Consider the following 72,089-nt stretch of genomic DNA (forward strand, 5'->3'; position numbering starts at 1 on the left):
TTGTGCATTAAAGGCATGAATGATCTATCAAAAAAACAAGAATGTTAGATGAAAAAATAGTTAGAATGGTTAGTTGATTAAAGATAGAGATAGGTGATGTGAAGATGATATTGAGATAAAATATGAGAGAATGAACCTTAGAATGAAATAGAATAATGTTAGAAAGAGATGATGAGAAAAGAATAACAACAAACTAGCAATAAATAGATGAGATGAAAATGAAAATGAAATTGAATGACTCATGAACCTGTGTCATTATTTATTGTGCAATATATATTCATCACTGAGCTTTATTATTGAACAATGAAGCTTAGCACATTAGGGTATAAGGAACCCAGATGTAAAGATATCTCATTGAAGAAACAAACACGTAGCAGACAAGCAACAAACAAAGAAAAAGATAATACCCATCATAGCTCCTCTAGTCACTTGTGGACATCCCTGAGTAGCATAGGAACATAATCTGTCACCAAATGATAAAAGATAAAGACTGATCCAGACAAAATTCAGCAACTATACTGACCTTGTGACTTCGTTCTTAGTTGCTTGATGTGATGGTTGATAATGTCTAATCTCACAAAGTTGCAGATCCTGTTAAAGACTGACTTGTCTAATTTCGAGTGTATCCTCTTTTGTTTAAGACAAGATAATGATCACTTTGATATGGATATGATATGATTGATAAGACAATTTGATCAGTTGATTGCAGATGTTTGAATGGATAGTCGTATCCTTTGTTAACTTCATGCGAAGTGTTTGTTGGATATCTGCTAGGGTATTTGTTTCTCACAAGACATTTTATTGCAAGTTTTTTGATTGATTGATTTTTTTGATTTTTAGTTCTTTTCCAAGATCTTTTCCAATGTTTTTGGATTATGTAGATTGATATTTGAATTTTTTTGATTGATTTTTCAGGATATTATATGAATGTTTTTGATTGATTTTCATTTTTCCAATGTTTTTGGATTTTATATTTTTTCATTGTTTTTGGATTTGAAGTTTTTTAGTGTTTTTGAATTTTGAGTTTTTCAGTGTTTTTGAATTTTGAGTTTTTCAATGTTTTTGGATTTTTTCAGGACTTTATCTTATTTTTAGGATTTTTTTCGGACTTTATATGATTTTTAGGATTTTTTATGGTTTTCATTGTTTTTGGATTTTAAGTTTTTCAATGATTTCGTATTTTTTCAGTTATGCCCCCAATGTGCAGACCTATATGACATGATGATCTACATAATGTATGTGGAGACAATGAATTTTTGACATGACCTATGTGAATGCAATGATGAAGATGCATTTCCTATTCAAACAAGGTTGACTGTGTTTGTTTTACCATTTGTAATACACCAATTGAAAAAGAGGTGCAAAACATTTCTTAGATAAGTAGTCAATCAATCTCTAAGGTCCCTTAGAACATTCAAAACAACACACTTAGTGACTAGGATTTACAAATGGAGACGTAGAAAACTTCCCCACTGGCTCGTGAAACTTTGATCTTCTTTTGTCCATGTATGTGTAGATGAGTTAATTCTTGCTCTTGTGTTCACTAAAGATCCTTAGCATCCTATATGACTAGCTACATGGATTATTCTAACTTCAAAAGCATCCTGAATAGAGCCTCATTGCCAACAAGCCTTGAGAGCTCCGATGAGGCTATAGACTACAATTTCTCAAATATTGCTACATTGCCAATAGGCGTTCATAGCCTTGATGGAGTTACTTGCATGTTCCCATAGTCAAGGTTTTTATCACATTTGCATGCATGATATTTCAGTTATATATCATTGCTCTTTTTCCTTAAAATGAATATTTGGCATAGCTCTTTTTATTTTTATTTTCTTGCCTTGACTTGTAAGTAATGAAACCTACTTGGGTGTGACAATTACAGTGATGCTGAAGTAGAATTTCAGATTTTTCACTACTCATATGGTCAACTAGGTGTCTTGAGTAAATTAGAGATTTATTGTGTGTGAGATATAGCGATTGATAGATTTTGGGTTAACAAGTATTAAATAGTGAAATCACTACCCAACCATAAGTAAAGTGTCGTCACATGGTAATGTTGCAAATGAATGACCTTAGGATCTCAAAGACTTCATGTCTGAATATCGAAGAAAGGAGATGACCCTTATTTGTCTTGAATGCAAAAAAAATGATAAACATGGACAATTGCCTTGTTTAATTAATGTTGCTATATGAAAATGCAGAATCTTTGAGAATGTGATGCATTTGAAAACTATATGTAATGCAGTGTTTTGAATAATATGATATGCAATGAGGAAAATAAAACCTAAACTACACAGGCCTTAGGTATAATATCATTTAAGGTGCATGTTGTTCATAGGGCCAGAGAGTGGATCTCCCTCCATGGTAGCCAAATTATATGATCCATTGCCTATAACCCTTGTTATGATGAAAGGACCTAGCCAGTTAGGTTCGAATTTCCCTGGCTTTTCTCATTCTGCTAGGTTCCTTTGATTCTCTTTAAGGACTAGATCTCCCACTTGAAAAGTTCATGGGTGAACTATTTTATTATAACTCTATCTCAGTCTATTTTGATATCCTTGTAAATGGTTGAGCGTTGTTTGTCTTTTTTCATCAAGGGTTTCTAGTTCTTGTAATCTTGCTACCCTTTAGTCTTCCTCTGATATGATGTTCAGTAAGGAAACTCTTAGAGATGGTATTTCTATTTCAATGGGGAGTATTGCTTCTGAATTATAGACCAAGGAATATGGTGTTGCTCCTGTAGGTATCCGTACTCCTGTTCTATAAGACCAAAGAGAGGGATTCAATTGGAGATGCCAGTCCCGTCCTATATCAGTGACAACTTTCTTAAGAATTTTCAATATCATTTTATTTGTAGTCTCTGCTTGTCCATTGCTTTGTGGATAATATGGTGTGGCAAATCTCTATTGTATGTGAAACTTGTCATACAACTCTTTCACTTCCTGATTTTTAAATGGACATCCGTTATCTGTCACGAAGCACATTGGAACCCCGTATCTGCATATAATGTAGTTGAGCATGAATTTTGATATTTGCTTTCTAGTGGTGTACGTAAGAGGAATTGCCTCAACCCATTTGGTAAAGTACTTAGTGGCTGTTAATATGAACTTGTACCCATTGGAAGAAGTAGGGTTGATTTTTCCCACTAGATCTATTCCCCATTGTGAAAATGGTCATGGTGATGTAATGGGTTAAAGATCTTGTGTTGGTCCATGAATGAGGTCTCCATACATTTATCCTTGTTTACACTTTTGTACATACTTGTAAGTGTCCTTTTCCATAGTTGGCCAGTAATAACCTGTTCTCAACAATTTCTTTGACAATGGTGGACCACTTTGGTGAGCCCCACAAATTCCATCATTGACTTCCTTTAAAGCTAGTTGTGCTTCATTTTCATCTAGACATCAGAGAAGAGTTCCATCAAAACCCTTTCAATACAAAGTAGCAGCTATAATGGTGTATCTAGATGCCTGATGAATAAAGGTCTTATTTTGATTTATGGACAGCTCCGGCGACATGTATTAAGTGTGTAAATATGTATATTTTTTATTGTACCAAGGTGATTCTGGACCCACAATTGTACATAAATGTTCTGCTGAAGAAATCTCATTAGATGGTAGCATCCATTATTCTGTGATAAACTCAGACTGAGTTTCATTAGTAGGCATATTAATTAGAGATCCTATGGTAGCCATTGCATCTGCTGCCTTGTTTTGTATCCTTGGAATCTGTTCAAAAGTGATTTTTCTTAAGTTATCTTTGTAATCTTCCACTAGCTTCTTATAAGGCATGACTTTGTCAGCCTTTATGTTGTAATCATCATTGACCTGGTTTACAACCAATTGTGAATCACCATAGACCTGTAATTATTGTATTCTCCATTGTATAGTTGTACAAAGTCTTATGAGAAGAGCTTCATATTCAGCTATATTATTTGTGCATGAAAAATTTATCCTAAATGATTTAGGTATAGAATCTCCTTGAGGAGTAATGAAAAGAATCCCTGCTCCCGATCCATGACTTGTATATGACCCATCAAAGTATACTTTCCATATTAGAGATGTTGTCAATGTAAACACTGATTCATCTAGAAAGTCTATGAGTAATGGATGACTATCTTGTAAAGGAGCCTTTGCTAACTGATCTGCTATAATTTGTCCTTTAATGGCCTTTCTGTCTATGTACTCTATATCAAACTCATGACCCACTTAGCCAATCACCCAATCAATGTTGCTCTTCTCAATAGGTACTTGAGTGGATAAAAGCGTGCAATGAATTTTACCTTATGAGATAGCATGTAATGTCTGAGCTTTTGGGATGCAAAGATTACTGCTAAACATGCTTGCTCTATAGGGGTATAATTAAGCTTATAGTCAATCAGAGTTCTACTTATATAATAAATGACTCTTTCTTTTCCTTTGTCTTCATGTTGTGCCAACATAGCTCCTAGAGTTGAGCTTATTGTTAATATGTATAATAATAGAGGTTTTCCTAGAGTAGGTGATACTAACACTGGTGTGTTTACAAGATAATCTTTCAGAGCTTAGAAAGCTTCCTGTCATTGTTCTATCCATTTAAAAGTAACTCCTTTTTGAGTAAATACTAGAATGGGTGACACTTATCTGCCAACTGTGTTATGAATCTCCTTATGGATTGCAGTCTTCCTTGTAACCCTCTGAGTTTTTTAAGTGTTGATAGAGGTGGCATATCAATGATTGCCTTGACCTTGGCAAGGTCTACTTCAATTCCTGTTTGATACTATGAACCCTAATAGTTTACCTGTTGTTACACCGAACACACACTTCTTTGGGTTTAGTCTGATATTATATTGCTCCAACCGATCAAATATTTGTGCAAGGACCATGAGGTGACCTTCTCTTATTTTTGATTTAGCCAATATGTCATCCACATAATCTTCCATTATGTTGTGGATAATGTCATGAAACAACATTGTCATAGCTCTTTGGTATGTTGCTCCAACATTTTGGAGACCAAATGGCATCACATTCTAGTAGTATGTTCCCCATGGGCATGTAAAGGTTGTTTTAAGTTGATATTCTGGTTATATCCTGAGAAACCATCCATTATGGATAGCACTTCTTTTCCAGCTGTCAGGTCAACTATCATATCGATATTGGGTAGCGGGAAGTCATCCTTAGGACAACCTTTATTTAGATCCTGAAAATCCATACAGATTCTTATTCCTCCTATGGCTTAGTCACAGGTACCAGGTTGGATATCCATTCTTCATAATCAATAGGTCTTATGAAAGCTACATCCAACAACTTTTACAATTCTATTTTAACCAGTAATGCAATACTTGGATGCATTTTTCTCAATTTTTGCTGGTAAGGTTTAACTCCTAGTATTACAGGTAAATGATGTAACACTAACTCAGGGTCTAAGCTTGGCATATCTGAATAGGACCAAGCAAATTTGATAGGTTGTCATCTGAAAAAATGAATGAATCTATCTTTTTCTTCTTTGCTTAGTGATTTTTCCAAATGGATGTTATGTACAACCTCCCCTTCTGCTATGTTCACTTCTTTTGTTTCTTCTATAAGCAATGTTGAACTTTCTCTTTCCATAGGAAGATTACCCAAGTCACTCATGTAATTATGGGTAGTTTGATCCTTATCTTCTATTGTAGAAGCACTTTCTTCTCCAAAGTATGTTGTTCTATCCAGGTCTACAACAAACCCTGCTTTGTGATCTCCTTGTGGAAATACCTCTCTTACTCCGAGAAATTTTTAAATTGCTTCGTCATTTTTAAAACAATCCAGTGTTGGTTTTCCTTCTTGGCCCCAATCAATCAAGAGTGAATGTACTAGGGGTAAGTCATTACTCCCTTCTTTAGTAGACTCTGATAACATGAAGACTTGATTGTTTGAATGACTTTGTGTATTTTCGTCATGTATAAGCTTTATTTGATACCTTGATATTATACTTTCTGATTGGCTAGAATCATGAAGTGATAAGAATTTGTAGTCATGAGAGTTTGTCTCACTTTCAATATATGTTTCATCATGTGAGCTATCATCACTTATTTCTTCTTGTTCCTGCCTCTAATTTTGGTGTAGATTGAGTGGTCTTCTATGTACATTAGTTACCCTTCTTAAGCCTAGTATAAGCCTTTGCAATCTTTCTTCTTCTATTTTGTTTGGTTGAGCTTGAGTTGTTTCTTGTGGTAGGAGTAGTGAAAATAACCATGGATTAGATTCAGGTGGTGGTAAACATGCATCTGTTGCTACATTAGCCTATACTATTGTGTCAATAACTGCATCATTTTGTAACTTAGTGGTAGATTCTTGCAGGAGTTGTCTCATGTCTTCTCCATCTAATTCTGTAGTAGGTGATGTGAGTACCTCGTTACATGTTTGAGATAAAGATGGTATCACCTGCATGGACAAATCCCTTTATGTTATTGTAAAGCGGAAAATCGAACCCTAGGTGTTCCCCCACTCCAAGGAGAGAGAAAGGAGGTCACTAGGGTTGACGGTTTTCACTTAGGAGAGACTTTACATTTAAAAGAGGGGTTGAAAATCACAAGATCCAATCCCACACAATGCAAGATTGAACTCTAAATGAGTTTCAAGGGTTAAGACAACAAGGATACCCTCTTTTGTAAATAATGTAGATAGAATGATTGAACTAGGAATGCATGTAAAGTAAGAAAGATTCATTTGTAGATAAAGATAGGGACACGGGATGAAGCTACGGACCTGAAATTAGTAGTAAAATGTCAGGACAATGTTGTCCTACAAATTTGAGTGAAAGTTGATGGGACGATGGTGCCCGGAGTGCACACGGTCCTCCGAAAAATCAGCGAAATGAAGGGGGATCTGTTCATCTCTGCACAAGGATTCCAGATCTTCAATTACAGCTGCGTACCTGCGACCTACACACAGAAAAGAGAGGATGATTGGGGGGTTAGGGATTAGGGGGTTGCCTTCAGGTCAAACCCTGGTTTTGGAATTAACCAAGAAATGAGAATGCTGTAAATGTAAATGTTTGTAATGTAATCAAGTACTGATACCTTGTTGTAAGAATGTTTGTATTCTTACATTCGAAGGTGTAATGATGTTGTATGTTGTATGTTGTAGGTTGTAGGTGATCTCCTCTTCAAGGGTTGAATCCTGGTCTTGAATGCAACACCTAGCCTTGAATGGAGACCTAGAATGCTCAATTGCTTGAAGGAACGCTTGAATGCTTGAATGTTTGAATGTTTGCTTATAGCTTCCGCCTTTTGCACACATATGTTTTTCCTACCTCAAATGGGACAGGAAATGTAGTTTATATACTTGTCAATTAGGGTTAGGAGACTGATTTTTCTGACCTTAGGCTGACCTAGGTAGATTATTTTCCAAATTGCAAACTTAAAGACCTGATGCCCAACAAGAGACCGGGCCCAAAATAGGGCCAGGGACCAGGGCACTGGGTGCCATGGTCCTGAGAGACCAGGGCGCTAGGCACCATGGTCCTGAAGGACTAGGGCACTGGGCACCATGGTCCCACCTCCCAGGACAACAAGGTGCAAGGAGGATCAGGCCAAGGTGTAGAAAGATGTAGTTTTTGATGTCGCAAACAGGTTTTGGGGTCTCCATTCAAGTTCAACATTGCGCCGCCATCGTGAAGACCCGAATGAAGTCAAAATTGCAAGTGTCACAATTTTATGATACTACATTTAGCCCCCACTTTAGTGGGAGTATAAGCGTACGCCCATACTTCCAGTAAAGTACAAGGAAACAACATTGAAAGACTCTCACCACGTCAAGGAGGCAAGATACACCAAGCCCCCAGTGGACTAAGGATCTTACGACTTCGATTGACAAAGTAAAAGGGAAGATCACGAGGGAGAACCATGACTGTCAGTAGTAAGGTTCCCCCACTATGTGTCATGCAAGAAAAATACCAAAAATTTTCAAGGCAAAGCTAAGTTTGCCAAGAAATTTTCAAGTATCTTGAAGAGATATGAACAGAGTGTATGCGCCCTATGTTAAAGTGATCGCACATGCCTCATCGGGGGTGATTGCTTTAAGGTAGTGATACACATAAGAAATGAGAAGGGAAAGGAGCACGTTATCACAAGGTTTTGGCCACCAAGCATGAGATAAGCCTAAGGATAATAGACACAAAACACAAAGCATGAGGTGACTTCGCTTTCCTTGGGGTCAGTATGCTGTATGATAATTCATGTATATCATATGTATGTATGCATAATTGTTCTTCATTCCCCAATCAAGGAAGGTCACCTAGAAGAAGGGAACACATGTGTGTTTTGAGTCAACATGAGAGAGACCAAAAGAGATCTCAATGCTTTGCATCGTCCTCAAGTAGACAATACTAAGGACAACAAATAGAAGAATGAGAATAACACATAGAAGAAATAACAAAAGAGATCAAGAGAGGAGGAGCGAGTCTGCTATGCTAATGAAACTAGTCTAGCACATCATCCACCCCCCGATCTTGCTGATCAATATTTCGAGAAGGCTGGACACATGCTAGAGGAGGAACATCCAACACAGCAGATGGAGCTATCACAAGATCCAAACAAGGGCTATGTTCATGTTCCAAGCCACGTTGTTCTTGTCTAGGAGCTAGGATAAGTGCTTTAGAAAATTCGTTAGATAAATGGTTATCAACATCAACATATTCATATTCACTATCAGAATGAAGAGGAGTAACATTTTCATCATGAATAACATTTTCATCTATATCATCATCAAGATTTATAAAAATAGGATCTTTAACTCGCACAAGATCAAAACCATCATGTATCTTATGTTTAGGAGATTTTGGCTCAATTTTTGGCTAAGGAGAAAATGGAATAATACTAGCTGAAGGTGTTTTTAGGGATTGCAAAGTTTGAGAAGCAGCTGCACAAGCTCTAAGATGACACTTTCATCGGCGTTCACGTGCAGAACGATTTCATCTAGTCTTAGTAGGAAGTTGAGAAGATTGAGGACAAGGAATGTTCTCATCCTTATCACTTGGGTGTTTAGGTTGTGGTCTCTTAGGTTGGACAATAGGAGAAGAGGAGGGTCTCTTCTCTCTATAAGAGGAAGGAGGAGGAACTGCTCCATATAAAGGAGGAATATCTGGTTTAGGAAGGAGACCAAGTCCATCATGATGAGGAGGTATAGGTCTACTTTTAGAAAGTTTATTAGATATAGACATAGTCACATCCATAGGGATGGTTTGGGAATCTTCTTGAGGAAAGACATTAGTTTTATCTTTCAAAGGAAGAACTTCCTTCTCAAAAATGATAGGAATATCAAGTTTGGGTGTTCTAGGTTCACTTAGAGATAGGATCATATCTTTTTTCCACTTTTGATAAGATTTGAAAAGATGATCACTTCACAGTGGAAGAGATTGAAATTGTTTAGGCCAAAAATAATCAATAGGAACGCTAGAAATTCTTTTAGCTGGTTTAAAGAGACTATGATTGACAGTAACAACTTCACCATTATGGGGAAATTTCAAACACTTGTGAATAGGAGAAGCAATAGCTTTCATGGAAGATAGCCAAGGATAGCCTAGCTTCACACGAAATTGTTTGGATGATGGAATAATAGCAAAGTCCACATCAAGGGATTTGTTATGGACCTCAATAGGTAATGTAATAGAACCAATTGCAGGAGAAGAAAATGCATCAAATAGTTTCACAACCACATTTGTTTTGTCATAGATCATTTGATTCAATTGCAAAGTAAAAAGAAATTCTTCAGTAATGACACTAACCATGCAAGAAGGATCAATAAGCACTCCACGACAAGGTGTATTCTTGACTTTTGCAACTATATATAAAGGACCATCAGGTGCCCTGATAGTTTCACTGGAATCAAATGTGATGGAAGGTTCTTTAGGGATTTTCTACTGCTCTACAAAGTTAATCACATTCGGAGTCATAGACACAAGACCATCAGGTGAGAAAGAGGAATCATTAGTCTCAATCACATTAGAGGTATGAGAAGGTAATGGATCAGTAAAAATCATAAGATTTTGGTTAGGAGGAGCTACAGATGTGTTGCCTTTATCATTCACACTAGAAACAGAGATAGTATTATTATCAATCAAATCTTGAATTTTACCCTTTAAAGCAAAACATTTTTCAGTATCATGCCCAGGTTGACAATGAAATTGACAAAAAGATTTGTTATCAAAATAGGGTGAATTAATCTTTGCAGGATCTATTTGCTTTATAGGAGGGAGAGTAAGCACATTTTGTTCCAATAACTTATTCATAATACTATGCAATGTTTCATTCAAAGGAGTAAACTTTCTTTCTTTCTTGAAAAACTTAGAAATAGGAGGCACACCTGATGCTGCATTCACATTGTTGTTGATGATGTTTTCATTGAACTTAATGAACTCTCTATTCGGTTTAAACTTCCCAAATGGTTGTTGACTACTATCACCCTTATCACTCAGACCCATAGGATTTGCTTGTTCCATTTGGCTCACAGTCAGTTGATAATTGTGAAGAGTTGCGCACAACTATTGGAAAGAAGTAAACTCATAAAACAGAAGTTTTTCTCTAATATCTTTTTGTAAATTAGAAATAAAAATTCTTTGAATATCATTGTCAAGTACTGGAAAAGAAATTTGAGCACACAAATGCTTATATCTACTAATGAAATCGGTCACTTTTTCTTTAACACCTTGTTTACAATGCATTAAATCAATCAAAGTAACCTTAGGACCTATATTGTTTTGAAATTGTTGAATAAAAGCATTTGCAAGTTGTTGGAAAGAAGTAATAGAATAGGAAGGCAACGAGCAATACCATTGTAAAGCCTTATCTCTTAATGTTCTAGTAAATAGTTTTGCAAGCAACCTTTGGTCATGAGCAAAATCGGTACATATTGTTTGAAAGGTCTTAACATGTGTTAGAGGATCACCCTTACCATTATAAAGCTCCAACTGCGGGATTTCAACATGCTTAGGGGGGGTAGCTTGACAATGTCAAGAGAAAGTGGGCTCGCAACATCAAATGTGGGCACACTAAACTTAGATTGATTCATAGAGGCAATTTGTTGCTGTAAAGAAGAGACAGTTTGTGCAAGATTGTTAATAGTTGCTTCAGTTGAAGAGTTCATATTAGACATGTTAGATTGTGATGGAGGTATTATGTTATTGAAAGAAGGTATTGATTGAGAGTAAGGTGGTGGGACACTATGATAGTTAGTCATAGGAGATGATTGGAAAGAAGGAACACTACAAGGAGGAATGGAATGGTTAAAGGAATTGCCCCCTTGCGTCATGTTCATTTGTGGAGATGTAATAGGAACACTTATTGAAGGAATGAATGAAGAAGTCGGATTGAATGAGGGAAGAGGCTTGATTGAAGAAGAAGGATTGCCCCCATGACTGGTGATCATAGGTGGAATGTTTTGCATTGAAGTAGTCATTATGTTTGATGTAAAAGTAGGTATATTAGTAATAGAAGTTGTTAAAGGAATAGAATGATTGACATGAGTAGGAGATTGTGTATAACCTAAAGTTTCGGCACAACTCTTCATAGACATCACATTCGAATCCATAATATGTGCAATACCATGCAAAATATCAATTCCATTCTTATCACTTTGAACCATACGTTTTAGACCGTCAATTAATGAAAGAGCTTGACTATCGGGATATTCTTGAAACATCCATTGCTGAAAATCATCCAATTGGTTATCCAATTTCAAAAGTTGTTCTACAGAAACCTCATGGAGAGCTTCTTCATCATTAAGAGGATTAGAGGAATTACCCATGTCCTCGTTAAAAAGGCCATTCAAATTAGGTTCCATCTCCTCGGTAATTAAACCTTGGAAAGACTTAATTATAAGGCTTCATCTAATGGGAATAGTGTAAGTAGGGCTTATTGTTGTAAAACTCATGCACTAGAGAGAGAGAGAAGATTTTGAATTTTGAAAAAAATAAAGTTGGCAAAATTGAACAATGAGATAATGATTATCCAATTTGAACTTACTGAGAGAAGAGGGAAACACAACTTCCAAGAAAGGTAGGCACAATTGAAAATTAAGGCCAAGGGGGTAGCACTTAATTTTAATTGTTATCTTGAAAATTGAAATCTTGAATTTTGAATTTATTTTCGAATTTAGAGGTAGCAAATTTCAATAAAATCAGCCAATCTCCTAGATTTAAGCTGTTAAATGCAATCAGACAATCTCCCGAAATTTCGAAAAAAATGTTGGGGACCGTGGCGAACAGAGTGCACACGGTCCTTGCAACTTTTTTCGAAATTTTCAAGGATGAAAGTTATGATGATTTTAAAGCTAATATGAAAAAATTGAGTGATTTTACAATCTGTAGATAGGCCAAATTAAAGTTGCAATCTCAAAATTGAACCCTACCAAGATTGTTGAAAAATGCAAAATTTGAATTTTGAAAAAGAGAGGGAAACTGAAATTTTGAATTTTATGATTTTAGAGGGAATACTAAAAGCAATGCAAGCTTTGAAATTTAAAAATTGATTCAATTTCATGCAAAATTCAATTTTGAAAGTGGAAATCAAAGTTGTTGCAATTAAACACTTAATTTCAAAAGTCACAAACTACAAAAATTTGAATAAAGCACTGAAACTTCGAATGAATGCCAACACACTTTTCAGATTTAGGACAGTAAGAAACACAATTTTGACACAAAATTTCAATTTCAACAATTTTTGAATGATTAAAAGCCTTAATCCAAGCAATCACTAGACCAACTTTGACTTTAATTTTGAAAGTGTTAGAATTGATGAAATCAGCCAAGATTCTGGATTCTAGCAGAAAAATACAGTAAGATCGAGCTCCCGAAATTTCAGAAAAAATGTCGGGGATGATGGCGCTCGGAGTACACACGGTCCTCACAACTTTTTTCAAAATTTTCAGGGATGAGAGATATTATGATTTTGTTGCAGAATCCAAAATTATAGCCGATTTGGAGGTGTTTTGATCAGTGAAATCATCGGTCAAAGGTTGAATCAAGAGGGTTTTAAAAATTAGGGTTTTGACACTTAACCACTTAATTTTCAGAATTAAAGCACAAATATGAATTGACAATTTGTAATAGAAGGGTAGATCTAAAACAAGCATTAACAATTAAAATTTCACAAGCTCAATTACTAAAAAGAAAATTTAGGGTTTTTTATGCAATTAACCTCTAAAATTTGCAAAAGATCAAACATGGAAATGTAATTAAGGAAGAAATTTTTTCAGATTTAACCATGAATAATCAGAATTAGGATGTTCACGTCGAGTTCACCAAAATGTAAAGTAGAAAATTGAACCCTAGGTGTTCCCCCACTCCAAGGATAGAGAAAGGAGGTCACTAGGGTTGACGGTTTTCACTTAGGAGAGACTTTACATTCAAAAGAGGGGTTGAAACTCACAAGATCCAATCCCACACAATGCAAGATTGAATTCTAAATGAGTTTCAAGGGTTAAGACAACAAGGATACCCTCTTTTGTAAAGAATGTAGATGGAATGATTGAACTAGGATTGCATGTACAGTAAGAAAGATTCATTTGTAGACAAAGATAGGGACACGGGATGAAGCTACAGACCTGAAATTAACAGTAAAATGTCGGGACGATGCTGTCCTGCAAATTTGAGTGAAAGTTGATGGGACGATGGCACTCGGAGTGCACACGGTCCTCCGAAAAATCCGCGAAACGAAGGGGGATCTGTTTGTCTCTGCACAAGGATTCCAGATCTTCAATTACAGCCGCGTACCTGCAATCTACACACAGAAAAGAGAGGACAAGTGGGTGGTTAGGGATTAGGGGTTTGCCTTCAAGTCAAACCTTGGTTTTGGAATTAACCAAGAAATGAGAATGCTGTAAATGTAAATGTTTGTAATGTAATCAAGTATTGATACCTTGTTGTAAGAATGTTTGTATTCTTACATGCGAAGGTGTAATGATGTTGTATGTTGTAGGTGATCTCCTCTTCAATGGTTGAATCCTTGTCTTGAATGCAACACCTAGCCTTGAATGGAGACTTAGAATGCTCAATTGCTTGAAGGAATGCTTGAATGCTTGAATGTTTCAATGTTTACTTATAGCTTCCACCTTTTGCACACATATGTTTTTCCTACCTCAAATGGGAGGGGAAATGTAGTTTATATACTTGTCAATTAGGGTTAGGAGATTGATTTTTCTGACCTTAGGCCAACCTAGGTAGATTATTTTCCAAATTGCAAACTTAAAGACCCAATGCCCAACAAGAGACCGGGCCCAAAATAGGGCCAGGGACCAGGACGCTGGACGCCATGGTCCTGAGGGACCAGGGTGCTAGGCGCCATGGTCCTGAAGGACCAGAGCACTGGGCGCCATGGTCCCACCTCCCAGGGTAGCAGGGTGCAAGGAGGATCAGGCCAAGGTGCAGAAAGATGCAGTTTTTGATGTCGCAAACAAGTTTCAGGGTCTCCATTCAGGTTCAACGTTGCGCCGCCATCGTGAAGACCCGAATGCAGTCGAAATTGCAAGTGTCACAATTTTACGACACTATAGTTATGTAGTCTAATGGATTCCTTGATCAATTTAATATATCAAGGGTACACTGTCTTGCTTCTGTGATATGTTGTACATTCTTATATCCCAATCCTTGATTCCCTGGATTATCATTAGGAACAATAGGCTCTAGCCTTCCTTGTTTTTGTAACCCTAAGCCTATGGTACCATCATATCTGTGTCTTTGGAGAATTTTGAATCCATTACCAAACTGATCTGTGTGTATTCTTGGTATTATCATATGATCTTCTTCTCTATATATCCAATGGTTAACATATTCATTCAAGGATTCTTCTTATAAGTCACCCCATCTAATAAAAGAGCATGATTCTGTGTATCTAATAATTTCTTTTCCCTTGTCTTATTTTTGTACTGTATTGTGAGGTTTCCCAAAGGACTTAGGAGAAAGAGATAATTGTTTCCCACTTAAATTATTTGCAATAGAATACTCTTCACAACCCATATCTTTTATTTGTAAGGAGGATGTTGTAGGGATATCCTTTTTGTCATTTTTAATGCATCTAGTTGTGTAGTGAGAGGTGCTACCTAATTGATAGGTACCTAATTATCCACACTTTCTTTCAAGTAATTGCAATGTTGGAAGGGATTTGGATCACCCCTTATGGTGATTCTAATACCATTAAATGGGAATTTGACACACTGATGAAATGTGGATGGTACTGCCTGTATGGTGTGGATCCATGGGTGACCCAATAACATGTTATATTCTAGCTCTCTGTCCAAGACTTGAAAAGTAACCTTTGTGTTATGGGTCCCACTTGTACTGGTAATGTTAAAATGCCTTTTCATGGATGTTCTTCATCATTGTATGCCTTGATATTTATCCTCTTGGAAGAATCAATGTGAAGTTTAGAATATCCTAGTGCTTTGACCTGCTTTAAAGTACAAATGTTGAGACCAGCTCCCCAATCTATGAGTACTCTTCTGATTCTTCTCTTATGGATATAAGATTCCAAATGAAGTGGGTCATTATGAAGTAGTCTATCACTAGGAATATCTTGTTCTATGAATGCAATACATGTGCCTTGTGTTAAATTCCCTACCATAGTCTAGAAGGCATTTTCATCTATATCTGTATCCACTACTGAACCTTGAAGTGCTTTATCCAGTATAGCTCTATGAGTGGGTGAAATACGCAATAGTTTGAATAATGATATATGTGCTAGAGTTTTCTTAAGTTGTTCAACAATATTGTAAGTCCCTACTACTGGTGGATGATTTGGTGGTATCCCTTGTAAAGTTACCTTTGATCTGTGAGTAACCATTGCACAGTCTCTGTCTCTGGGAGTTATAGTGATTGTAACCACTATATCATTTGGCTTACAAGATTTGTCGGTATCATAAGTTGTTTTATCAATATTAAATTTAAATCCCTCTTCATAGTCTTTATGTGTATGTTTGACATCCATGATGTGTTCTATGAGTTCATCTTCAAACCAACCTGAGTGAGATGGTTGATCATGCCTTGAGTGTCTAAGACAAAGATTTCTATCATCATTATACTTTGGTGCCTTTGATATCATGGAAATTTGGTTATCATCTATGTGAGTATCTTAATATTTCTCGTCTTGGTCAAATGTTTCTTGTGAATCATTGTTTTCTATATCTCTTGAGCTAGATGCATGAATAGTGTAATCTCATGAGACCTTTGTGTAGTTAGTTGTATTGTCTTGGATACCTAATGTGATAGCTTTCCCTTTATCATGCTAAACAAAAGGATCCTTAAAAATTGTATGATTTGTGTTTGATGAGGTTTTATCGATATTGATTGTGATGTCCCCTTGGTTTATCATATCTTGGACCAAGTTTTTCAATTTGTAGCAACAAGCTATTTTGTGACCTTTAGTCCAATAATAATCACAAAAATCATTATCATTCCACCATGTGGGTTTGAAAGTATTTGGTTCATACACTCTTACTTCAGGTAAAGTGATCGTGTTTGTCTATATTAACTTTTTGAGCATTGACTCAATAGGTTCTCCTAGAGGTGTGTAATTTCTTCTTGGAGCATTTACCCTGGGGTATTTTGTGTTCATGTTTTGTGTAGCATTTACATTTGTGGAGGTCGTGTTATTCCCTATATGTGGATTGGATGACTGATTCATTCCCAAAGATAAAATGGGTTGAGTTTTGTTTATCATTCTGGCATCTACAATACCATCATTGGTCACATTTTTGTTTTTCGACCAAAACTTAGATTTGTCATTGTTGTTGGTGTTGCCATACTTAATAAGACCTTGTTATACTATTCCTTTCTCACCTTTGAGAGATTTCTCCATGATTTGTTTGAATGTGGTTAAACATTGCATTTGTATCAGATATTTAATCTTGGGAATCAAAGTTTCTATGAACATGTCCACTTGCTCTGTTTCTGGGATAACTCTCTTGCACCTCCTATAGAGAGCACATAAGTCCATCAAAGTAATTGGGCTATCAATGTTATGTGAGAATTTTGCAATAAATTATTCAGATAATTCTCCCCATGATGTGATGGTTGGTGGTAAATGTGAAAACCACTCTAAAGTTGGACCTCCCAGACTTTTAGGAAATAGTTTCATTAGATAAGTATCTTCTAAGCTGACCTCTATACATGCTATAAAAAATTCTTTGATATTATCTCTAGGATCACCCTTCCCTCTATATCTATCAAATTTGGGCATATCAAAATGTTGTGGAAAAGGTGACATGTATAATGTGTGATCAAATGGATAAGGACATAAATCTTGCATTGTGTAGCTCTTCTTATCATTACTAGTCTGCATGGTTGTCATTTGTTGTTGCAAATTCTATATTTGTCGTGTCAGAATATTTGTTTGTATCAAAGGTAGACCTTATGTTTATGTATGTCCCACAAAAGGATTCATGGTTGTATAACTAGGAGGTTGTTGGAAGGTACCAAGATTATAACCTTGTGTTTTGAGCGTTCCAATAGGTACTGTGAAATGGGTCATATGCGAACCCATGTTTGGTTTAGTTGTACTTGTTGTATTGGCAAGACCTGGATTTGCATTTTGATGACTATATGTTAGTCCCATAGAATAGGAAACCAGAGGTTGGGTTGCACTTGTTGCTTGTGTTTGAATAGGTGCAGAGATACTCGATATTATTGGTATGCTTTGTGTTGGTAGACTAGCATTGATCGCTAAGGATGACACACATGCTTGAAAGTTTGCATTTGTCTTGACATTTGTTTGGATAGGTATGTTTTGAGGAAAGTTGGAGGTCATTGCTTGTATTTGTGTCCTAGGTGGCGTTTGACTGTTATCTTGATTTAATTTTTTTCCCGGTGGTAAGATCTTTGTGACATCAAAATCTTGAGGTAGTTTTGCCCCATTTTGTATTAACAATGAGAGATATTTGTCCCTATCATTATGTATAAGTGCATCTAGGATCACTAGGAAATGTGGATCTTGTTGAGCTGACTCAATTTCTTCCTTCGTCAAATGTAGTTGTAATTCATTTAGGTTAGACATTGTCTAAGTACCTGAGTGTCGACCTATTGACATATGCATATTCCAAGTAGGGTTTACAGACTGTGTGTTGTTTAGGTCCATTATACCTTTCACTTTTTGTGACCTTGTGACGAGCATCTAAGACTACTATATGAGGGTGGTTCTATGCAAGATGACAACTAACACTAGACTGTAGATGTAAATATGAGGTATGCAAGACTAGACTAGACTCTCTATTGAGGATTTTGACATGAGACCTATTGAGTTTTCCTAGATTTCTCTAGTGCAAGTTTTTTCATATGTTGCCTAAGTTGTTCTATCTCAATCTCTCTATAAATTCTATGGGAAATCTTAGACTCAATATTAATCTCGTGTATGAATCCTATATATTGAGGTGCGCTTCTTTTTAAGTCCCAAGCTAAGTTAGCTAGACCATCAATGATTTCTCCTTGACTGTCGTTTGGTACTAGATTAGGTTGCTCGAAGGGGAGCAAACCATCACCTGAGAGACCCATGATGACACATGCTTTGACTCTATAACTGATAATGGACTTAGACGTATATGATAATGTGGACTCAAAATTAGGACTATGCAATGACTATGGATAATAATGAAGATGTGAATGAGGACTATGTGAAGACTTTAGGATGATAATGAGGACGTAAGTGGGACTATGCAAAAGACTTCCTAGGGTCACAAGTATGTAAGGACTTTTTTGGTTTCAAAATGGACTTTGTTTTCTGTAACTTCATGTATATGCCAAATTTTTGTAGTTTTCCAAATTTGAGAATAATTGCTTGGAGGTATGTATAGCTGACTGACTCAATTTTCATACAATCTCAGAAAATTTAGAGATACATAGGATAGGGCGTGAAATAGCCCAAAGGACTGACTCAATACTGGTCTAGCACAACGATACATAAAAAAGCATGAAATACAATCTTAGGCTAGAAAGTGGACACCATTCAGTGAGGCCCTTACAAAAAACTGAGACAAAATGAATAGATAGAGAGTCTGGCAGCACTGGCTCCACTCCATGACACACACTTCTTGGGCATGCCAATCTCTCTTACCTCGAGGATCTGAAGATCTTATAGCCGAGGGATTTTTGTATCATAGGGTAAGGTGCATTAAGGGTATTTATGGGGTATGATCCGCACTCCTGGAATCACTGAATGTAGGATTTTTGGCAACTAAATTGGTTCATAGTATTAGGTTTTGAGGGATCTCGATCCAATGACGGATTCTCAAAGAAAGCCACTTAAGACTTTAGTTGAGCTTATCAGTGCAGGGAAGGCCTCGACATACATCGAATTCACTCAACACTCTAGTCGTTTGACCAATATACTTATATAGTGGCTCAAGAGTATGCTGGGAGAGATGATATCCACAATGCATCCCAATTCGAAGTACCTTTGTGGGGTGATGAAATCTCCAGTCAACGATGCCCCTCACTACATAGAATAAAATAAAAAAATGGATGTCATTGTCACCTCCTTCCTTTCTCCCAAGACCCTGAAGGTGGGTGGAAAGTCAGTCAATGCAACAGTAGGTCCACCCCAAACATGATAAAAATTATTTACCTTAAGAAAAAGAAATATGATTTAATCTAAGGTAGCTTGAGTCATGTTCGTTTTATAGCCCAAATTTAGGTGTTAAATATGCATGTGCATGACCATTTTAAACACCAAATTGAAATATGAAGGCATACATGTCAATTTTAACCATTTGTTGATTTTAAGCACCAAAAGACAAATTGTGAGATACATGCATGTCAATTTTAGCCCATGTTTATTTTATGCACCAAACAATGAAGTGTGAGATTATCCATGCATGTCTATTTTAAATGTTGTTGATTTTAAGCACCAAAAGATGAAGTGTTAGGTGATGCATGCAAAAATACTAATCTAATCCTTTCTATAAATTCGCCATAGGCTATAAACAAGAGATTAGTAGTAAAATAAAACCAACAAAAAAAAAAAACTCAAAACTTAACAGAAGCGAATGCGTAACTGTACCTGTGCAATTATGTGATACTTACAGATCGAATGCATAATTCTGACAAAGTGAACACATAATTCTGATAGACCGAATGCCTGATGATAAATGATTGATTGTGTAGAACTAACAGGTTGATTGCGTGACAGATAGGCAGACAAGAAAAAAATTAAAAATAAAAGAAAACTAAAACCAATCAGAAACCTGCAAAACCAATTCTGAAGCCCTAGCCAAATCTCTCATCACCCATTCAATATTGATTATATCATATTTAACTTGATAAGAAAGAACTAAGCTACTATATCAATCAAAGACTAGTTGATCTTCTAAATCTTGTATATGCTTTTCTGTCTAGAGAACCTTTTGATAGTGTTTGGCCTCTCTTCTTTGTTGTTTCATCCTTCTTGCACCTAAAATCTTGAACTATACTTTTCTTGCCATAAACTGTTATAATGAAATCATGAAATAGAAGTAACATGTTTCCAGATTGACCCAATTTTAGACAGAATTAGACAGAGCAGTCTGATTAAAAAATTAGACAACAATTTTCCTTGTGAATGCGTAAACCAGAAAAGGTGGTTGCATGATCTGTTCAGGGCAATTGCGTAACCCTGTCAGAGTGAATGCGTGACCCCGAGGGGTTGAATGTGTAGCATTTTCTATGCAATTGCATGATGATGTAAGTGCGATTGCATGATGGGAAATCTTGTCTCAAAATTCATGCAACGTGAAAAAATAATAATCCATATGATTTGCAAAAATCACACATAAAATAAAGAAATTTAATTAGTTGTTGATTCACGTTAGGTTCACCAAAATGTCATATGTAAAATTCATCTTAATAAAAACAATCAATTAGAATCAAAGGGAAATCACAAATCCCTATCTAATCAAAGAATTCTAACAAACAAGACAATGAAATAATGCAATATCAAACAAATAGGAATTAAAATAATTCAAATCAAACTTCCTATTCCAAGATTGCATATAGCTTCCATTGCTCTTCTCTTCTTTGTGGTATGATGGCTCTCAGATATTGCGCTGGTAACCTGCAAGTGACACAAAGATTCAAAGTTCATGATTATTGAAAATGGAGATTGAGTGCTCAATTTATAGATTTTTGAAGAAGATTGATTGAAAGGTGGAATAGATTGATCAAGAGGTGGAACTCAGGTGATCTCACATGAAAATTGATAGTTGAACTGCTGATTGTAGGAGTGAAACATAATAGATTGAATAGATTAATTGAGTCAATTGATTCAGAAAAAACTAATTGAAGGAAGAAAAAGAATGATTGGAGGAAATAAAGAAGATGACCAAAAAAACTCAATTTAGAAAAAGCTAACTAAAATATGGAAATAGAAGTTGAAGAGATAAATGATTTAATTAATTAATTGATTTAATTAATTAATTTAGCATATGCTTGCATTTAGACTTAGATTTTCAATTTAATCTTTGCATGATATTTATTCAAATATTGAATTTATTAATTCAATTTAGCATTTGAATATATTTAGAACTTAACTTTGATTTTCAATTTGGTTTTTGAAATCATGCACATGTAATTAAATTTGGAAGAAATTAAAAGAATATGAAATTAGTATTTGAGGAACTAGAGGAATCAATTAGTTAATTAAATAATTTAAAGAAACTATTTAATTATTTTAGAAATGGAATTTAATTAAATAATAAAGATTATTTAAATTAAAAGATTAAATCCCAATTAATTAAATAATAAATATTTAATTAATATTTAGAAAAGGGTTAAATGATTAGATGATTAGAGATAGAAATTGAGAATTAATTTATTTAAATAATAAAGATTATTTAAATTGGCGAATTAATCACCTTTCTTGGAGGCACTTTTTTTAGAGAAGAGAAGAATCTTGTTCTTTAATGTTTTGCTATGCAAGTTTTGATTCAAGTTTAATTTTTTTTCTCAAACTTGTTAACAAGTTTGCATGCGGGATTAATCCATTTAGATTCTAGTTTAAAGATTTTTTTTTTAGTTTTGGAAGGCCTACCACCAAAAATTTGTTCTAACCTCTTTATTTTCTTGTATTCTTTAATTTATCTGCTTTGGAAGGCTTGCCGCCAAAGACTTTTTTTCTTTTAGTTTAAGTTTTGGTTTCTGAAGGCTTGCCACCAAGACATTCTCTATTTATTTGCAGGTTCTAACATTTTATTTTACAATACTTATTTCATTTTTTTATTAAGTTTTAAATATTTATGTTTTGTGCAGGTTTTAATATTTTATTTCACTTGCAAATTTTATTGATTTTTTTTTCTAACTATTTATGTTTGTTCTTCTACCTCTATAATTTGTAACAACTCTGCAAAGTTTTCTTCTGCCTCTGTAAATTGTAACAACTCTGCAAAGTTTTCTTCTACCTCTATAATTTGTAACAACTCTTCAAAGTTTTTAGTATAAAAGATTTTTCATAGATGTGTAAGTTTTAATAATAAGACAAGTTTTTATTTTGCAAGATTTGAAGCTTTAAATGAGATAATCTAAAAAGTTTCTTTAATTTTATCTATTCAAAGTTTCTCATATAAAATATTTTTAAAGCTTTTAAATAAAGTTTTTTTGAAACTTTCCTAAATAACATTTTCTTATAGATCTTAAGAATATTTTAAAAAATTAAAACTTATTTTTTGTAATAAAAATTTATTTATTTTATAAAATTTATTTTTATTTTTAAAAAAGATTCTTTTCTTATACATACACATCTTAAAAGTTTATAATTTTTTAATAATAAAGCTTTTAATATATATGTAATTTTTAAATAATTTTTTTTTAATATAACCTGTTTTCTATTTTATTAAAGGTTTAAAGTTTTTAAGATAAAGTTTATTTAATTACACATAAAGTTTTTTTAATTTAAATTTATTATTAAAAGAATTGAAAATAAATTTTTTTTTAATAAAAAGTTTTTAACTTTTTTTTGTAACTTTATTTTATAGTAAATTATTATTCAATTTAAAAAGGGGGTATTTTTTTTCTCTAATCTTTTATTTTGAAATTATGCCTACATTAATTTTAGAAATTATATTAAAGAGTTCTAATTATCATTCATGGAAAATGCATATTTCTTTTATTTTTTCATTTCAAGCACATTTTGGATGTTGGTACTAATAAAACCTTTGAGTCTTCTTCAACTTCTCCTCAAGCCGACCAAGATAGGTGGAAGGCTCAAAATGAGGAAGCACTTGGTTTAATTGGTAATAGGGACTGGTGGACCTCTTACTCTTGCTGAAACATATTTTCTCTGGTTCCATTTAGATCTCTGCCTTTCATATGCTCTGTTTTCACATTTTTGTAGAGCATGGCCATTTTGTCAGCCCCTATGTAGCTGTAGGTTCCTCTTCCTGCACTCAAATTCTTTATGGCTAGATCCATTAAAGTTAAGACAGCTAAACCTTTCATAACCGGGAGAAGGAGCATGCATGTATCTTTTTCTAGATACATTCTTCCTATTAGCATGTCTCTAATGAGATTCTACATTATCCTTTATAGATCTCATACTACACTCCCTTACCTTAAGGCCATAAACTTTACATGTAAAGCAATAACCAGTAAATGATTGCATATGGCTTACATGTTCACATTGCAATGCATGAGGAGATCTTGTAGGTTTTGCATCCCCATCTTTTATTTTCTGAGAAGAGGCCAGGGGTTGTTCATTTTGAGCAACTCTTCTATCTGATCTCTTCTTCTTCTCCCACACATGCTTCTCCCTATGAGTGGTAGCATTTCTTTGCCCTCTGCCAATGGGAGGTCTCTTTTGCTGCTTCCTCTTCCTCCTGCTTTCGGTGAGATTTTCTTCCACCATCTTCTCCTCACCTTTGGGCTCTATGTGAGAGTACCTTCCTATAGCATTGATCTTCATCTTTGTCTGCAAGTCCACACTGGTTGTTGTTAGGTCAACCTTCTTTTGATGAGCACTTCTAACTGGTGAGTTCTCCCCTTTGTTTTCTTCAAGCAACCACTGAAGTTTTTTGTCTTTTTCTTCTAGCTGAGAAGTTAGATCTTTACACCAGCATACCTTTATGTCTTTTGCCCAAGCCTTCAGCTCTTAGATGCAGTTCTCCAATTCTTCAAGGCACTTGACTAACCAGTTGTGTTCCACAATAGCAACATTCTTGAATAGCTTGTATTCTCTTTTAACTCTATTGAGTTCTTCAAATCTATTTACAAGCTCTCCTTCAAGGTCAAGATCTTTCTACCATGTCTTCCTCTTCATTATCATCACTGCTCAACATATCTTATTGAGGAGAGGTGGTTTCCCAACCACTTTCAGATTCTTGGGCCACCAAATGTTGAACACCATCTACTTCACAATAGCGGCTGCTGGAAGCACCGTCTTCCTCATCTAGGTAAATATGAGATGTGTCTCTCATATCGTCTTCAAAAATAGGATCTTTAGTTGAGGGTTCATTTCCATAGAGCTTCTCCAATATTTTCCATAAGCTCTTTGTTTTCTTACACCTGTCAACCTGTGAAGAGACATCACTGGTGAGCACACTAAAAATAGCCTGCATGGATTCTTCATTGGACATGTTTCTTCTTTCTTCTACACATCCAGTAGCAAAACTGATCTTTCTAGGGAGACCTTCAACTACTGACATCCATACATCGAACCCTGAGGAAGATAGGAAAACTTCCATTTTGCAACTCCAAATTAAAAAAATTGAGCCATAAAAAACTAGAGCATATGTAGATGCTGAACAAACCATTGTGTCCATAGACCAGAATCTACCCAAGTTGGAGAACACTCTTCTAACTAGGAACCTAAGCTCTGATACCAATTATTAGACACAATGCACTACTGAGAGGGAGAGGGGGTGAATAAGTGGTTCTCAAATATTTTCTTCTAGACTTTGTTTTGTGGATGACACCAGTATGTAAATCAAGCATAAGGCATACTTACCGATTAGTGCAGAAAACTAACTCAAACACTCACACAAAAGGAAACATCACATAACACTAGTAAATACGAGGAAAACCAAATGTGGGAAAAACCTCAATGAGTAATGTTACTGGAGTCTACTTCTCCAATCCAATCTCACAATAAAACATGGTTACACAGTTTAGGGCACCAAATCAAGGAGCTACGACCCCTAACTTTAGGGCACCAACCCAAGGAACTATAGACCCTGACAGATTTATGGGCTACAACCCAAAGGAGTACCAACCCCTGCAATGAGCTACAACTCAGTGTTCACAATGGAAACTTCAAATAGATAAGTTATTGTCATGTTACAAGTGAATCTTGCAACCTTAACAAATATCTGACTCTGTCAGTGAAATACTCTTCCCTTCTACCGACTCACTCTTCTTCCTGCTTTGCACCTGCTGCTTATCTACTAGATTTTCATCTCACACTCTGTACATCACTAGTTTCACACTCTGCTTGTGTGGTCACTACCAGTTCTTCTTTCCAACTAGTTGAAAGCTTCAACCAAGTTCACCCTCCTTCTCTTGCTCATTGAGCACTTGACTGATCTTGTCTCTACATGCAAAAGTCTACCACTTTTCAATAACATGATACACTCTCTATTCTGCAGCAGCCCCTAACAATCTCATAGACCATTTTTCTTATAGCCCAGATTTCCTGCCAAACTCACGTTCAAAACTCAGGTAGTTAGGGTTTCTTCACCTTCTTTGTGACAAACCAAATCCAATCAAATCTTGTAAGATCTAATCCTTCTGACATTTGAGATGCATATCTCCACCATAGTCATGTTTCCTCGATCACACCCTTTAATCCTGGTGATTTTCTTTTTACTTCCTTAGCAAATCCTTCGGTTAGTCACAAAAGATCTATCGAGTTGTTTCCTTCATCACTTCGATCCTCTCAATCTCTTAGCTAGCTCGTAGTTGTCATCCAGACCTCAAGCCTCAACCCTCTGCAATCCTTCTGCAACATGTCTCGTGATCTGAGTGACTTTTCATTAAAGATGACCAACCCCTGCAACAACCCCTTCATTGTACATTCTATCATTATCCAACCACGGGTTTGCCATGTTGACTCTAGGTCAATGAATTGCTAGCTTGTCACTACCAATCAGTCAAGGGATAATCACCGACCACCCACTTTAGCGGTTCCTCACTTTGACCGGTTTGTAAAACCCTTCCAGTCTCAACCATTCTACTAGTTGCCTTGTCATATATGATCCCATCTGATCTATCGATGTAACTCTCAAACCAATCTCTAGAGAGATAAGTTCTTAGTATACTTATTTCCATAATGGAAAGGCCTTCTGCAACTGCACTTGTATATGTATAACCAACAAACTTATATACCGATTACCACTCTTGATGACATCATGTCATCATCCTTTTTGAATGTTCCATCTTCTTTCAGTTAGGTTAGATCCCTCTACTTACATCTATGCATCCTTTCTTCCTGATCAAGGATGTTCCTTCCTCTGACTGTTTCTTCAAGATGACTGCAACTTCTTCCAGTGGGGTCCTATTGTTCTGCAACCTTCCAACATACCGGTTCATTATTCTCTTCCATGTGTTGAAGTGATTCAGTTAACATTATTCCTCTTCATCATAAGCAAATAAGCAACTGCTCACAATACTTCTCCATATCATCACACAAGTCAGGCACTAGCTTGTGTACAAAATGACCTTTGATGTCATCTTCCTTTTCTTTACCAGTGTTTAGTAACACAAGGTGATATCCAAGATATCACATCCTATATTCCTACATAACATTGTTGCACATACATCTCTTCTACTAGTAAACATCCCATACTGGCTGACATCAATGACAACACAATGCCGACACAAATCTTGGAGGGCATATACTAAATTGTATCTAGTTCATAGTGAACTTTAGGGTCCCATGGAGAATCCCTCCATCCAAGGTTCAATGTATGCTCTTACCTTTGGTGATGATTTTTCAAGGAGAACATGGATGTATTTCCTTCGTAGTAAGAATCAAGTGCTTGATGTGTTTACTGAATTTCATATGTTTGTAGAAAGGCAATCTAGTTCTAAAGTTAAGATTCTTTGTACTGACAATGGAAGAGAATATGCCAATAATGCATTTAATACTTGTTTTAAATCTTTTGGAATTAAACATGAGCTTATCATCCCTTATACACCACAACAAAATGGTGTGGTAGAATGAAAGCATATGACCATTGTGAAAATGGCAAGACGTTTATTGCATGCAAAAAATATGGATTACAAGTTTTGGGCTGAAGCAATTGCTTGTGCAACTTATTTAATTAATATAACACCTACCAAATTCTTAAAGGATAAAACTCGTGAAGAAGCTTGGTCTCGTAGAAAGCCCAATTTGCAGAATTTAAGAATTTTTTGTTTCATGACTTATGTTCACAAACCTAAGGAGAAAAGACAAAAATTAGATTCTAAATATTCTCCTTTTATTTTTGTTGGTTATGATGAAAATACTAATAATCAAGTTAGTAAATTTATTAGAAGTGGATTTATAAAACTAAATTGAATGCTAATAATCAAGTTAGTAAATTTAAAGCTAGACTTGTTGCTAGAGGTTTTTCACAAGTAGAAGGATTGGATTATAATGAAACATTTTCTTCTGTTGCTAAAATGCATACAATTAAACTTGTGCTTTCTTTAGCTTCTAGAATGAATTGGTGTATTCACCAAATCGATCTTAAAAGTGTTTTTCTTAATGGTTATTTACATGAGGAAATTTATATGTCTTAATCTCTTGGTATTGTTAAGGAAGGTAATTAACATTTAGTTTGCAAGTTAAAGAAATCAATTTATGGTTTGAAGAAATCTCCTAGGGAATGATATTCTAAGATTAATGCATTCTTTCTTTCTCAAGGTTTCATTAGAAGTAAAAATGATCCAAATTTGTATATTAATCATAGTGAAGATGACATTGTGATTATTATTTTCTATGTAAATGATTTAATTCTAACTTAAAGTTCTAATAATCTGATTTTTGAAATTAAGTTTCAACTCAATCAAAAATTTGAAATGACTAATTTAGGACTTTTACATGATTTTTTGGGAATGCAAATTTGACAAACAAGTAATGGTATTTTTCTTTCTTAAAGTAAATATGCTCAAGATATTTTAGACAATTTTAAAATGAATGATGCTAACCATGTTTCAATTCTTATTGAATTAGGCACTAATTTAATGCTTGATATGCAAACTCCACTTGTTGATCCTACTTTGTATTGACAATTAGTTGGAAGTTTGAATTATTTCTCTTACTAGACCAGATATTGCTTATAGTGTTGGTTTGGTTTCAAGATTCATGTATAAAGCTCAACAAACACACTTTAAAGTTGCTAAAAGAATTTTAAGAAATATTAAAGGAACTATTAATGTAGGTTTATTTTATGATGCAAATTTTGATTTTACTTTAAAAGGTTTTACTGATTCCGATCTAGGTCGAGATCCCAATGATGGGAAATCTACATGTGGTTATTATTCTTTTGTTGGTTTAGGAGAAATTTATTGGAATAGTAAGAAGAAACAATCTACCTCTCTTGGGTCCAGTGAAGCTGAGTACAAAGGATGCACTAATACTTCCAAAGAAGCCTTGTGGCTTAGAAGACTACTTGAAGATTTCGGTCTACCTCAACATGAACCAACTTCATTGTATTGTGACAACCAAAGTGCCATTGCCTTGGCTAAAAATCCAGTTTTGCATGCAAGGACAAAACACATTTATCTCCAACACCACTTTATTAGAGAATAAATTGAAGACAAGCAAGTTTCACTCCTCTATTGCAAGGGGGAAGACCAAGTTCTAGATATTTTGACCAAGCCACTTTGTAAAGAGAAGTTCCAATTTCATTATAAAAATCTTGGTTTGCAACCCATTGAAGGGTTTGATGTAAACTCCCCAAGTAAAGCTTAAGCGAGATGTTAGAATATTTAATATTTACTTGGCTTAGGTTTTTCTATTTTAGTTTAGAATATTCCTTTGAAATCCCTACATGTAATTTGTCCTCTAGTAAATGTGTGAGGACAAGACATTTTTTTAATTTTTCTTTATTAAGGAATATTATATTTCCTCCTTAAGAAGATGTGGACACATGGCACACACATTTTATGAATGGTGGCATTAATAGATTTGGGAGTTACTTTGTAAATCCTTTCCTCATCTCTATTTAAGAGATGCCTCCTCTTTCATTTCTTCTTAATGATAATATTGTAAAGATCTTCTTGCTCCCTCTCTCTCTCTCTCTCTCATTTTAGGCATTGCCTCATTCATAATAACACAAGGGGTTTTCCTTTTCTTTTCTCCTTTCAAAATTTCTTGTGCCTCCTTCTTCACATTTGGATGATTTCTCCAAGGTTTTTGCCTTTCTCTTGGTAACATTTATTTCATCAATAAACTTACTTGGATTTTGTTATTCTTTCCTTTCCCTTGTAAATCCTTTTAGTCGTTACTGGCAACTGATATTTTTTTTTGTCAACTAAGTGATTTGGTTTACCGAAAGAAAGGGTTGACCAATAGTGAGCTAAAGTATGTGAAATAGGATTTTAACCGATAAAGCATAATTGTTTTGATTGGATCGGTCGATTGATGATGATTGGTGTTTTGTGGTTTGGATGGTGAACTTGTATGATGAAAAGGTGTATTTGGCCAGAACTGAAACTTGTGATGATTACCGGAAGGCATGTTTTAAATTTCTAATGAAGTTTTGCTAAATTTTTAGTAAGGTTTAAGGACTGGTGAATAAATCATCAAACCGGTAATGGTTTTTATTATGACAGTGGTCAAGAGTGAGTGTACATGAAGTTGGTAACATGACACAACCCATATGAAATATTTAATAGTTGTTTTGGCACAATTCAAGGAAGATTTTCTTGGGAATCAGTGAAACACTTAATAGAGTGTTTTGAGGATATAGATCGGATTTCCGTGATGAGTTAAGATCAACCAATGGTTGATATTGCAATGTAATTTGTTTTAATGATCAGGATAGTGATCTACGATGATATTTTGTTATCTTATTATAAATTCATGATGTAATTAGGTTTTGTGATCGACCTAGTTGAGATAACTATTTAGGTTGACATAGTTTATGTTTATTATGTCTGTGGTCTTAGAGAATGTGTTAAGCCATCCAAGTGAAGTGTGATATCTACATCAGAACCGATTATACCTAGATATGTAAGGTGGACAGGACCACATAAATCAATGTGCACCAAATCTAAAATATTTTTAGAAGAAAATGATTTTATTTTGAAAGAGGAAGTAGTCATCTTACCCAAATGACACTCCTTACAAATCTTACAAATCACATTGCCTGGTTTTACTAGTTGTGGCATACTTCTAACCAAACTTGACTTGCTGACCTTGACCAAATTCAAAATTTACATGACAAAATCTTCTATCCCATAACCAACTGTCCTCAACTTTTGCAACCAAACAACTATTAACATTAGTGTTCAGATGAAATAAGTTAACTTTTATCTATTTACCGGTAGAAATCAGTTCTCTTTTGCTTCCTAAAATCTTGCACACTCCATTATTGAAGCTAAGATGATAACCTTTATCATTTAGCTGACCAACACTCAATAAGTTATGGTTCAATCCACCAGCTCAATACACATTATTAACATTACTTTTTCCATTTAAGGAAATTGAACCTTTACCTTTTACCATGTATGGTGTATTGTTGCCAAATCTCACTACTCCACCATCAAATTCTTCAAGTGAGATGGACTTGTTCTTGTCATCCGTCATGTGGTGTGAGAAACCATTATCAATGATCCACTCATCACTATTGTCAATATGGGACACTAAAGATTTCTTGTCAGAGAGATCTTCCTTAACTGCTACAAAAACAATTTCCTCATTATCTTCATCCTCTGATTCCTCATCGGTAACACCTTCATCTACTGCAACATAACATTGTTTCTTACCTTTTCCCTTAAACTTTTTGAAATTTTCTTTCTGATCATTGTTAGGACAATTAGTAACAATGTGTCCTATTTTGTTACATGAGAATTACTTAAGAGGAATCTTTCCTTTGTACTTACTGGTGCCTCTAGGAAGTTTCTTTGTGAGTAAAGCCTCAATTTCCATCAAGTTATGTTCATCATCCACTTCTTTATTACCAACGCCATGATGAATCGACCTATATTCATCGTTATGATAGACATCCTTTCCTTTTCTTATTGGTGCATTAGATACGATTCTTTGAAATCATATTCTTCTTTAGGTACACTATTGTCAAAGCTATTCAATTCAAAATTAGTAAGCTTTTCTATCAATGAATCAACTATAACTTTATCTTTGCTGACTGACCTCAATTCTTGGATAGAAGATACTCTAATAGAATAAGCATGTAGTAAGGTTCTAATAATTTTAATTACCATTATGTCTTCTACTATGGTTCCACCAACACTTTTGATTCCTCCAACTACTTATTTTATTCTTTGTTTGTACTATGTGATGTTCTCATCTTCTATCATCTTCATGTCATCAAAATTGCCTCTTAGGGTTTCTTCTATATCTTTTTGCACATGCTCATGTCCACCATATATCAACTTCAACTTATCCCAAAATTGATAAGTAGTTTCTATACCATGAACATCAAAATACTCAGAATCAGAAAGAGTACTTACAATGCCTTCCAATGCTTGAATATTCTCCTGCTACTCCTTAAGTTGATCTATAGTTAGAGTACTGGTAGGAGGTGTGTACTTATTAACCACTTGCTCCCAAAACTATGACCCCATACCTTTGATGTAGATCTTCATTCTGTCACTCCAAATTCTATAGTTATCCTTTGTGAACTTAGGATCCTCCTTCATCATCTTCGATCTTTACCTCAAGTGGTTAAGCTTCTACACAAAAGAGGACCTAGTGCTCTAATACCAATTGTTATTATGAGGATCCAATTATTACTAAGAGGGGGGATGAATTAGTAATAAAACAAATCTGCAAAACTTCAGAAAACTGTACCGGTAACTACTCAAACAATCTTCTAAGCTGATTTAACAAATCATTCACTCAAGTGTTCATCGATATGCAAACAAAATAAAGATATCAAATGCATAAATCAACAATGCATCCACCACATGAACACATACATTTTTGATGTGGAAACCCAATTGGGAAAACCATGGTAGGAATTAGCACCCACAATATGTATTTTCACTCTTTTAGAATGCGCCCGGTTAAAGGCCTAGTCCATTTAAGAGCTTGCAATATGCCTGATTAAAAAAAGACCATGTTAGGAGTCACTCGATCAAGGGATTTTGCCTCAGCCCTGTTAGGATATCTACCCTATTAAGAGTAACCTTGTTAGAGGATTTCAAAATCAAGTTAATGAGCCACCTGGTGAAGTGATTTACAATATCAGACCTGTTAGAATCTACCTGGTTAAGGGATTTTAAACTGTTGTAACTATTAGGGAACAACAGGGAAAATGGTTTGATTACAACACTTCTTTTCTTGCTAGTATAGATCCTTTTCAGTACAACTTTTCTACACACATGCAAATAATTCAAACTAGTTCGACAATACCTTCTTCTCAAACCACCAACACAAAATCTCTTCTCCAACTAGCCCTAAATACACTTTTTAGTTTGGTTAGCTACAAACCCCAATTACATCAACAAGATACAATGAATTTATATTTAACATGGAAAAACACTTTTCCATTTAAATACATTACCGATCATTAAAACAAATTTCTAAATGATTTCCATCATTGATTGATCATCGCACATCGATTCGATAAGAAATCAAACCATTGTTTTATTCTTCTAAGCACTTTGTTGTTTCCCAAGAAATTTGATCCTTGTACATGCTCAAATACCATATTATCATTACACATGGATTATGACACATCATCACTAAGTTATGATCATGATAAGATCCATCACCAAACCTCAAATCAATACTGGTTAAAGATCTAATACCGGTATTCATTCTTCTTCATAAAGTTCATAACAATCAATTATAGATGTGCTTTCTAGTTCACCAAACTTGATGCGATTTCAATCATAGACTCATGCCAATTCTATGAATATATATTTTGAACCGTAATCATCAATTCTAACCACAATGCATGATTTAGCTTCTCCTTCTCTCCTCTGCTAGTTTTGCATCCGGTCAAACTAGTTGACACCAATGACAATGTATACCTGGTCATATTAACCTCACCAATCATCTTCTCATCTCATCATCATCTCCATCAGTTATGCTAGCAGGTTTTAGTGGTCCGGTGAGTGACAGAGTAGGAAAATAGAGCAAAGTAACATATCAGATGCAGGAGACAATAAGAGCCTAACCAGAATTGCTTTTAGGCATAGTTAGATGCTAATTCAGTTCATTCATATCTGAATCATTTGTAATATCCTATAAGGTAGTGAGCCTTCCTCCGGATTGTATCTCTTTTGTAATTGAGCAGTGAGCTCTAGGCAGTGTGCCTAAATGCAAGTGCATTCCCCCTATGTAATACTATCATACTTTTAGCCATAGTATAATAATATTGTGGGTACTCAATCCCAACATGGTTTTTCCCTTTCCGGGTTTCCACGTAAAAGTCTTGGTGTTTTGGTTGTGTGATTGTTTACTTAATGTTTCTACATTTCACTTTCTTTCTTATGTATCTGGTGGTTTGAGAATCTGATTAATAAGCTTGAAAATTACAAAGCATTGATTCATCCCCCTCTTAGTGTTCATTGATTCCAATATGTATATCTTATATAAACTAGACCTAAAGTCCTAGACGAGATGTTTAACTCCTAAAACCAAACAACGATATATGCAATAAGGTGAGTTGAATAGAATAACTATACTTACTAGACCTTTCAAATCTTCCTTTTTTCAATTTTTTTTAGGTAGGTTGACTAGCATAACAAAGCTTTCTATACTATTCAACCCTCCTTGTGTGGCATTTTCAAGATGAGTGGAACTATCATAACACAAATTTATAGACTATTATGAATCTCCTCTGTATGAATGACACAACATAACACAACATATAATCCTATGAGTATTCATGTTCCCATGGATCACCTAGCATAACACAACTTACTAACCTGTGAATTTCATGATCTCTCTTGAAGGATCGCCTAACATAACACAACTTTGTAGTCTATGACATCCATGTTCTCTCCTTTCTCCTCACCATGTTCTCATAGATTTTCCACTTATTGGATCATGTTTCATCACTCAATGCATGCTCTTTTCATGTGACTAGTTGTGGTCTTGTAATGGTATTCTAAGAATTAGATTAGTGGTTGAGATATTTTGACTATCGAGGTCTCTTCAACTAGTTGACTTGGAGCTTTAAGTACTATCCCCCTTTGTTATATGTCTTTTGTCTTTGTTTACCTTTGTTTGACTATTTTGTATTTTCCTTATTTTGTGTGTCCTTGCATGTGATTGTGTGAGTTAAGATCCTAATATTGGGGGCTTGGTTTCTCAAAATTAGTGATGTCTTATCTCTTTGCGATCTCACTTCTAGTTGCTCCTCTCTCTCTTCATCATATTTATACATTATCATGATTATTTGTAGATGCTCATACTCATTAAAGTGGGGGCTAAATGTAGCATTTTAAATGGTAACCTTGAACAATTCACGCCTCATATTCTTAGCTCCTACTATAGTGTGTCCTATATTCTTCCTCCTAGGCCCATTTTGGTTCCTTTTTAGTCCAAATATGATGTCACCTAATTGTACAACTGAGTGGGCTCCATTTGGAGGCTCTACCTCCTTATTTTTTGGTCTATTTGTCCTATTTTTAGAAGACAAAGGCATTGGGGTGCCCCTATCTAGACCATGATGGCCCCACCACTCCCTTCCTCCTTAAACAAGACCCATTTCAAATATGGGTAGGAATTTCACCTCCCCAATATATTTTGGTCCTCGTGGCTCCATTTGATCATTGGAGGTCAGCCTAACTGGTAATTTAAATATAAAACCCTATACAAAAACATCTTATCAATTCATTTTGACATCCACACTCTATCACTCTCAAATCTCACCATTCATGCATCCATCAAGAATTATCAAGCACTAAAGGCATAATTTCATCCCACCATATCCTTCAAGTATCATGGAGTGAATTCACATCACTCTTCATGCAACTATGTCTGTTTGATTAGGTCATTCATGTCTTTGTCATGTTATTGCATTCAACATTTATGATGAAATCTAAAGAGTATTGCATCATCAATATTTTGTCAACCATTCCAAATCTAAGGTATATCTTCCAAAATTTAAATTAATTTCTTACATTTCTCATTTTAATTCGATTCAAGTTTAATTCCTAAATTGGGGTTTGACCCAAGGAAAACCCATATCCACAACCCCTTTCTCTCTTTCTATGTGCATGAAATTTATTAGGGTGTTGCAATCAAAGATTTTGACAAACTAGGTGATGATAAATGGGTTTAGCTTTTACTAATGCAAAAAAAATGATGATCAAGTATCTCCCACTGCCCTAGTCTTAGGAATTCAGCCCAATCTTCAGATACTAAATTCTATGTGTCTTCCTGATCTGAAAAACATCCTTCTTTTCTGCCTAGAAGTTGTAGGACCATGGCACCCTCCTAGTCTTGACAGTTCGACCTGAATTTTCAGCTATAGGTTTTGATGCACTTTCTCTTCTTAGGTCTTTGTTTGTGTCTTTGTGTGAAGTCTAAAATATTCTATTATTACTATTTTAGTTTAATTCTTTATTATTTTTCACTAGAGCGCGTACAACTTTAAATCCAATTTCAACCCAACTCAAAGAGGAACACCGATATGATTTGCATTCAATCTCTCAAAGAATTGGATCAATTAGATTCATCTTCCCTCCTTAATGTTGGTGTGGATCTTAGTGGCCTTATCAATCCTCTAGGTGGTAAAGCCCTATAATTTCACCATAAAATAATGATAAATTGAAATTATTACACCTTTAGATTGATGATGCAATTCTCTATAGATAATCCTTTAGGTGTTGATGTAGTAACCTGATAGATTATAAAAAAATCCATCATAAAAACATACTTTAAGATAACTTGTTGTAGCTTAATGATCCTTGTACTTAGATCTTCTCTTGAATGAAGGAATTAAGACTTGAAATCAAACTTGTGGATTATGAAAGATGGCTAAATTAATTTGAGATGATGCCTTTATTTAGGTTTCTCAAGGTATTTTCATATTTAGGCTGAATTTATATGGTTATATCACAATATCAAGATCAAATAATAAATGGTAGGAATCAACACTTTGTCACATTTGAATTTAGGTCCCTTTTGGAGGGACTATATCACTAGGTTCCATGGTCCATCCAAAAAAAGGAAAAACTAAGGATGATTCAAAAGCGCATAGGCCTAGGACATTGGATCAAGTTACCACATAAGAATATGACAACATATTGGATGAGATAAGGTAAAAAATAGGCTAAAAAAGATCCAGAAGGAGGAACACTAAAGAAATTGCCTGAAAGGAGTGCAAAATTATATAGGGTGACAATTTACGACGCTAGAATGTGTGACCTTGTTTATATAGAAAAATATTAAGATATAGGAATAACTAAGGTGACGAAAAGTGTCTTATAAGATCACCTATTTACAAGAGACTCTAGAAAGATTCCTAACTCAACAAAATTCATGGTGAGAATTGGTATCCACAAAATTTGCACTCTTTTAGAATGCATCCTATTAAAGGCCTAGCCTGGTTAGGAGCTTTATAATAATGCTCGATTAAGAGCAGACCCTATTAGGAGTCACCTGGTGAAAGTATTTTAACCTCAACCTTGTTAGGAGCTCTACCTTGTTAGGAATAACCTTTCTAAAGGATTTAAACTCAAGTTAATGAGCCACCCGGTGAAGGGATTTACAATATTAGGCCTGTTAGGATCTACCCAGTTAAGGGATTTTAATACTATTGTAACTTTTAGGGAACAACAGGTAAATGATCTAATCACAATACTCTTTACTTGCTAGTATAGATCCATTTCAAATCCAATCTTCTTCACACATTTAGACACCTCAATCTGGTTTGACACACTTTTCTTCTTAGACCACCAACACAATAAAACTTCTCAAACTTGACCTAAATATATCTTTCAACTCAATCGGTTACATAAACCTAACTTACAATGAATTTACATCATAGATCATATCAGATCATTACAAATAATTACAATTCATCATACAAATCATTACAATTAATTTTCAGATAATTACAGTTGTTGAATGATCATAACACATCACTGCATATCGATTTGAGAAGTTGTCAAACCCTTATCACTTTCTGCTAAGCACTTCATTGTTTCCCAATAAATTCTCTCCTTGATCGAGCTCAAATAGTATATTATCCATTCACATGGATTCTGACACATCACCACTAAGTTAAGAACATGAAAAGATTCACTACAAAACTATAAAACATCATCGGGTAAAGATCTTGTTACCGGTTCTCAAACCCTACACCGAATATACAATAGTCGATTACAAACGTGACTTTTAGTTGTCTAAACATGACATGATTCCTTTCATAGACTCATTATAATTTTATAAGCATGCATTCCAAACTGCAACACCTAACTCAACACAAATATCCACTTGTGAGATTATGCTTGAAGCAACCAAGATCAAAGAGACCATAAGATAGCACAATGATGAGAGATAAAATATGTGACAAGAATAACTTGTATTGCTATCAAGAAGCAAAAGAGATCAACTAGATCATCAAGATTCATTACATACAATGTAGATGAGCCTTCTTATATGACACGGTCAAGGAAGGGAGATCCAATGAAGGATGAGCCATCCTTGTAGCTTAACACATAAACTATGCAAAACATATCGGTAACCAGTAACAAAACACCAACAAGAACAACTGGTAACAACACAAAACACATAACCAGTAAATAACATGAATAAATCCTCTTACAGTCTAAAGGATTACACATGCCACATGCTGGGTCATTTTCCAAGATACAAATAATACTTACAACACAATTACAAGATCCAAAGATCATCCATATATCAGATCAGCCTCCGAAAACAGTCTACCAGTTCAACCCTAATCTAGACCTTAGCCCTTCCGGCTTTATTCCAATTAGATCAGAATCCCTCTGGATCTACATCTTCGCTCGATCCCATAACTTTGTCTTCTATCTTCCCATTTCCCTCTCTAAAATGATTCACGATCTTCCATTCATACCATTCACAAATAATTATAACTCAATCAAGTCAGCCCAAAGATTAACCAACTCATGAAACGTTCAACAGTAACATGTCAGCTCAAATCACTAAGAACAAACACAAAACAAAAAATGATGCGCAGACCTCCAAAAATATCGACCAAGGCCCAAAGCAACATCTCCAATGATTCGTAAGTCATGGAGGTCAACCACAACTCGATCCAACTTACTACCAGACTAACCGATAAGAACATATCAACCAAGCCAATACCAGAATTGATAAATCACTAGGAACAAGGCCAAATGACATGAAAATATAACATGACAAAGACCATAAACATAAGGGAATAAACCCAGAACCATAACGCAAAACACTAAAACATGAAGAAATGCCATGATCTCAAACAATTGTGCTGAAAACTGCTCAACTAGTAAGAGCTAGACTGATTCTCCTGCATCAGACTCTCAAGGTTAATTGAAAAGTAAGTGCCATCACTTGATCATGTTTGGCGATCGGTTAGTAGGTACTTGCATCTGCCTGGGGGGGCAGGTGTGGGGTGTTGGCAATTTGACTATAGCTTCTGGTTGCCTCTCCATGACGATCTACCAGTCAAAACTATAGCCTACCTCAATTTGTGATCTGTTCAACTCTCCACCCAATAAGTGCCTTAAGCTCAAACTCTAGGATTGGTGGTCTACCTACAAACCTTACTCTCACACATGTTCAGTGATCTGAAAAAGTCCACAAGTTTCTTCAATCTTCTCTCCAACCAACTGGTGTACAAACAACACTCTATCCAACAATAGGTTCACAAACCAACTTTTATACCATTTGACGCAATCAAGGCAGGGAGATCCAATGAAGGACGGCCCAACCTTCCAGCTTAACACATAAACCATGCAAAACATATTGGTAAATAGTAACAAAATAGAAACAAGAAAAACTGGTAACAACATAGAACACATAACTAGTAAATAATAGTAATAAATCTTATTATAGTCTAAAGGATTACACTTGCCACATGTTGGATCACAGTCTAGGATACAAATAATGATTACAACACAATTACAAGATCCACAAATCATTCACATATCAGATCAGCCTCTGGAAATAGTTTGCCAGTTCAACCCTAATTTGGACCTCAACCCTTCCGACTTCAGTCCAACCAGATCAGAATCCTGTCAGATCTACATCATCGCTCGATCTCATAACTCTAACTTTTATTTTCCCATTTCTGTTTCCCAAATGTTTCACCAACTTCTATTTATACCATCTGCAAATAGTTACAACTCAATCAAGCTTGCCAAAAGACCAATCGGTTCATGAAACATGCAATGGTAACATGTCGGTTCAAATCACTAAGAACAAAATCAAAACAAAAATGATGCGTAGACCTCCAGAAATATCAACCAAGGCCCAAAGTAACATCTTCAATTATCCACAAGTCACAGAGGTCAATCGCAACCCAATCCAGCTCATTGCCAGACTAACCGGTAAGAGCATATCAACTGGGCCAATACCCGAATCGATAACTCAATGGGAACAAGGTCAAATACCATGAAAATTGAACATGACAAAGATCATGAACATAAGGGAATAAACCCAAAACCACAATGCATAACACTCAAATATGAAAAAATGCCACGATCTTAAACAGTTCTACTAAAAACTACTCAACCAGTAAGAACTAGATTGGAGCTCCTGCATCATTATAAAGGCAAGCCTAAGAGACAAGAGAGAACACAATAATGACATGTGGCTCATTGAGATGCAAGGGTAGGTAGGGGTAGGTGTAAGAAATGTTAAAATATTCAACATGTGGTGGATCACCCACCAAAGGTGGAATTATCACTCCACAATAAGTGGATACGATAGAGTAATAACAAGATCACACCATAAAAGGTGGAAATTCTCCTACATACACACTCCCAATGTAGCACATCTCCCTAAGTGTCTCATATGCAAACTAAAATTTTATGCATGTACCTTAGTAAACTTAAGTAAAGTGTAATTATATCCAAGATGAATAAATAATTACACCAACACCCTCCCTTAAGTGAAACTTAGGGGAATGCACTTAAGTCTAAAATACAACTAAGAAATGCAAGATGGGTCCCGACTACTAGGCCATGTTAGGTACCCATGTACAAATGCAAATTCATGCAAACCAATGTAATCTCTCATAAAGTGGGTAAAGAAAGAAAAACCTAATGGGAAAAAACCCTCCCCCAAAAGAGAGATGAAACAAATATACAAGGAACTCTCAAATAAGTATGTGAGGAACAAAACCCAAGGCGAGGAAAAAGTCCCCCATATATGAGAGAAGAAGAGAAGCTAGGTATTCCCCCCTCAATGTAGAATCTACACCAATGATAGAAGCTCGAAGTTGAATGAAGAAACTACTCCATAAATGTCTAACAATGTTCCTCCCCTTGGGAAGAAATAAAACCAAAGGTGTATCCATGAAGTCTCCCCAATCATGAAGGGAAGATGTAGGAAAAAAACTCATGATGAATGTAATATCTGAAAACTGCTCAAGTGTCCCCATGTTGATGTTGAAAGATACCCCCTCGAAAGGTGGTGAACCAATCCACACTTCTGAAAAATGCACTCCAAGATATAGTGGAGATGAATTTAGAACAAGTCCCACAGACTCACATGTCTCCTCAAAGGACAAAGAGACGTCCTCCAACTATTGTACATAAGTATCCACAATCATGTCAACCTTGAAAGAATGATCATGTAGAGAATGAACAAGAGGGTCAGAGTGTTCCCTCGTAATAATCGAAGAAGGATCATCATCATCAAAGATAATATGAATATCATTAATGATGTCTCTCAAATCTACAATGTAGGATTCCATAAACAAATCTGCAATGTCTGTCAAGTAGTCATCCCAATGAACTCAAGCTAGAAGACAAGATATATCCTACTGCACTGAATTAGAAGAAGGCAAAACTATCACACTATCTGGATCATCAGGTGCAATAGGTTATGTGATATCTATAGAAGGAGATGAAATGCAAGGCTCAAGAACGGGGTCACATGTGAGAATCCCCAAGTTCAAGTACCCAAATTTCTCCTCAAAATCTAAATCATCATATGTAGAATCATGATGTCAAGAATCATCATATGTAAAATCATCCTCATCACTAGGAACAAAATCTGAAAAAGAAATATAACCGAGATGCATGATCCACCACCCCACTTGCAATGATAGCTCTACTCTCCAAGTATGTAATTAAACTGACTTAGGTGTGAACTCCACAATTTTCTTTGTTGCCCCATCTGTGATTTTATAGATGGAAAGAATATTGTTTATCAAATGGGATACACACAACACATCATTGTAGGAGCTATCCCCAATGTAAATAGATCCTTTCCCAATCACATCCATGTATGTATGATTGCCCATCAAAATTTGGGACATGGTGCAAGGCTCAAATGTAGAAAACATAGACAACGAAGATGCCATATGATGAGAAGGCCCTAAATCTAGAAGCCATCTCCCTGAATCATGACTTGTAGTAGCACAAAGAGATTTTCCTTTTCATATCCCAAAAGAGTGAGTCTTCCCACTTATTAGACCATGATTGTGAGGAAGTGGAAGGTGATGAATCCTCCTTCTTGTAGGCATTAGGCAAATCAATGTTGTGCTTTTTGAGGATATGTATGAGATTATCAATCTTCTTATAGTGGCAACGATGCTCCTCATGAACAACCTTTTTACAACAGGAACAAGTAGGTCTCTCCTTCTTTGGTGAATTTTCCTTCTTGGAAGAGGATGAATCTCCTTGTTGTGGAGAAGGTGATGCTTTGTCCTTAGGCTTTGATTTGCCCTTCTTCTTGTTTGAGTTGTCCTTTCCTTGCATTCCTTTGTTCTCTTGATTTTCCACTAATGCTTGAGACTTAGAAGTCTTAAGAATGCCCATGCTTAACAATTTAGTTTGTTTCATCATCAACATTTCGGTGAAAGCATAAAATGTAGGTATTTTGTAGCTTGAACCCATTGTCATCTTATGGGTTTCGAAACTAGAAACAAATGTTGCATATTCTTGTGGAAGCTTGCCCATCAAATTGAAGATCAATTGAGTATCCTTCTTATCAATGCCACAATTCTTGAGTTGTGCCCTGAACTCTTTTGCCTTAGTGACATAATATTGTATAGTATTAAATTTATTTGGTTCTAACATGGTGAGATCACTAATTTGATATCCCCTAATCTCCTCAACTTGACCATACAAGTCTTGATAAGTTTGCCAAGCATATTTAATTAGAGTACATTTTTTAATATGAAAGATGAGATCCTTTGATACATACTTTCTTAAGGTATCAATTGCCATGATGTTCTTAGTGATCCAATCCAAGTGAGCATTAGGATCAATGTTAGGATCCACGGGAGCAACAATAGTTTCATCAACAACAATAGTTTCATCAATGTAATGGGTTAATCCTTTTTCCATAAGTTTACTCCATGCATCAATTTTCCAAGTAGCATAATTATGAGGAGTTAAGAGAGGAAAATTAGGAGAACCCATAGTAGAAAAAGGAAAAAAAGGACAAGAGACACCCAACCCCCAAAATCACTCAATCAAAGTACCTACCCCCCCCCCCCCCCCCCAAATGATGATTTTGGCACTTTATATGTAGTGCATGTACAATATGCCACCTGCAAACAAAGACAAAGTGGAATTATGATTTTGTTTTATAGCTGTCCTAATAGGCTAAGAACTACCATGCAAAAGACCAGAAAGATAGATCTATGCAATACAAGTGCCAAATTGGCCAAACAAGACCATATGCTGAAAGTACAATTTATACTCAAAATTACTACAAACTGATAGAAGATTATGAAAGTAGAGAAAAAATAATGCACTTTTAAAAATGACACCTGAAAAGGAGTTCATATGAGCCCAAATAGAGTCATGGAAGTTGCAGAAATGAGGATTGAACAGGTACAGTCACCAAAAGATGAATTTTCTAAAAATTCTACCCACCCAAATCATAAAATAACACCACAATGTGAAAGTACACAAAAAATTAGCCCATTTCAAAAAATATCGCACCCAAAAAGGAACAAAAATGAGCAAGATATGGCCATTTGAAGTTGAACTGCTAAACCAAAAGGCTCAATGGTGAGGGGGTCTAAAATTTTAAAAAATGATGACGTAGTGCTGATGTCATCAAAATATGAGCTTAAATTTGATGGTCACCTGGCCATCACGAAAAACTTCACCACCCTTCCTACACAAACGTCTGTACCATACAGACTTGCTGATGTGGCAAAATATGATTTGTCTGTACTATTGAGGTGTTGGTATGGAAAAATGATGTGACAGATTACTTGCCATAGAGGTGGAAATAGGAAATATTACATGGCAGCTGATGTGGTGCCAACTGGGCGCTTATGGGTTGCCAACATGACACGTGACTGGGCTAAGATGCAGCGATGACATGGGCTGTTGTGTCAAGCTATGTAGATGAATGTCTGAGCAACGCATGGTGGTCGAGTGGCCTGGGCATAGTGTTGTCATGGGTGAGTCACTATTGGACACGTGTCTTGCTATAGCTGCATGGGTTGAGTCAGTTTGCTGACGTGGTCATGTTCTCAATGAATCAAATATTGCCACGTGTTGCTGAGGTGGTTGTCTATGCAAGATTCGTGGATTAATGGGTGTATACACCTAAAAATTGGCTATAAGCAATTAAATAAATATTTTATATTTATTTAATAATTATTCTTCTATTAAATATTTAATTCAGATAGATTAATTTATTTAATTCATTTCATGTCTTTCTATTAGTTAATATTTTATTAATTAATTCATCTATCCTATTCTTCTAATTAATTAAATATCTAATATTTAATTATCCTTCTAACCAAGTTAATTAAATATCTAATATTTAATTATTTTCTCCAAATAATTAAATATCTAATATTTAATAGTTATTCTCCTATCCTATAGTCTCAAATATTAAATAATTTCTTAAATTATTTAATCCCTTATCCAACTCACCCTCCATCTCCACTTCATCTTCCCTTTGCCAACTCATCAAACATGTGGCTAAGGAAATTAATATTTCTTAAATATTAATTCATCATTTATCTCCAACTTCCAAACTTAATGAAAATTGCGTACGTACACATATTTCATAACCATTTCCTATATTTTCTTCAACACCCCTACATCTTAGGAAGGACTTGAGTCCACTTGTCCTCTCATGCCTAAATCTTCTCCAACCATCCCTAGATTCTCCCAGTCAGCAACCCAGTCAAGGTGAGATGAGTGACACTTGTCTTCTCCTTCCCCCTTTCTCTCAACCTTCACCTCTGCTCATAGCCATCCAAATCTATAGATTTGATGAGGACCGTTGATCTGAGCCACATCATCTAATCCTTTCAAGGTCTATAAAATCAAGAGCTTCAGTTGAGAGAGTTAATCTTCAAGTTAGACTTCAAGAGACTTCAAGTGCATTTTGCAAGCTAATCATATGCATCCATGAGTTTTTGAAGCAAATAGCAAATAGCAAATAGCAATAGTAATTATCATATAGTATTTTAGCATAATCATGTAGCATTTACATATCATAGTATCAGTTAACTACAAGTTATCAGTCCATTCTTCATATACCATCTTGGAAGCCAACAGTGCATTGTCTGAGAGCACACCATCTACGACTAGGAACAATAGAGTTAGGACACAATGAGACATAAATAATGAAGGTAAAATAATGTTTTATTTTAGTATGTATTTCATGTAGTTTCATTGGTTGAATTTGGATTTTCTATATGCATTTCCATTTGTATTTTGTGAAACTAACTTAGTACAGGTAACATTCTAAGGATGAAATTCAAGCTCACACATTTTGGAGCCCACCATGGGGTAGGACCTTGCATATACCTTTAAAAATCTTGCAAAAAGTTACATCAACGCATTTGTAATGCAGATTCACACATGTGTGAATTCTGACAGTGTTTTTGTTTGATAGGTTAGCGCAATTGCATAATAGGTTAGTGCATATGTCATGCGAGTTAGCGCTTTTACCTGAAAAACTACACATTTGCATCATAGGTTAGCGTATATGTCATGCAGGTTCGCGCATTTGCATCATAGGTTAGCACATATGTCAAAGAAATTGTGCTTTTGTATCCGCAGAGCAACATTTTTGTAGTCTAAGTTAGCGCTTATAATCCGCAGGTTAGAACTTTTGAACCAAAAAATAGCGCAAATGTTAGGTTAGCGCTTCTGTTTACAAAAATGACAAAATTTCTTTGCAGGTCCGAAAGTCCAAGAAATCATATTTTTCAGATTACTAACATGCGTTTGTAGGATGACATTTAAGGCAAATTTTATGCATTTCCTCATCTAGTTAATTAAAAATCTTCATTTGGGAAGTAATAACATATTTTGTTCACCTAGTTTAATTAAGAGGATGAATTAACAGCATGCAACTTGCATTTTTGGTATTTTCTCTAAAATAGTTGTACATAGACTTTTTAAAAAAAAGGCTAAAATGAAAACCATGCTTGTTGGAGCAACATCTCCAAATAGGACTTAGCCAACAAATTGCTTTGAAAAGGTTATAAAGAACGCTTGTATTTCGTGTCTCGAAAGTGGTAGGTATATGCTCTCCCCTTAATTGGGTGATCAAAAAGCCAAACCCACTCTTTTACACTTTCTTTACTTTCAAGCAATTAATCCTTTAGAGGGCCTGCCTTCCTGAGCTACCTTGAAGGGGCCAGTGAGAAGGGAATGACCTAAAGTGGAAACGAGCTAATACCAAGTCCTTCCAATCCACTATAAATAAATCGTGTTTGTGACAAAAGTCCCAAACAATATGTGCTGATAAGTTCATACCGACACTATGTTTCCCCATAAACCCTATGGAGTGTAACCTCTATAGGCTGCGAACCTTCTGTATTTACAAAGCTGAAAGTGTTGCATGTATGGCCACATGATCGGAAGCCGTTACTAAAAATCACTTGTACTAGTTGCCAAAATCCTTCTAGTTGTTGGTGTAGGAGGCCGGACCTCTAAAGTGGCTCACACACATACGGTTCTTAGTAGAGATATAAAATTTTCCATGGGGATTTTTCATGGAAAATGATGCTTTGCTGCCCCGAAGAAGTGAGTGCCAAGGGTGGAGCTAGTGGGCTCAAGCATTCAAATATCCGCTTTGAATAAGTGCAGCCTCGGGGGAAAATCCACGTGAGATTCAACAACTATTGTCCCAGCCTGCCATAGGGATTGTACTTGCTTGTGCATTTTGTTTATTAGACATTGTGTCTTCTATGTCTGTAACATGTTCCAAATGGTCAAAAATTGAAGAAACTTATCATCTATAAATGAGCAAAAATACAATAAATTGCTAAAAAAGTTTGGTCAAAGGATAATACAAAAAATTTCCAATACTTGAAACATCAGATCAAAAGAATTCAAAGTGTCAAAAACATCAATGTCAAAATAATTCTTGAAGTAGGTTTGTCTCTAAACCATCATGTATTTTCAAACTAGCTCAAACAACTAGGTTGCTAATCCAACATGTTATACTCAAAAGGTTCTATAAACATCAACATTTAACAAGCTATCAATTCAACTATCTTAACCACAAAAATCAACATATTTGTCAAGTTTCTCATTAGGATAATCAAATCCTCTATCATGAAGCTTGTTCAAATCTATACTAGGTTCCTAATCTTGGATATATCTTTCCTATTTGGAACTTAGGTTATATCAAAACCAAAATCACACCAACATTGGAATCAAACAAACTTGTGAATCGTCAAATGCTTATATGAATTTTAAGTATCACCTTAAGAAAAGAAAACCCAGTTACAAAGCTACTCAGAAGAGAATAAGGTTCTTATATATCAATCTCAAGATCTTACTGAAACATAGGACATTCCTACACTATTTTCGTCACTACTTACGTGGTTGCAGTACAAAATTTGATGGCGAAACTCTACAAAGACGTGCTTTTCAACAAAGAGACACTTTATTCCAATGAACAAACAATAGTGGTAAGATCAATAAAGCATATCTTCCTAAACCAATAATCACCTATTGACCTTTTCCTTGGGAACTTTTGACAACTTTGAAATAAACACATGCCAGTTTGGACTAGAGCCCAACATGAACAACTTAGAAAACAACAACAAATCGAGGAAGAAGATACTCCTATATTCCACACTTTTGGATTTACTATTGTTGATGAAGAAGCAGTCAATAACACCATTAGAGACCTAGAGTAAGATTTCAAATTTGATAGGCTAATCGAAAAATTGTTGGCAAAACAAAAAGAAAAATATCTCTTGATGTTGGCAAAATCTGGGGCTAAACTACCACAAGAATTTACCATGGAAAGATTGAAACAAGATGTGGAGACAAGTAACACCCAAAACACAGATGAGCAAAATAACGAAGATATGCACAATGAAAAAACAAGGAAAGAAAGGGATGATAAAAGAAAAGAACGTAGTGACAAAAAGACCCATGAAGAAACAAGGAGAGAATATGTAGATAATCCCTTATCAAACCTTACTCAACAAATACAAACTCTTCAACAAAAAATACAAGACATGCAAAATGGGACAAGCTCCAAGAAATATTCATTACAAGATATATGCCCATATCCTTTTGATAAAAATCTGAATATGATACCATTTCTACAATATTGCAAGATTCCTAAATATGACAAATACGATGGAAAATCTGATCCTCAATGTCACATTAGGGAGTTCTGTACTATGAGCATGGAATTTGCTCATGATGAAACTTACCTTATGCATCTTTTTCCTAGGAGTTTAAATGGACAATCAATGGAGTGGTTTTCAAGATTACCATCCAGAATCAAATCCTTTGAAGAACTTGTGAATAGGTTTATTTCACAATATTCCTACAATATAAGGAATGAAATAACAATGCTAGATCTTTGCAATGTTAAACAAAAGAATGGTGAGTTCTTTATGATTTTATTGCAATGATGGAAATGCATGTTTAATAGGTACCCCCGAGATGAACTTGATCAAGAAAAAATGGACATAGTCATTGATAATATTATCATCAAAATGAGTTATTGACTAAGGATGCAATGTCCTCCCTCTTTTGCCAAAATGATTGAGAATGGTCTAAAAATAGAAAATGCACTAGTAAAGAAAGGAGAACTAAAACTTTACAATAACTCATACAACAACCACAACAACAACAACAACAACAACAACAATGAATAGAAATGTCAACAATGAAGGGAATGATGATAATAGTAATACAAAACAACAACAACCAATTTTCAATATATCAAGTCAAAACCCAAGCAATAAAAATCCAAAAAACAATAAAGCTAAATCATTTTTCTCTAATCCTTGAAGGAAATTCACAAACATTGGAGAATCTTTGGAATCGGCTGTAAAAACTTTGCTTGCCAACAAATTAATTATTCTACCATAAGCAAGAAATTATGAACCATCAGTCAAGCCTAATTGGTGGAATGACAATCATTTTTGCAACTATCATTGGAATAAAGGACACCTAACAACTGATTGTCAGAGATTGAAACACCTTACCCAAGATCTAATTGATAATGGAACCATCATAGTGGATAGCCATAAAACAATCAAATCGCACCTGGCTTTCAAAACTCCACTCCCAAATTATGACAAAGGAAAATCATGCCAATTAAAAGATGACAAAGGAAAAACCAAAGTGAATTACACTTATACATACAATGATGTGGTGAATGTAATCATTGTTAACAAAAAATCATCTTCAGAACCAATCAATGTTATCACAAGAAGCAAAGCAAAGGCTACCTTTCCAGGGGTAGCAAAAGATCCACCACCCAATCCACAATGATACAATCTAGTAGAGCAATTACAATGAATACCAGCTCAAATATTAATTCTAGAATTTCTCAAGATTTCACCTATGCATAAGGAAATTTTGGAGAAAGCTTTAGTGGAAACAATAGTTTCAAAAGATTTGGATGTAGATCGATTCCAAAATATGGTAGGACACCTTATAGCTCCTCATTGCTTATCATTTTCTAAGAATGATGATGCATCCTTACAACATCCTCATAGTGCTCCCTTACATGTTGAAGTCTCCATAAACAAAACTCATGTCAAACATGTGGTCATAGATGGAGGAGCTGGCTTAAACATTTGTGCATTAAGTTTGATAAAAGCTTTGGGATATTCAAAGAATGCAGTAGACCCGAAAAAGAAAATAACCATCAAAGCTTATGATGAAGCAAAACATTCTTCTAAAGGAACTGTGGTGCTACTAATAAGGATAAGACCTATAGAAAAGGATACATTGTGTCAAGTTTTAGATTTAAACCTCTCCTACAACATTCTTCTAGGGAGACCATGGATTCACAAGATGCAAGCAGTTCCTTCTACCTATCATCAATGTGTAAAATTTCCTCATGAAGGAAAAGAGATCACTATAATTGCAGACTCCAGTCAATATTGCAATAATTTGAAACCCGCACAAGATACAAGAGTTCCACATAATAGAGAATTAGTATATCCTACCAAAGAAATTCAAGCAAAGTTATGGGAAAATTTTGAAGAAAAACTCAAGTTAAATGATGAAGGAATGGGAAAGTATTCTTTGCAAAATTTCCCACTTTCCCCTAAATCATATGGAAAACCTACAGATATTCAATCAAAGGCATCACAAAAATTAAAACATATGTTTAAAGGAACCTTTGTTAGTGCTGGAACTCTTGAAGAAGAAAATGAAGACAAAGATATTCTTGGTTGGTTATACAAAGATGAAGGTACAACTATAGAAACAACAACAAAAGTTAATATTCCCATAAAACAATATGGCAAAGGATATGAAATCATGCAAAAGATGGGATATGAAGGAAAAGGACCAATTGGCAAGCAACATCAAGGTATTTCAGAACCTATTTATCCGCACTCACAATTCACAGAAGATAAATCTGGGCTGGGATATCTAAAATCAAATCAAAAGCAACATAATCATCAGCAGCAAAAATGGAAAAAGAAATTAGTCTCTAAAGAAGAAAATTGTCAAGAAAAGCTACATCAAAGTAGCCAAAATAGTAACCAATAAGCAAAAGAAGAAAGAAGAACATGAAAAGAGATAAGAGGAGACTACCAAAAAAGATGAAGAAAAATCTTGTCAACAAGTCCTTAAAATACAAACAAAGGAACAATCTAAACAAGATATTCCAGAAGTGGTAAAAATAGAGATGACAAAAATCAAAGAACTCTTTGCACCATACGACATTCCAATATGGTATAGTGGAGTATTCTTAGATCAAGATTCAGAAACAGATTTCAATGAATATGAATGGGGTCCAAATGCCTTATCCACTACATCAAGAAAAGAACACAATGAAGATCAAGCAACTATCACAGAGGAAGACCTGCCTATTGCAGAACAAAAGATGAAGTTAGAAAAAAGACAAGAAAAACTCAGAATCCAAAGAAAAGAAGTGTATGAAAAAAGGAAAGGAAATGACAAAGACAATTAAGCAATGCCACAAGAAGTGCAAACAAAGATCAGATATGCAAGAACCATATAAGAAATAAGAGATAGTCAAGTTGGACTAACTATTAGTCCAGAAGAAGCTGAGTTTGAAAGGAGACAAAATCTATTAAAAGAATCTACTTTATCATGTGAACAAATATGTCAACTTCTAAATGCAAATGAGGGCAATCAAGAAGGAATTTGCAACATCAAAGATGTGCATGTAGATATAATCCATTCATTTAAGGGATAAACGTCATTTGAAGAACCACTTGAGTGTGAACTACAAAATGCTAATATCAACTTTGTTAAGACTAATTCAGAAATGCTTGAGAAAGACAATTCTCAAAGACATTTAATCTATGATAATACCTATTCTACGCCAAACTATGATCATTATGTCATGAACATTGAAACACCTAATGATGACGGTGATTATGATTTACCCCTTCTACATCTTGAACTAATTGATTGGGATAATTTAGACAACCCCGAACTAAATGTCTTTTCTAATGACCATGACTTAGCTGTGTACCTTAACATTGTTGAACCTATCCATCCTAAGATATCTTCCATTGTAGAATCAAGTGATGTTTCTCATAATCAAGAGAATGCCAAACTTTGCAGTCGTAAAAGTGAAATAAAATACTTGGAAAGAGACCTATTGTTGAAAACCATTTCATGACAACATTAGATCAATTAAAAGAGAAAGCAAAGGATGTATCTAACGGTGAAAACCTCCTTGAGGCGCTAGAAGATGGAAAGTTTGACATTCATCCTGCATATTTTCAAGAGAGATCTGCTATACTAATAGAACCAACAAAAGTAGTAAACATTGGTACATCAAAAGATTCTAAAATAATTCATTTTGCTACCTCATTATCAGAAAAATAGAGGAAAGAGTATATGGAATTCTTTAAGCAAAGACAAATAAATTTTGCTTGGTCTTATGTAGATATGCTAGGAATTAATCCAGATCTTATCATGCATCATCTTAATGTGGATTGAAAAGCAAAACTTGTTAAGAAAAAGCTAAGAAAGATGCATCCGCATATTGCTCTTCTTGTCAAAACTAAGCTCAAGAAACTATTAGAAGTGGGTTTCATAAGACCAGTTGCTTATCTAGAATGAGTCTCAAGTATTGTACCAATATCAAAACCAGATAAGAGAATAAGAGTCTACACAGAGTTTAGAGATCTGAATAAAGCATGTCCAAAAGATGATTTTCTGCTACCAAACATTGATATCATAGACTTATCAACATGACATGAGATGTTTTCATTAATGGATGGCTTCTTAGGATATAATTAAATAAGAATCGCACCTGAAGATCAAGAGAAGACAACTGTCACCTGTGCATGGGGAACATACTGCTGGAATGTTATGCCATTTGGACTTAAGAATGCAGGAGCGACATATCAAAGGGCTATGATGACAATTTTTCATGATATGATGCATACATTCATGGAAGATTATGTTGATGACATACTTGCAAAATCTCACACATGAAAAGAACATTTGAACATTCTAACCAAGCTTTTTGATAGGCTGGAAAGATATCAATTGAGATTAAATCCAAAAAAATATACATTTGGAATAACCTTTGGAAAACTTCTGGGGTACATTATATCAGCTCGTGGCATCGAAGTAGATCATAGAAAAGTTAAATCTATCATGGAGATGGAGTCACCCAATAACATAAGTCAATTGTGATCTTTACAAGGAAGGTTGCAATCAATCGGGAGATTTGTTTCTCAATTGGCCGATAGATGTCTTCCATTTACCCATCTTTTACATAAAAACGTTCCATTCAAATGGGATACAAAATATGAAGAAGCTTTCTTGCAAATAAAAGAATATCTTATGAGTCCTCTAGTACTAATATCACCAACCAAAGGGAAACCATTGTTACTCTATGTCTCAACAACAAGTGTATCATTAGGCGCACTCCTAGCTCAACATGATGATGAAGGAAAATAAAGAGCAGTTTATTATATCAATAGAACACTTGTTGGCTACATATGTCTAGCAGTTGTATTTGCAACCTAGAAGCTATGACATTATATGTTGATTCATTCTGTAAAACTAATAGCAAAGATAGATCCTCTCAAATACCTGTTAAGCAAGTCAATATTGACAGGGAGACTAGCCAAATGGGTTATGATACTGAGTGAATTTGACATAGAATATGTTAACCAGAAAGCTATCAAGGGACAAGTCATCGCTGATCAATTGGTCGATGCACCTTTACAAAATGACATGCCTTTGCATATTGAATTCCCTAATGTAGATATCTTGACAACAAGTACAAACTTTTGGGAATTGTACTTTGATGGTTCTTATACCCAATATGGTTCAAGCCCAGGAATATTTTTCATCATACCTCAAGGACATACGATTCCGAAATCATATAGAATATGATTCCCATGCACCAATAATACTGCAGAGTATGAAGCATTGGCTATAGGGCTCAAAATGGCCATTGAATGGAATGTCAAAGAACTAAATGTCTATGGTGATTCACAACTTGTCATAAATCAAATAAATGATGAATACCAAACAAAGGATGATAAGCTTATGCCATACAAATAGCTGATAGAGGAATTTAAAGGATACTTTAACGAAATCACATTCACCTAGCTTCCCAAAAATGAGAATAAAGCAGCAAATGCAATGGCTACAATAGAATCTCTCTTGCAAAATAAAGAGAATCAACAATGTTACAAATTCCTCATGGAAGATATCTTAACCCCTACCATCCAATCCCAACATATCTATCGAATTTGCCATATATCAGGAACTAGTGAATCCTTATAGGGTAAAACCTACCAATATTTGAAAGATCATATCCTTCCTCTAGAATTATCTCGTAATCAATGAAGAAACTTTATTTGTCAGTCTTCTCGCTATAGCATTATTGTTGATATCATATATAGACGTGGTCTAGATGGTACATTGTTGAGATGTCTTGAAAAAAATGAATCTGAGAGAGTTCTTAATGACATTCATGTAGGTATTTGCAGTACACACTCAAGTGGTTTAGCATTGGCTAAGAAACTTATTCATATGGGTTACTTCTGGCCTACTATGGAAAGAGATTCATTCACCTATGCTAGAAAATGTAAACAACGTCAGATCCATGGAACTCTAATTCATGCATTAGCACAAGAGTTATATCCTATGACAAGATCATGGCCATTTTCATAGTGGGGCCTCGATTTGGTAGGAAAGATCGATCCCTCATCTTCTAATGGACATAAGTTCATTCTGATAGCTACTGAATATTTTACTAAGTGGATTGAAGCAGTGCCTTTAGCAATAATGACAGGAAAACAAATATCATCATTCATCTTGAATTACATAATTTGTCGCTATGGCGTTCCTATGACCATTATCACTGATAATGGAAGACCATTCAAAAATCAAGATTGAAAAGAGCTATGTGAATAGTTTCATATCCAACATAGGTTCTCTACCCCATATTATCCATAAGGTAATGGTCAAGCTAAAGCATCAAGCAAAACTATTTTGAAAATCTTGAAGAAAATAGTCAATGAAGCTAGAAAAGATTGGCACATTCAGCTAAATCCTACTCTTTCAGCATATCGAACTAGTATCCACACTCCAACAAGGGCAACTCCTTATTGTTTGGTCTATGGATCTGAAGCTATATTACATATAGAAGTAGAGATACCTTCTCTACATGTATCCTTGCACAATCTTATACAAGAAGCAGAACAACGAGTTTCTCGACTCTAAGAACTAGAATGGATCCAAGAACATCACAAAAATTCAATAGAACATTTGAAGGTATACCAACAAAGAATGGTAGTAAGCTATAACCATAGAGTCAAGCCACATATTTTCCAGATTGGAGATATACTTCTAAGGGAGAATCCAAGAAATCAGCTAGACCGAGAAAAGAAGGGAAAATTTGAACCAAACTGGCTAGGACCGTTTGTTATAGTAGCAACATATGGATCAGGAGCATACAAATTATCCACCCCTGACGGTGATTGGTTTGATGAACCTATCAGTTCTATCCATCTCAAGAAATTCTATGCTTGAGATATAAAGTCCTAAAAAAAATCAATAAAAAAGTATATAAAATCCACAAAATGCAATAAATTTAGATGGTGAAAACCTGGTAAACATGCACTATCTAAAAAGTGAGTTCCTCCATCTATGAGATTGTTTTGCGCACCTATCCATTCCATCATATCACATCTATCGCTTCCATCTATCTTAGCTTATCCATTCCATCTTTTGCATACATTGCTTTGAACTAGTAGCAAGAAATATGCATCTTACCAATAGTTATAACCTTTTGATATACGTGTCGTAGTCACTATGTTATATTTTATCAGCATCAACCAATCTGCATTTGTATCTCACCATGGTTTGGATCTTGATCAATTCATATATCCATATTAAATTTTTGTTTCTACTGGGGGTAAAATCCTAATTCCTTTTGCTAAGGGGATCTTTTGAATCTTTAAAAATCCCAAAACATTCAAAAAACTTAGAAAAACCAAAAACATTTAGGGTTTTGAAATAGATAACAAGCAACAAAGCAACAAATCAATCAAGGCATCTCATCAACAACTGAATCGTCAAACTTTGAAAATGAAGAATCAACCAGCAAGGTATAAAGGATTATCAAAGATTGTTAATCCAGATGATTATATCAGTTAGTGACCATAAGAACATGTGAATGATATGCAAGATTCAATGTTTATATCTTGATTTTATTGCTAATTATGTACTTTGTGCAACTCAAGGATGTCCATGACTAGAGAAGCTATGATGAGGTATGATTATTCTCTTTGATTGTTGTCTGTGGTTTATCTCTTACTATGGTATGAAGTTGTCTCGGGATATGATCGACATAAGATCAAGGAGGATGTTCCAAGTCATGCATGAAAGGAGATAATGCTCGTCTGTTCTGCAAGCAATACTCAGGTCAACTTGATCCATTATATCAAGTTGCTTGTATTAACTTGCTATCTCAAAATCCATGTAAGAAATACTCAGGTCATCTTGAATCATTATGTCAAGTTGCTTGTATTTTCTTACAACATTTACAGCTCAATGATGAAATCAAGCACTGTTACAAGATAACATATGAAGAATGGCAATACAATTTTTTGTTAGATCATTTCATTAGCCCATTATTCATTTGCATTATAATCATTCATGATCAGTTGCATTATAAGCATTTCATTTCATTAACAGATCAACGGTCATAAATAAAGATTGAGTATACTTGGACAAACAAAAATAATTTTCATCTAATCATTATAGGTGCATTCATTTTTAGAATCATTTTAATCATTATCCATTTTTCATTTAGTTGCATTTAAATCATTGCATTAGTTTGCATTCAATTAAGTGCATTTCATTGATCATGTAGTGTATCATCATTATTATTTGCATTATCATTCCTTTAACGATCATTTAGTTGCATCTTTGCACTTAGATTCATAATCATTATAAACATTAAATAAAAATCAAAAAACCATTTCCTATAGATCATTTACATCATCATCATCAAAAACCAAATCAATCATTCATTTGTGTTTCCATATAGATCATTTCATTTGCATCATTTACATATCATTTAAGTTAGTAATCATTTTTATTTGCATCCAAGATCATCAAAATCGAAAATCAATAAAAATAAAATAAAATCAAAAAATAAAAAAAAAATCAACAAAAGCATTTATCATTACATAATCATATGAAGTATCATCATAATATAGAGTAACATGCATAAAGATCATCATCATATAGAGTCCATGTCTACATATAGATCATCATAAAACAATAAAGTCCAAGTATACAATGAGATCAGATCAAAAGTATAAATGCCTAATCAATACAAATCAAGTCAAGAATCATGACTGGCTCTTGAGCTTGTGGGTCTAAAACCTGCACCAACATCATCATCCAATGGAATCATTCTTCAAATTAATATCTTCATCATTCATTTAACTATCATCTATCAAGTCTTATAGAGGTTGTATCTTTCCTGAAACCAGATGTTTTGATCATCTGTCATGTCTTATACAGGATGTATCTTTCCTGAAACCAAACATTTTGATCATCTTTTGTCTTATACAGGATGTGTCCTTCCTGAAACCAGACTTGATCTCAATCCAATCAATCTTATCAATCTAATCAATCTTATCAATCTGCAATCAATTCACTCATCTATCTTTCATATAACATTCTTCTTCTATTGAGAGATCATCCATGTCTTTAATACACAAACGATCTCTCAAGGGGGCATCATCATCAAATCAATATCCAAAAATCAATATCTAGGGTACACAATCTGGATTCTCAATCTCTATCATGCACATTATCAGGACTTGATTTAATCTTTGAAACAATGTTGTTTTCACATCATTTCAAAGAGGGGCAAAATGCATACACCTAAAAATTGGCTATGAGCAATTAAATAAATATTTTATATTTATTTAAGGGTGAACTCACAAAGTTGGTTCCCACTTTTTGGTACATCCTGATTTTTGCTGAAATCATACATTTTTTGGAAAATATAATTATTTAAGCTTTAAGAGGTCCCATTTGAAGTAATTAATTGAAGAGAGTTAGATCAAAGGCTCTTAGATCAAAATTTCTTGGATAGAACCTCTCTACTTATAAATCATACTTGCAATGGAGTCTCCTTTGCATCTATCAAATGCTGATAAAAAACCAATTTTACATTAGCTTTTGAGGGGTCAAACGAATTCATTTAGAAGTTTTGTTTTCTTGAGGATTTAGTCCTTATTATAAGCTTTCCAAGTAGTATAATTTTTAATATATTTAAGTTTATTAATATTATTTTATTTTATTTTTTATGAATGTAGGTTTTTCACCAAACATGAACTTCTTTGTTCAGTGCATTGGGAAAAATAGCAAACTAATTCAAAAAAATTCTGAAAAATATCTATGCCCTAGGTATTGATGTCTTCTTTCTAACAAAAAAAATAAAACTTAATTTCGATATATATAGAGCAAGTTATGTGTTCAAACGTACACCTATATCTAAATTATAATTAGTCGAACTTCAAAACTTAATAAAATAAAAAGTATTCAACATATCACTATCAAACCAACTGCATGCCCTGGGTATTGATGTTACAAACCAAAATTTAAAAGAGATAAGTTTTTATCATTTATAGAAAAAAATTTATATGTTTCGGGATGTACATCACTCTTAAAAAATGTTGTTTCCTGTAAAAAACTACTTTTGAGGGAGATGGAAAAATCAATAAAATTTTATTCAAAAAAATTTGAAAAAATAATATTTAGAATCTACAAAAAGGATGTTACAAATCACTAGTTTACATCATCTTCAAATTCTTAATGATTTAAAAGTTATAGGTGTCGGAAAGTGAAGGTTTTTTGAAAAATGTTCATCTAAGTGTCAAAGTTGGTCAAAAAGTGGGAACCAGTATTGTGAGTTCACCCTTAATAATTATTCTTCTATTAAATAGTTAATTCGAAAAGATTAATTTATTTAATTCATTTCGTGTCTTTCTATTAGTTAATATTTTATTAATTAATTCATCTATCCTATTCTTCTAATTAATTAAATATCTAATATTTAATTATCTTCTCCAAATAATTAAATATCTAATATTTAATAGTTTCTTAAATTATTTAATCCCTTATCCAACTCGCCCTCCATCTCCACTTCATCTTCCCTTTGCCAACTCATCAAACATGTGGCTAGGGATATTAATATTTCTTAAATATTAATTCATCATTTATCTCCAGTTTCCAAACTTAATGAAAATTGTGTACATACACATATTTCATAACCATTTCCTATATTCTGTCCAACACCCCTACATCTTAGGAAGGACTTGAGTCCACTTGTCCTCTCATGCCTAAATCTTCTCCAACCATCCCTAGATTCTCTCAGTTAGCAACCCAGTCAAGGTGAGATGAGTGACACTTGTCTTCTCCTTCCCCCTTTCTCTCAACCTTCACCTTTGCTCATAGCCATCCAAATCTGTAGATTTGATCAGAACTGTTGATCTGAGCCACATGATCTAATCCTCTCAAGGTCTATAAAATCAAGAGCTTTAGTTGAGAGAGTTAATCTTCAAGTTAGACTTGAAGAGACTTCAAGTGCATTTTGCAAGCTAATCATATGCATCTGTGAGTTTTTGAAGCAAATAGCAAATAGCAAATAGCAATAGCAATTATCTTATAGCATTTTAGCATAATCATGTAGCATTTGCATATCATAGTATCAGTTAACTACAAGTTATCAGTCCATTCTTCATATGCCATCTTGGAAGACAACAATGCATTGTCTGAGAGCACACCATCTGCAACCAGGAACAGTGGAATTAGGATACAATGAGAGATAAATCATGAAGGTAAAATAATGTTTTATTTTAGTATGTATTTCATGTAGTTTCATTGGTTGAATTTGGATTTCCTGTATGCATTTCCATTTGTATTTTGTGAAACTAACTTATTAAAGGTAACATTCTAAGGATGAAATTCAAGCTCACACAATGGGTATTGGTTGTATGTTGCATGAGGGATGCCCCATAGGCATAGCAGTCAACATTGGGACTGGTGTGAACAACCATGACCGGTGGCCAAAGACTGCAGGCGGGCTGAGGATGAGAGCGACAACGAGGTGATAGGGAGTTGCTAGAGCATGTCGGTGATTGGAGGAGCTCAGATGCCTTTTTGCCAAGAAGACAGGGTCGCCGACAGGAGGTGCCAAAAACTGGTGGAGAAGCCTAATGGTGGTAAAACTGTTGCAGTGGAAGTGATGGTCGGGGAGGCTCGTCAAGCGATTGTCGCCAGTGCAGCGACATATAAGCAACTGACATATCCAACCCTGCAACTCTACGGGCATAGTATAGAGTACGGGGGGGTGGTCATGGGACCCCCCCTTAATACAAAATATATATTTTTTATTTAATTTGATTTTTTAAAATAACTTTTACAGTTTTTTAAAAATAAAACCGCGAAAAAATAATAATAAATTTTTTAAAACTTTTGGCAAAAAAATAAAAAAATTATATATATATATATATATATACTTTTTTTTTGAATATCTATAGTATAGCCAAATTGGATAAATTTTTCCTCCAAGCCCCAAATTTGACTTTCACCTAATATAGGTGAATTTATAGTCAAAATTCATGGAAACGACCACCTAGATTTTGATGGTGAGATAGGATCTGGTCTACCTGATGCCTCTATAAGATGTTTCTCCTCATATCTGCCTCTTGACCTCCTTCAAAATCTCTCCAAAGGATATACAAAGGTAGTCCAACCACTTTGATACCATGTGAGATTATGCTTGAAGCAACCAAGATCAAAGAGACCATAAGATAGCACAATGATCAGAGATAAAATATATGACAAGAATACACTGTATTCCTATCAAGATGCAAAAAAGATCAACTGGATCATCAAGATTCATTACATACAATGTAGATGAGCCTACTTATAAAGGCAAGGGTAAGAGACAAGATATCACACAATAATGACTTGTGGCTCAATGAGACACAAGGGTAGGTAGGTGTAGGCAGGAGAAATGGTAAAATATTCCACATGAGTTGGATCACCCACTGAAGATTGAATTATTACTCCACAATAAGTGGATATGATAGAGCAATAACAAGATCACAACATAAAAGGTAGAAATTCTCCTATATACACACTCCCAATGTAGTACATCTCCCTAAGTCTCATATCCAAACTACAATGGTATGCATATACCTTAAGTAAAGTGTAATTATATCCAAGATGAATAAATAATTACACCAACACTACCACAACCATCTCCTTCTCTGTTCCTACTTACTGGTTGATTGCTACTTAGTAGTTTTATTGTCTAACTCAATCCATTACCGATTAGACTATACTAGTAGACTTAGATAAATTAGATGACATACCAAACATAAATAAACATGGTTGACATCAATGAAAACACAAATAACTGATCATAAAGCATCATATCATATTTATATTATCACCAACAGTCCATTAATCTCCTCGTATCAATATCATCCTTTACTGGTACATCATCATCTCCCTCAATTATGCCAACATGCCAACATTCTCCCCCTTTTGCATTGATGGTAACCCTAAAAGAATGCAAGAACTAAAGGAATGCAACACCAAAACAATCAACTGATGATAAATACCAATAACTCATCATGACATGCTATACTGATCCTTTCTTCACTTGTTCTTCACCTTTCTTGTAGTACTTCTCCTTACTAGTTCTTCTCCCCCTGATTGTTACATTTCTACTCCCCATTTCCTTTCTTCTCCCCCTTTTATAGCAATACCAAAGGTGCAAAGGCATCTTATGTCATCATTTTTGTTGCTACTCCCCCTGAGGAGTAGCCCTCTTCTCATCAATCCATAGTGAAAGATATTGAAGAGTTCCACTGGATTAATGCATCACTAGAATCCTAGTTGATCTTGTAGGGGTATAACCCCTAACTTTCCTCTAAGATATTCAAAGGTTTCCTTAGGAAATGGTTTGTTGAATATATCTACCGACTGCTCCCTACTTGACACATGCTCCATTCTCACTTTCTTTTCTTGTACCCTTTCTCTTAGAAAGTGATACTTAAATTCAATATGTTTTGTCCTAGCATGCAACACATGATTATTTGAGATGCTTATTGCACTTGTGTTATCACAATATTTGATCACTAGTCCTATCATATCCTCCTTGAATCCTTCCAAGACATGCATCATCCATATAGCTTGTGTACAGTTTATAGATGTAGCCATATACTCTGCTTCTACTATAGAATGAGATATACAAGTCCGTTTCTTACTGGTCCAAGATTCTAGTCTACCACCTAGAAAGGATTCTCCACTTGTTGTGCTTTTCCAGTCATCTACTTTTCTTGCCCAATCTGTATCTGTGAATACCTTCAAAGAGAAATTTCCTCTTTATGGATAACACAATCCATAATCAACTATCCCTCTAAGATATTTGAATATTCTCTTCACTACTATCATATGTGTCTTCTTAGGGCTCTTCTTAAATCTTTCTACTAAACAAATTGCATGGGCAATATCCAGTCTGCTATGAACAACATAATGAAGTTTCCCAATCATAGATTTGTATTCCTTCTCATTCACTAAGGGTGAATCATCTTCTTTTGAAAATATGCAACTTGTAACCATAGGTGTTCCAACCATTTTATAGTCTTCCATTCCAGAGGTCTTTAACACTTCCTTCACATACTTAGACTGACTAATAAAAATTCCACCTTTCAGTTGTTGGACTTGCAAAACAATGAAATTTGTTATCTCACCTATCAGAGACATCTCAAACTCTTCTTTCATCTCATCTGCAAAAGTCTTACACATATCATCATTTCCTCCAAATATGATATCATCAACAATTACTTCTACAATAAACATCTTGTCTCCTTCAGTCTTCAAATAAATATTGTTTTCCTCACTGGTTCTCTAAAATCCTATCTTTATCATATGTGCATGAAGTGTTTCATACCATTCCCTTGGTGCTTGCTTTAATCCATATAATGCTTTATGCAGTTTGCATACCATATCCTTATCTTTTGACAATGTAAACCCATCAGGTTGTTCAATATACACCTCTTCTTCATGAATACCATTCAAAAATGCTAACTTTACATCCATTTGGTAAACTTTAAAACCTTTAAAATCTGCATATGCAAGTAGTATTCTAACACCTTCAAGCCTAGAAATTAGTGCAAAGGTCTCTCCATAATCTTCACCTTCTTCTTGTGCATATTGTTTGCAAACTAGTCTTTCCTTGTTTCTAACAACTTTTCCTTCTTCATTCAACTTGTCTCTAAATACCCACTTTGTACCAATCACATTTTTATCATCAGGTCTAGGAACAAGTGACCAAGTGTTGTTTTTTCTCAATCTGATCAAGCTCTTCATTCATTGCCTTTAACCAATCATCATCCTTGAGAGATTCTCTCACTTTCTTCTATTCATCATCTACTAGATCAGATTTGCTGGTATCATCAGGTTTATGAGAGAACTCGTCAACTTTTACACTTCACACTCTCTACAATCTTCTTTGTCCATTTGTTAAAACACTTTCAAAGCTTTTCTTGTAGTGGAGTAGCCAAGGAATATTCCTTCATCACTTTTAGGGTCCAATTTACCAGTATATTCATCTCTTTTTATAAAACACCTACTTCCAAAGATTTTAAAATAACTAACAGTAGGAGTTTTACCATACCATAACTCATAGGGTGTCTTTTCATTACATTTCTTCACCAGTACCTGTTTCAATGTGTATACTATAGTGCTGATTACTTCTCTCCAAAACATCTTAGATACATCTCCTTGTATCAACATGGTCCTTACTGCTTCAATAATGGTTATGTTTCTCCTTTCTACAATTCCATTCTACTATGGTGTCCTTGGAGTAGATAATTGCCTCTTTACTCCATTTTCATCACAATATCTCACAAACTGATCTAATTTAAACTCTCCACCCTAATGAGATCTCAAGCACTTAAGATTCTTACCAGTTTCCTTTTCTACTAAGGTTTTGAATGCCGTGAAATTGTTGAAAGCTTCTAACTTTTCCTTTAGAAAAGTAACCATCATACTAGAAAAATCATCAGTAAATAACATGAAATACTTGTCACCATAAAAAATTCTAGTCCTCATAAAACCACATAAGTCAGTGTGCACCAAAACTAGAATATGCTTAGAAGAAAAATATTTACTCTTAAAAGAAAATGTCGTCATCTTACCCAACTGACATTCTTTACACATCACATTGTCTGGTTTAACAAGCTGTGGCATACCACTCACCATACTAGACTTGCTGACCTTAACCATGTTATCAAAGTTCATATGACAAAACCTTTTATGCCATAACCAACTATCTTAAACCTTAGCAACCAAACAATTGTTTACACTAGCATTCAGATGGAATAAGTTACCTTTAATTTGTTTACTAGTAGCAATTAATTCTCCTCTATATCCTAAGATCTTGCACACTCCATTCATAAACTCAAGATGATAGCCTTTGTCATTCAACTGACCAACACTCAACAAGTTATGTTTCAAATCTTTAACCCAATATACATCATCAACATTACTTTTAACATTCAAAGAGATATAACCTGTACCTTTTACCATACAAGGTGAATTGTTCCCAAATATTACTACACCACCATCAAATTATTCAAGAGAAATAAACTTGTTCTTATCACGTCATGTGGTGTGAGCAACCACTATCAATAATCCATTCATCACTGTTGTCAATGTGAAATACTAAAGCCTTCTTCTTAGACAGATCTTTCTTAACAACAACAGAAACAATGTCCTCATTTTCTTCATCCTCAGATTCTTCATTAGTAACTGCAACATAGCATTGTTTCTTTCCTTTTCCCTTATATTTTCTAAAATTTTCCTTTTGATCACTATTAGGACAATTTGCAGCTATATGTCCTATCTTGTTACAAGAGAAACACTTAAGAGGAAGCTTGCCTTTGTACTTACTAGTGCATCTAGGAAGTCTTTTTTCCAATAGAGCTTCAAATTCCATTAGATTATCTTCATCATACATATCAACTTTACTACCACCATGATGACTTGACCTACATTCATGACTATGGCAAACATCTTTCCCTTTTCTCATTGGTGCACTAGATACAGATGCTTTAAAAACATATTCTATCTTAGGTACACTATTATTAAAACTATTGAACTCAAAAGCAGTGAGCTTGCCAATTAAAGAATCAATAGTAACCTTATCATCACTGATTGACCTCAACTGTTGAATAGAAGACACTCTAATGGCATAGGCATGCAATATGGTTCTAAGAATTTCACTCACCACAATATCTTCTTCTATAGTACCACCAACACTTTTTATTTTATCGCCAACTTATTTTATCCTCTATCCATACTGAGTGATATTTTCTCCTTCCATCATTCTCATATCATCAAACTTTCCTCTAAGACTCTATTCTTTATCCTTTTGAACATTCTTATCACCACCATATATTAATTCTAACTTTTCCCAAACTTAAAAAGAAGTTTCTAAACCATGGACATCAATATATTCAGTATCAAAAAGTGTACTTACAATGGCTTCCAATGCTTGAATGTTTTTTTCCTGCTCCTTAAGCTGATCTACAGTCAGAGGACCAGTAGGAGGTACATACTTAGCAACAACATGTTTCTAGAACTGAGAACCCATACCCTTGATCTAAATATTCATTATATAACTCCATATTCTATAGTTGTCCCTAGTGAATTTGGGAGCCTCCTTCTTAATCATCTTCTCAAATCTCTACCTCAAGCAGTTAAGCTTCTCCACAAGGAGGACCTAGTGCTTGGATACCAATTATTATTTTGAGGATCTGGTTATTATTGAGAGTGGGGGTGAATCAATAATAATAATAAACTGAAATGTTTTACCAATCTACAAATACTTCTCAAAAACAGTTCATAACTAGTACTAGTAACTACTCAATCAATCACTTAAAGTAGATTTACCAAACTACTCATTCATATGCTCGTCAACATGTAAGAAATGTAATGATATCAAATCCACATATAAACAAGTCAACCACCATATGAACACTAATATTTTTCATGTGGAAACCCAAATGGGAAAAACCACGGTGGGAATCGGTACCCACAATTTTTACTCTTTCGGAATGTGCCTTGTTGAAGGCCTAGTCCGATTAGGATCTTTACAATAATACCCGGTTAAGAGGAAACCCTGTTACGAGTCACCTGGTGAAGGAATTTTAATCTCATCCCCATTAGGAGCTCTACCCTATTAGGATTAACCTTTCTAAAGGATTTAAACTCATGTTAATGAGCCACTCGGTGAAGGGAAATGCAATATCGGGCCTATTAGGACCTACCCAGTTAAGTGATTTTAATAGTGCTATAACTATTAGGAAAAAATAGGTAAATGATCTTATCACAACACTCTATGATTGCTAGTACAGATCAATTTTAGCTCCAATATTCTTCACACATGTAGACACCTCAATCTAGTTTGACACACTCTTCTTCTTAGATCACCGACATAATAAACCTTCTCAAACTTGACCTAAATACATTTTTCAACTCAGTTGATTACATAACCTTAACTTATAATGAATTTACATCATAGATCATATGAGATCATTGCAAATCATTACAATTCATCATATAGGCCATTACAACAAATTTCAAGAAAATTACAACCATTGAATGATCGTAACACGTCACCACACATCGATATGATAAGTTGTCAAGCCCTTATCACATTTAGCTAAGAACTTAATTGTTTCCCAAGAAATTCACTCCTTGATCATCCTCAAACAATATCTTATCCATTCACATGGAATCTGACATGTCAACACTAAGTTAAGAACATGAAAATATTCATTTCCGAACCATAAAACGTCACCGATTAAAGATCTTTTTACTGATTCTCAAACCCTACATTGAATATATGACAACCAATTAAAAACATGAATTTTGGTTCTCCAAACATGATGTGGTTCCTATCATAGACTCATTATAATGTCATAAGCATACATTCCAAACCGCAACACCTAACTCAACACCAATCTCTACCGCAACTATCTCTTTCTTTGTTCTTGCTTACCGGTTGACTGCTACTTAGCAGTTTTGCTGTCCAACTTAATCCATTACTGGCTAGGCTATACTAGTAGACTTAGATAGCTTAGATGACATACTAAACATAAATAAACATGGTTGCCATCAATGACAACACAAATAACTGATCATCAAGCATCATATCATAATTATATCATCACCAACAGTCCATCAATATATCATCGCCAACAATCCATCGATCTCCTCATATCAACATCATCCTTTACCGATACATCATCATCTCCATCAGTTATTCCAACATGCCAATAGAAAAACTATTGTAAAACCACAAAGATATAGCCACAACAAATCTTAGTTATACAATAAAACATTCACCATACACCAATGAAGAAACCTCAAAACATGCAAATTAACAAATTGAAATAATAATACCTTTCACATGCCAAGTAGGGTTTGATTTCCATTGATCTTGTTTCATATATTTACTCTTAGAATTTTATATTGTGCACAAGATCTGAACAAAGAATGGATTGTGGTTATGAAGTCGCTTGATCGCAAGAGGGCTTGATAGATGCACTAGTTAGGGTTGATAAGGATGAAATTATCCTCTTATATAGAAGACACTTTAGAAAATGGAGGGATAAGATTAAGAAGTGAAAGAAAGAAATGGTTAGTTGGGATTAAAGGGTAGGAATAAGAAATAATAAAATATGAAGGGGGTAGGTAGACGAAAATTAAGAGGTAAATGACATGTGTCATAAAAGGGAAAAAAATAATCAATTAAGTAAATGAATTAAAAATTATTTAATCAATAGAGGAAGTGGGGCCAACTAAATAAATAAAATATTTATTTAATTTATAGAAAAGATAATTTAAATAAATAAAAATATTTATTTAAATAAGGAAAGGCTAGAAGAGGATTAATGAATTAATTAAATAAATAAAATGTTTATTTAATCAACCTAGGACAATTTTAGGTGTCTAAATATACCAATGTGAGATGTTTAAAATTTGACATAAAAGATGGTCCGCAATTGTTATATAACATTCTTCCTATTAGGAAGAAACAATACCAAAGTTGTATAATTAATTTCTTCCTATTCCTGAAATGAAGACAACGAAAGAAATACTAATATGTATGTATTATTTGAAAACTACTTGAGTGTCCCCATGTCGATGTTGAAAGTTGCCCCTTCCAAATTATGCATTGTAGGCCACATTGACAAAAATGACAATGCAAAATCTAGTGGATATGTATGTAGAAAAGTATATATAAATACTCAAGTATATCCTCTAATGATAAATATTCTACCTTCAAATGCCTCTCAAAGGTATCCACACTCATGTCAAACTATGATAATGATCATGTGACAAATGAAAAAAAGTGTTTAAAGGTTTCTTCATATCAACAAAAGAATAATTATCTCCATCAAAGATAAGATGAAAATCATAAATTGTGTCTTCTAACCTAAAATATAAGACTCTACAAACAAACTTACAATGTGTATGAAGTAGTCATCTCAAGTAGCCATACCAGAAAGATAATGTACATCTTGTTGCACTAAATCATAAGTAGTCTTGGATGTAGAAGCATAAGAATCATAAAAACCATTGGAATATTATTTTCATCCTCGAATGATTTTGTGTTGAAACTAGATTCTTTAGTGTGAGCGTCTAATGTTGGAATGCATGAAGTATTTGAAGGAGAAGTAGAATATTTATGGCCTTTTTATATTCAATATTTTTGTAATAATTTATGACTTCTAATATTTTTTCATCATATGGAATAGTATCAGAATCATCTAGGTGAACTAACATATCTAAAAAAGGATCATCTGTGAGTTGAAAATCATTTAGATCTAATAGTTGAAAATCATTTAAATCATCTATGAGTTGAAAATCATTTAGATACTCAATTCTTTTATCTAAGATGAAATAGAAGAATTAAAATATGAGAAAATATTCCTTGTGTTGGTCTTAGTATTAAGATAGATATTTTCAAGAATATAAATAGTATTAAAATATGAATCTTATTCTCCTAATCATTTGGCGATTGAGGAACTATTTCAATAAAGTAAAGAAAGAGGTTAATAAATTTAAAATTCTTCATCATATCATGTTGCCAAGTATTATAGTTTTTATTTCTTAATTCAATTATATAGCTCAATATATTGAGCTAGCCATGATAAACTCAAATTTAATCACACTATAGACTAATCAAGAGAGTCAATCCAAAGAAAGTACAAGATTATCCCCTGAAGTCACTCAATCAAGAGACCTCTCAATAGTATATAAGGTTGACACTTTCTACTTAGTGTAATTAAAAGTGTCACTTGCCAAAAATAGTGAAGTGGATTTGGTTCTAGTACATGCAGGTGTCAAATTTGGCCACATAATCAAAGTACAATTTTTAGATAGATTGGGATCGATTTGATCACGCTATTATAAAATACAAGAAAACATATGTGCTTTGAAAAAAATATACCAAACAAAACTACACTAGGAGCAATAATGCAACCAGTTCTATAATCTTAATGGTGACCTTAGATTTGCACTAACAAGATCCCAATTATAATTTTAAAATATTCACATAAAGAAGAAACCCCCAAATTTGATATTTTTTATCAAGTTTTTTTAATTCTCTAGGTCATCATTCAATAGTTGAAGCTTTGATACCATGCTAAAGTCACTAAAGAAGTCGAGTTCACTTGATCACCTACAAGAACCATAATATCCTTCTAGAATAGAGAATTTAGAAAGAACATAAATTGGTAATAATGGATTTAAAATATATTGTTATGTAATGTGATCAATGATGTGCATATTTAGTCTATAAAATGTACAATGAGACCTTTTTTAAATAGATCATGTTGAGAGATAAGACTCAATAGGATGATGACAAGTGTCTTAATCTTATGGCATGTGACAACTAGGGATAAGGTCACTTGACTACAAGATATTTAAAAAAATATTTCTAACTCTTGAGTAAATGTCCTAACTAGGAACTCATTAGATAATGTACATCGTTCACTCTATAAAGGGGGAAACTAGATAGGAAATACCACTATTCATACCAACATATTTTATGAGACATTTTTACAATTTAGGGATAAAAATAGGTGTGAATTGATTATTTTTAGTAGTCAAAATAAATTCCTTATCTCTTGTTGATGAATATTTAAAACAATTACACTTAATTATGATATATTGGATAAAATCTACACCCTTAAAAGAAAATTGTTCTAAAATAGAAAAAGTGAGGTCTGTTTGGATCTAGGATCCACTATATGAAATCACTTGGTAAAAGAATCTCTATTTTGAGAAGTTTCTTGTATATTTAGACATTGATACTATGCAATAGTTACCCATTTGACTCTCATAACTTGTTATATCTTGTAGAACGATGATATGCATTTCACAAGACAGTTATAAAAAACCAATTAAATATAATATGTAAATATTTTGATATACAAACAATTAAATATAGCTGTTTATTATGTAAGGGGTGAGGTGAGAAGGTAGGTGTGGATTCTAACCACTTTGTATGTGCATAGGACATGTGTGCCTAATTTGTCATGTGCAAGAGTTACGTATTCGAAAGAAGGTGAACATGTGTGTCATCCAGATTAGGTGAAAAAAAAGCCAAAAGTTCAATTGAACTAGTGTGAATAGATCTTACCTAAAAATGATAAAAAACACTAAATGTGAAATTACCTTGTTTACTAGCAATTTTTAGCCTCAACTATGACAATAAATATAGTGCATGGAACTATAGGTGTGATAATGGCATAGGAAAAAAATCTGTAATGTCCTCAACCCCAATTTATGAATAATTTTCTATTTGATAATAAAATTGCAATTTAAATTGTAATAACATTGAAACCACAAAAACTAATCAGCTAATCTGTACTGAAAAAAAGATTAAATTAAATGAAACTTAATACAATGCCACTAAAATTAATATGTGTTTTTGAAATAAAAAACATATAACTAGATCTAAAATCTAGTTTGCAACAAAAACAAACATTATAACCCTAAACCCACAACAACTATTACAGCATCACCAATTTCATTGTAAAAACGACAAACTAATATTATTTGACTTTCAAATGAAATATACTTAGCAATGATTTTTTATAAGCTTAATAATAGTTTTACAAACCCTTTCACAACACACAAAACACCAAACTATAAAGAAAATTTCATAATTATGCTAAGAAACTCATTACACACTATAACCCACAATGCCAAAACACTTATGCTCGACAGATTCTTCTAATAGTGGGAACAAAGTTGCAAGTTATAATAACGAAAATGGCGTTGGACATCCAAGACAGAAATCCTGTTGTGCGAGGAGCTCCAGTGGTGAATCCCAATGATCAACTCTTTTGGTTCAAACGACCCCGCCTCATTCTTCATCTCATACATTTTTCCCTATATCAGGTTGGAAATTTTTTCCTGAAAACCTTCTTTCAAGTTTCATCTTTCCATGCTTCACAAATTGTAATCGTAGAATGCTTGTTTTGCAGAGTGCTTTCCACCTTGCTTTTTTCTTTTGGGCATGGGTAAGGAAGAAACATCTACGTTCAAAAACTATCATTTCTATTTTTAGATAAGTTTAATTCTTGGCTCGATAGAATTTTCTCTGCCCTAATAAATTCATAATCATTTAATTGATGCAGTATGAGTATGGCCTGGAATCCTGCTTCCACAAACAGATCGCAAATATTGTAGTTAGAGTAAGCTTGGGGTAAGTTTATTTGACTGATGATTTTTATATTTGATTGGGTTAGATTATTTTTCATCAAAGTTTGAGATCAAGCTTCATGATCTAACATAAGGATGAGAATTTAAGAAAGAGAAAAATAAGAAAATGTTTCAGATCAAGCTTCATGACCTATCATCAAGATGAGAACTTAAGAAAGAAAAAGTAAAAATAAAGATCATCACGATACATTAAATTGAGATATTTTTAATCTAAAAAGTATTTTTATTTGATTAGAGTTACAGTTCAAATACTGTGCAGCTATGTAACTCTCCCTCTCTACGCTCTTGTTACACAGGTATGCATTGATAGCTGAACACATTTCATTTCTTGTTTCTAGAGTAGCGTTGTAAGAATGAAATATGGGTTTTGTGATTGCAGATGGGGACAAACATGAAAACCACCATATTCGGTGAAAGAATAGCCAGCTCCTTGAAGAAGTGGCACCAGAGAGCTAAGAGGAACCTTGAGGAAAGGCAAGAAAATGTATCAAAGTGGACAAACAAATTCACCCGAAGGATCTTCTCCAGTTCATCTTTTCCACAATTACAAAAGTGTAAGAGACCCAGAAAGCTTGGAGCAAAAGGAACAATTTGAACATAAGCTTACACCTTCATCTTCTTACGATCTTCACCTGAATGCCAACAATGATTCGAAGGAAGAAATACATGGAGACACACAAGACGTTGAGGCAAATGGCTCTGATTTCACCTTTCACTTATCCAAGCAACAATGATTGTAGAGCAACAAAATCATGGCAACTTTCAAGATTTTGCTATATATATCAAAAGACTCAAACTATGAGGGTTCACTTAAGTCAAGTAAAACTATGAATGTAGAAGCAGCATGAGTCAACAAATAAGAAAAGTAATGAGGTAAAAACATCATAAGTCAACAAATGAGAAAATTTCTTTGGAGTTAGCTTGTGTTTTGTACAAAAAGTGTATTTAAAAAAATTATTAAGAGTTAGTATTTGTAGTTGACCTAGTGTTAGTGTTATAAGAATAGAGAGAAGGAAGGGTGATACATTATTATAGGTATTATTAAATGATATTTATATATTAAAATATAGATTTATTGATGTGGT

General features: G+C 34.4%; 1 protein-coding gene across 1 annotated transcript; it reads left to right on the forward strand.

Moving 5' to 3' along the window:
• Positions 1-70,551: 70,551 nt before the first annotated feature.
• Positions 70,552-71,599, forward strand: LOC131079928 (MLO-like protein 9). Its single transcript, XM_058017972.2, has 5 exons — positions 70,552-70,680; positions 70,767-70,802; positions 70,920-70,987; positions 71,240-71,300; positions 71,384-71,599. The coding sequence occupies exons 1-5, from the start codon at positions 70,552-70,554 to the stop codon at positions 71,597-71,599; spliced, it is 510 nt and encodes a 169-aa protein (XP_057873955.2).
• Positions 71,600-72,089: the final 490 nt, after the last annotated feature.

Source organism: Cryptomeria japonica, chromosome 10 (assembly GCF_030272615.1).
Source record: "Cryptomeria japonica chromosome 10, Sugi_1.0, whole genome shotgun sequence".
NCBI classification, from domain to species: domain Eukaryota; kingdom Viridiplantae; phylum Streptophyta; class Pinopsida; order Cupressales; family Cupressaceae; genus Cryptomeria; species Cryptomeria japonica.

Coding starts and splice junctions, on each gene's coding strand:
- LOC131079928 (XM_058017972.2), top strand. CDS start 70,552: ATGGCGTTGGACATCCAAGACAGAAATCCTGTTGTGCGAGGAGCTCCA. Junction 70,681..70,766: donor TACATTTTTCCCTATATCAG/GTTGGAAATTTT, acceptor CTTGTTTTGCAG/AGTGCTTTCCACCTTGCTTT. Junction 71,301..71,383: donor TCTACGCTCTTGTTACACAG/GTATGCATTGAT, acceptor TTGTGATTGCAG/ATGGGGACAAACATGAAAAC.